We start from the raw sequence: 67,519 nt of genomic DNA on the forward strand, positions 1-67,519 counted from the left end.
GGAGGGGAGCGGCGGCAGACGTGCCCCGGGGGGAGGCGCCGCCGGCGGCTCTGCCCGCCCCACCGCCGAGGGGCCGGCAGCGGCTCGCTTCGGCACGGCGGCTCGGGATGCCGGGGAGTCCCTCCTGCGCCCGCCCTGCCTGCGCGCAGCCCGGGCGGCGGGGGCGGGAGCGGCCCGGGCGGGCGCTGGGCCAGGCGGGCAGGGCTCCAAACGTGCCCGGGAGTTGTGACAGGAGCAAAGTGGGTCACCGGGCCTAGCGGGTGCCCCGCGAGCGCCCCCCGCCCCCGGCGGCGGCCGCCCCCGCCCGCGCCCTGGCCAAGGGCAGCCGCTGCCCTCCCCGCGCGCCGCCGCTGCCCTGGCGGCGGGGGACCCGCCGGCGCTGTCAAACTTTAACGGCTTCCCTCCGCGGCGTCCTCCGCCTTCCCCCCCCGCCGCAGCCGGGCCCGGCGGAGCCGCCCGCCCCGCCCCGCAGCGCGCTCCTTACCCGGCCCCGCACGGCCGCTGCCTGCCCGACCTCTCCCGGCGAAAGCCGCTCCCTGCGCGCAGCCCCGAGCCCGCCGCCGGCACAGAGCCTCCTCCAGCGGCAGCACCAGCAGCCGGGCCCGGGAGTCCCCCACCACCGCGCCTGCGCCGCCGAGCCCACCGCCGGCTGCCGCGGCGCCTCGCGCCACCGCGCGTGCGCCAAGGCGCACTGCAAGCCGCAGCACCCCGGCCCCTCGCTCGGGGCCGCCGCCGCGCATGCGCAGCGCGGCGGCGGCGGCCGGGGAGGTGATCCCCCGCTCTCCGCCCGCCTTTCTACGCGTGCGCGCCCGCCCGCCTGGGAGCCGGCTGGGCCGTGAGGGGCTGGGCACGGACGGGAGGGGGGGCTGCGCAGGCGTAGTGGGCGCCGCGCCTCCCTGACCTCGGCTCACCTCGCCTCACCTCACCCCGCTCCGTTCCGCTCCGCTCCGCTCCGCTGGAGGGGGAAATGGCGGCGGCCGCGCTACCGAGCGGGGTGTGGGCCTTCGGCCATCGGCCGCGGGGGGCGGCGCTCCCACGGGGTGGTATCCAGGCGCCTCGAGACCGGGGAAGCCCGACTCGGCGAGCCCCAGCAGCGCCACGTCTCCGGCTCGGAGCGTCAGGGCTTGCTCGGTCGCTGGGCTGACGGTAGCCGGGCTGCGAGGTGGGGAGCCGGGGAGCGGGGACAGTGCCTGGCCGCGCTCCGCCTTCGGACAGCGGCGCCGTGGGAGGCTGCGACCGATGCCGCCTCGCGGCACAGCCGGGGTGTTCCGGCGGCCGGAGCGGCCGCCGCCGCTGCCAGGCGTGGTGCTGCGGGGGTTGTTTTGCAGGCGGGCGCAGAGCCCGGAGCCGAGCCCTCGGAAAGGGTTCCGCTGAACGGAGGCGCTTCCCTGCTGAAACAGTAAACCTGGAACAAACCGCCGTTCCGGGCAGTGCCTGAAGGTGTGACACGGTACCCGGTCGTATGTTCATTCCCAGAGGGGAATAAGCAGCAGCAGCATCTCGGATGCTCTCTGGGAACAGGCGTGCCACCACCAGTTATTTAGGGATACAGGCAACCCGTCCTGGCGGTGGTCGGGGGTTTCTTTTATCGGTGTGCATAAACTGGCAAAACTTAACGGAGTGGCAGAGAACAGACTTGACCGTCACAGTCCTTTCATCTGTTTACAATGCTTTTAATACCAGTTTTATAAAATAGCCTTACCAAACGTTAAAAATAAGAAATTACCCTAGCTCAGTTTAAAATCTCAACACCTAATAAAACCCTATAACTTTTAAAATACTGTACTAACATTGTATGGTTTGTACAATTTGTATTGTACAGTACTAATACTGGCTGTTGAGGTCTGAGAGATTTCTGGACCACCAAACTGATGGAAGGCTCACAGCAGGTGAGTTTCCTGCTTTCTGACTGAAAAGCAGCAATTTAAGTCCATTCTTCTTATTTTCTAATCCTTACAGTTTGGGGTTGCTTTGTGTGGCTGCAAGGTAAAAGAGTAATTGTGAACTTGATAAACTCAAGTGCCCTATATGGGGTTGAAGTTATTTTGTTAGGCAGACTACACAGTGATGAGGTGGGGATTTGTTCAGAAAATGTATCATTTCAGCACAGGAGCACACAGGTGTAGTAGCAGTTTGCAGGGCTATCTCTGATAATAAAAGTTAGCATTCTTGTGTTTGTGTGTTGGTAAAGCTTATAAAAACTGTAAGATGTGCCTGTATTATTGACTTTGCAGAGAAAGTTGTGAAACAGCCCAGCTGATAAATGCAACCATCATCAGGTATCAGAGTTAATCAGGGAGATGACTAACCGATTCTGCACAGTCTTTATGTACAACTGTAATGGATTCCAGCCATACTCCCTACTGCAGGACTGGAATATGCTTAAATGTTCTGTGATTATGTTAGCATAAACCTGTTCTGCATGCAGCAGAACATAGCAGCGACCTGTTTTCTGTGAAATAAAACATCACTCAGTGGTAATAGTGTGTAAATGTTTCCAGCTTTCTTTCTCAGTTACAAGGATGTTTATTTTTCAGTTGGTCTCACAAACAGCAATATATCTAAAAGTGTCATTACAAATGTGTATCTACAGAAGCTTAATTAGCGTTTGTGTCTGGAATGAAGTAAGGAACTTGACTTGGCTGCAAAATCTCATGGATTTTTCTTTCTGGATTACTTCTCAGGTAAATCAGTTTCCTCATTCGATTCACCTGAACTAAGTCTTCTGCAAAGGTATTGTAGGGGCAGGAACCTCTTTGGCAGTAATGCTGCTGAAGAGCTGACCATGAGCTCAGTTTTTCCACTGTAAGAATTTTAAAAAGCATTAGTAAAAATACTTATTTTTGTTACTTACTGATTCATAATACTCTATTTCTAGCTTTCAGTTGAGGAAAATGTGACATAAAACTAATAATTTCATTACTCATGCAAAGGATAATCTTCCTATGATGAAATGTAGTAAAGATAATAGGTTACAGCAGGGATGGGAAATCCAGGAAAAAATGCAGGAATATTGTCAACAAAAATACGTAATTACCGGAACTAGAATATGGCCAAGAAAGCAGGAGGCTAAAAATAGCATCAAGCTCTATGTATCAAATTTGCCACAAAATCTTTAGTAACCAGTAGTAATTCTTCAGAAAAACAAAGGAGAGTGCACTGTCTCTCTTCACACCTTCCATGTATGGGAGCATAACACCTACCTACTGCAATGTTGCAGTAGCAAATTACTCTTTGTGGCTTGCACATCTTACCTTTTGGGATTTGACAAGATCAAAACAGGCAACATAGCTGTGGAAATCACTTGCATTTGCATTTTCTGATGAGGTTATGGCCTAACCAAGGTCACTTTTTTTAAATGCTTGTTTTCTTTTGAAAGTATTTTAAAAGCTCCTGAAGGAACAGGACAGAAAGCTTAGAAATGGTGTGGTGGTTTTATGAAACTATTCTCCACCTAAAAATACTATTTTTCTGGCTCTTATCGTCAGTGTGAGTTTGCTCTGGTGTGTAATGGTAGTTCTGTTTCACTCACAAAGGTTACACAAGAGCCAACATAATTTTCAGACATTGCCAAATTGTGAGCAGGAAATCTTTTGTGAATTACTGAATGATGGGACTAGATTGGGCTAGAAATGCAGAAATTTCCAGTGTACTTCCATTAACTATAGCCATGTTTCCTACAGAACTGTCATCACCATCTTGTGCATGAGCCACAGAACAATCATCTGCTCAGAATGTTCCTTTTTTGATCCTCACTGACGTATTCAAAAGAGGATCTGTTTGAGGAAGCTGATTTTGAAACTAAATTCCACATCACTCCAGCATACTAAAATCAGTGAATTTAACAAAGATGCTGACTTGAAAGCCTGTCACAATCTACATAATCCTTGTAAAGCAAGGTTGACTAACATTCATTCTTAGACCCTTTTCCTACAAATGGTGTAACTGACCAAGAACCAGGAACATCTGCTTTTAACCTGCAGATTCCCTTGGGTTTTGCTGCTGCTTTGTCACATCTGATGGCTGTAATCATCATCATATGGTCACTTTGCTTCAATGAAGTAAGTAAGGGTAACAAAAGGAAAGGTTTGGCCCTTTCCTGTTGTAGCTATTGATATTTTCCTATTACTTCCAGTGTGATAACACTAGCACTTCTACAGTTGCGTATTGTGCTGGAGCACCTCTCCTGTGAAGACAGGCTGAGAGAGTTGGGCCTGTTCAGCCTGGAGAAGAGAAGTCTCTGGGGAGACCTTCTAGCAGCCTTCCAGTACCTGAAGGAGGCCTACAAGAAAGCTGGAGAGGGACTTTTTACAAGGGCGTGTAGTGATAGGACAAGGGGCAATGACTTTAAGCTGAAAGAAGGTAGATTTAGATTAAAGAAGAAATTCCTCACTGTGAGGGTGGTGAGGCACTGGAACAGTTGTACTGTAAATTATTTTGTTAAGGATATCCTTATTTTTGTTAGGAAGGAACAACTGATCCAACCATCAGTATTCTAAAATAGTAGGAAGATTATCCTTGACACGGGAGAAGATTCTTGAACACCTGTCAACCAAAGGGAACTATTCGTTGATGGATTCAGGGCCAAATCCTGATTTTATATTGCTATACACATCATCATCTTTGGGTTTGCTTGTAAGTGGGGGGAACTGAGAAGGTCCTTAGCAGAGCAGAGTTCCACTACAGTCATTTCACTGAGAATTAAAGGAGTATCTTGCACCCATGCTGGATAAAAGGAAGAAGAAAGTATGGATTAGAGCTCACCAGCTAATACCCTCCCCTTCCCATTCCATTTAAGTAGAGTTTGTATGAAATGGAGAATCCAGACTCTCAGTGTCAATGACACCCATCTATATGTATCCAGAGGTAAGTACGGCTTTCATTTACTACATCAATTTTCTTCCACAAATCAAAACCAAAAAAGATACAAGTGAAACAACACCTCTTTTTGTTTTGGTGTTTTTTATTGTTTCGGGCTCGCCAAAAGAGTAAAAAACTGTATTTGAGCTAATTTGTGTCAGAACGAATGATCTGCATTAAAATTTTCTCAAGTAATAGGTGGTTTTGTCACATCACTGCTTATTGTGTTGGTGTCTTCATGAGCAGAAATATTTTGCACTGACGGTGTCATCATATTCATAATGTCCTTTTTGGGATTTTCTTCTAAGTCAGTTTCTATTGCTCCAACTTCTGCTAGTTTCCATTCAAGCTCTGTAAAAACAAGTGACAATTTATTCTGATAATTGCAATAAAGCCTCACAAGAGGAAAAGGACTTTTATTAAAGACCAAGCTCCATCTCAGCAACAACAAAAATAGAGCCATCCTTGCAACAACCCAACTTTATCTCAGTAAAATATCTATCTGTGAAATTGCAAAATATCCATGCTTATCCAATATTCTTACCACAGAATTACATAAATTAATTCTTTGCTTTTTGTATAATTTTTCTACAAAAATATTCAAAAACCTTTTTACACCTTTAAGCAGTTATCTTTAATCTAATGATTACAAACAACATAACATTTTATATAACGTAAATTATTTAAAAATATTTCTCATACCTTCCACTTTAAGATACATTCCCCCACACTCAGCTACTCCAATGAACCTGCCTTTTATTTCACCAGTTTTATATGGAAGTATTGTGGGTAAATATCTGTCATAGTAATTCTGAATGCAGCTGTTTACAATGGCTTTGAGAAACTTGACTTCTGGAAACTTTCTGGCTAGCAGGCTGAGATGTTTGTTAACCAGTAAACACATTGGGATGCTAGTAGAGTAATACTGCTTCAGTAGTCCAGCTTCGTACTCCGAAACCGATTTACCTTGGATCAGTTTTGCCATTGCTTGGCTCCTTTGCACTCTTACCATCAAGTATCTTCGGAAGTTTTTGATGCACATTTTGATTCATTTCATCTGTGCATAGTACTGCAACCTTGAACTAATCACTTAACACCAACTTTTTAAACATCATTTAACTCAATTTGTAAAGTAACTAAAATGAAAAATAAAGCCTTTGAAGAATAAATGTACCTTTTCCTACAGGCTGCTTCTACTTTAATTTGTTACAAGAATTGCACCACAAATTTTATTTAGCTTCTTCTAAGATCTTTGTGATTTAAAGAGCTCTCCAAGTAAAATTTTCCAATGCATACATAATGGGTACAGTCTGTAAAATATGTCAGTAAAGCTACCAGATGGTTCAAGCATTGTGGCTCAGTTTTGTTCTCCACTAAGATTTTAAAACTAATTTTGTCCATTTATTGTAGAGTTTAAATGAGGTTTTTTAATCTGTAATATACATTTTACTTTAATTTATTTGAACTGGCTTTCAGTTTAACATTTAATTACTTCTCCATTCTTTTAGTAAAATCTAAGTAATGTCAGGGAAACCTTTGTATAGTTGTATTACCACCACAGGCCTGTCCATTACTTTCATAGCTCCTATTTGCAGTGCAATCACCATATAAACCTCAGTTAAAAAACAAACAAACAAAACAAGGGGGTTTTTGGTTCCCCTCCAGCCTGTTAACCTTGTAGAAGTTAGGATCTTTGTTGTAACCGACTGAAGCTAGAGCAGCTGATTTAGCCTATGGAGCCTCAAAGACTTCCCCTCTCGTGGCCAAAGACAGGTGAGGCAGTTTTGTTTTGTTACTAGCCATAAGAGATTTTGGAGATCTCTGATTCATTCCTAAGGAATTTTGAGTTTCCTCACAGACTTGTATTTATGCAATGATAAAGTAAAGAATTGGTTCTCCAGTAAACAAAAACAATGAAAAGCAAGAAAAGCTGCTATTTTCTTTCTTCAGAGCTGTAAATTTAAATTACTGTAATTTGAACAATTTCATGTCATAGACTCATAGGATCATAGAATACCAGGTTGGAAGGGACCTCAAGGATCATCTGGTCCAACCTTTCTTGGCAAAAGCAAAGTCTAGACGAGATGGTCCAGCACCCTGTCCAGCCGAATCTTAAAAGCATCCAACGTTGGGGAATCGACCACTTCCCTGGGGAGATTATTCCAATGGCTGATTCTTTTCATTGTGAAAAATGTTCCTCTTGTGTCCAGTCGGAATCTCCCCAGGAGTAACTTGTACACATTACCCCTCATCTTTTCCATGTGACTCCTTGTAAAAAGGCAGTCTCCCATCTTCTTCGTAGCCACACTTAAACACTGGAACATGGTGATAAGGTCTCCCCTAAGCCTTCTTTTCTCAAGGCTGAACAAACGCAGTTCTCCCAGCCTTTCCTCATGCGGCAGGCTTCCCAGTCCTTTGGTCATCTTTGTGACCCTTCTCTGGACCCTCTCCAGCCTGTCCACATCTTTTTTCTATAGCGGGGAACTGAACACAGTATTCCAGGTGTGGCCTGACAAGCATCGAGCAGAGTGGAATAATGACTTCTTTATCTCTGCTGGTGATGCCTTTGTTGATGCAACCCAGCATCCTGTTGGCTTTCTTTGCTGCAGCAGCACACTGTTCGCTCACATTGAACTTTTTGTCCACCACGACGCCCAGGTCCCTTTCCGCAGAGCTGTGCTCCAGGCTGGTAGATCCCAGCCTGTGCTGCACTCCTGGATTATGTTCTCCCAGGTGCAAGACCTTACACTCGTCCTTGTTGAACTTCGTAAGGTTCTTGTTAGCCCACTCTTCCAGCCTATCCAGGTCTTCCTGCAGGGTGGCTCTCCCTTCTGAAGTGTCCACTTCCCCACTCAGTTTGGTATCATTGGCAAACTTCATCAGGGTACACTTGATCCCGTCATCCAGGTCACTTACGAAGATGTTAAACAGTGTTGGGCCCAATACCGATCTCTGGGGGACCCCACTTGTGACAGGTTGCCAGTTTGAAAAGGACCACCACCCTCTGGGTGTGGCCTGTCAGCCAGTTCCCCACCCACCCTACAGACCACTTGTCCAGACCATAACACGTAATTTGATTGACCTATTCCTACTGCTCCTGGAAATAATACGCAATTCCTGACAACTGAGAAGAATCAAAGAAGCTTCCTCCTCCCAACAGGCTTAAAAAGAATGAAAAGAGAAAGCTGGTCTGAATTGAAAAAATGCACTAAACATTCCATACTAATTCTCAGTGCTTTTGAAAAACATCTAATAGAGTTGCTAATATATGCTGAACTAATCATGGGAATCCATTGACATTTCTGCTGGATCCTGTCACAACTTCTGCTACCATTAGAGAATTTATTGGGGAACTGATAAACTAACAAATTCCCTAGCTTTCCTCAGTTTTCCTAACTGAGACTTCTCCTATTGGGCTTTTGATTTGTTCGAGTCAAAGGGGAAATAAAGGTAGAATAATCCTGTTAGAGCACTCCTGCCAAGAAAAAAGTCTGCAAATGAACTTCCCTTAGCACAGACAGTGGACACCACTTTCTCAGTGAAATTCAGGAATCTCAGTGAGGTTCAGTACATGGTGATAAGCATACACAGCAAAAGAAATCTTTCATATAATCAAGCAAAAGTGAAGTGATTAACTCTCACAAAGTGAATTAGCAAATCAAAGAGGTCCCATGCTCTATGATTCCATTGCCTCCAAACAATTGCTATTTCATTAGTCTATTGTATTTAATTTTTCTTTGTGTTGCTTCTTATTTACCAGTTCAATTCTCTGTACTGACGTATTCAGAATCTTAAACAAGAAAGTAATTACCTTGACCGATAAAGATGAATTATAACCCAAACATCCTCTGCAGCACTTGTAACTTCCTTTGCATACTGCTCTCCACAAATTTCTCTTAGCTCCCCATACTTTTGCACCGTCTGAAGACATTTCCATTCTTGTAAGCGTTGCTGCCTAATTAAAAAGAAATAATACAAATAAGAATTTGGAACATTTTAAATGCATTTTAAAATAATATCTAGTGCATTTCTCTCAATTACTTAAAAAAATGCTTTGAATAACCCTTTAACTCAAGGTCTTCTAATGTAATTTCAGAGCTAGAAAGGCTTCTATGCTAATCTTTATTCAATAAGGTAACATTAAAATGCATTTTCTTAGTTTTATGTTCCTCAGTATCAGATTTGGGAAACTTGAGTAACAAACATGTTACACAAGGGTTTATCATTTGAGACAAAGCAAGAAAAAAATAAAGCATGTACTAATTGGTTTTCTGATTCTGAAAATGGGATTAGTTTGAGAAAGAACTACAGTACTTATATTTATGAGACATTTTTAAAATAATTCATGAAAATTTGAATGTAAAAACAGTAGATGGCAGTCTTCATCTATAAAAATATTTGCAAGGTAGTAAAGGAAAATGCCTCACTGAGATTTGTTGAACTAAAAGCAGCTATTAATTTTACTAACTGAAAGCCACTATAGAATTGCCTTTTTCAAAAAAGATCACATAATATATGTGCAATGTTATTATACTCTAGCAACAATGCATGATAATTTAGGTTCACAACTTCCTCCAAATTACGTGAATTATTATCTTCCTATGAGAATACAGCACTAGATACACAGTGTTAGCACTAGAATTGTTTTAGTCGTTTTAACCACACAGAAGCAGTAAGTACAGGTAGAATCTAGACAGAGGAAATGTTTTGATCATACTAGCATTTTTATTCTGTGTAAACTGCCTGTCTCATTTGTCTGTTACAGTACAAAGCTCTGCAGAACTCAGCAGAGTACTTTGTAAAATACCTACAAAAGTATAAATGTGAATGTCCAGTATAGCTAAAATTACTAAGTCTCCATACAACCTGCCAAAGTTTTCTGAACCTACAGGCATAGAACACATTGACTCTGCATGGTATTGTAAGTAAAATGACTGGTGTACTCCTACCACATAGTTGAATAAGGTTGTGCCACAGTGGTGCCTAAGAACAGTATATGGTGTATCACAGAATTACACAATCGCAGCATGGCTGAGGTTGGAAGGGATCTCTGGAAGTCATCTGATTAAACCCCCCTGCTCAAGCAGGGTCAGCCTTGAGCAGGCTGCCCAGGAACGTGTCCAGATGGCTTCTGAACATCTCCAAGGATGGAGACTCCACAGCCTCCCTGGGCAACCTGTGCCAGTGCTCAGTCACCCTCACAGTAAAAGAGTGTTTCCTGATGTTCAGAAGGAACCTCCTAGTTTCAGTTTGTGCCCATCACCTCTCGTCCTGTCACTGGGCACCACTGGAAACACCCTGGCTCTGTCTGCTTTATGGCCTCCCTTCAGGTATTTATAGGCATTGATTAGATCCTATATAGATTAGATCCTATATAAACTTCAAATGAATATTTTCATGAAGTAAGAAATAGAAAAGCCATTAATACTCATCTTGGATAAGAAGCAAAATAAACAATAGTTGTGTATTAGGGGTCCACAGGCAAGTGAGACTAAATTAACTATTTTAAAAGGGGAATAATTTTGTTCTAACAAAACGTCAAAGTAAAATATAAACTGCATCTCTTTGCCACTGACAATCAAGAAGTAGGACAGTAATGTGAGTGCTGTCTATCTGCTGGCAAAGGAATGGAAGGTGAAAGAAGGCAGTTGTGTCAGTCAGCAGACATTACTGTTCAAAAGATTCTGAGTTTATGTTTCAGGAGCATGCAAAGGTACAATAGTGACACATGCACTGTTAATCTGGATAGAAATATCTTACTATACCTGTCCATTTCAATAGCTTTCCTACGAGCCTCATCAAAGTCATCTTCAGCTTCCTTTAATTCTTCAAGATTCATTCTTTCATACCGTTTCACTAGAAACAACAAACAAAAAATTAGTCACCTTTTGTTGTCCAGAGTGTCTTCAAACATTTTAAATTTATGAGAAGTATTACAGAGGCATGGAACTAATGAAAGAAAAGGGTGTACTAATTTCAGAAATTACTCAACTTTTGTTGAGTAGCTCTGGGTAAGAGAGAAAAAAATGAAATTTATTTAAGTATACAGGAAAATACAGAAACGCAAGAGTGGATTACTACCAATTTTTCAGAATGTGAATCTTGCTTATGCTGACTGGTTCCTTTATGAAATTATGAAAATTAGTTATCTGTACATGTTTTATGCCATAATGTTTGTCACTAAGTATGTTATATGTTTAATTCAGAATACTTTTTAAAATAACCAAGTGAAAATAATACAAATAAAAATATTATTGTACCATGTTTAAGTTACAAAAAGCATTATTGAAAATACGTCAGCTTTTCAAATGTTGTTATACTGATGGTATGCATTTTTAATTTTACTTGCCTTCTGCTTCTTTCTGCAAGTGTAAAACCATTTCTTCAATTTAACTTTTTGGTTTTTCTTTTGGAGGAAGAATTCCAAAATCTCTCAGTATGTCATTCCATTCAGTATCTTCATTTGGATCCTGTTTTGATATTATGAAAGAGAACTAAATCAACAAATCAGTCTTGTGTGCCTTTTTTTTAAACCAAAACCAGCCCTTTTTCATTTCGGCATATATTAAGGTTGTAACAAAAGGCAACCATTACTTAGAGGCTGCAATACCTTCCTGGACCATTCTCTAACATGAATTTTCATTTGTCATTTTTCACGTCTGAACGGAGAAGAGCAAGAAAATAAGAGAGAAAGAAAACTCAAAATGCAAGCACAGATAAAATAATCAGTCTACAAAATATCAGCTAAAGAATTGTCTAAACTTACATGGAAACCTACTTCAGAAACCCAAAACTATACACCGCTTACTTAAACACACTTAAAGAAACAGAGCTTTATACAGGCAAGATTTTTGTATTAGTATTTTTATGTTACTACTAAGAATAAGGGATTGACACTGTGAATAAACGTGTAAAAGCACGCCTACAATCAGAGGAAAAAACCTTTTTTATTTAAATGAATGATAATATTAATGTGGCAACATAAGCTACTTCATACACCATGTTTATAACACAGGACTTCTGCAGGTGTAAATCTACATTTGTGGTAATTTTAATTAAATGGTTAAGATAAAGGAACTGCATGCTATTTATAAGACCGCATTTCTACTGAAATTGTCACATTAAAAGAATCTGTTTATTGTAACGGGGCTGGTGTTGGCATGGTAGAAGAGCAGCACGTTAGGAGGCCCCTCACGGAGGCCATGAGTCTGGCCCGACAGTGGCAGGACGGCAGCAGCCAGTGGGGCAGGGCCACCCCACCCTCACCGGTTCTAATGGTAACTCTAGTCTCAGGGAAGAGAAGATCAGAAGCTAGCAAACCTGTAACAATTTTTTAACAAATTGAGTTAAATGATGTTTAAAAAGTTGGTGTTAAGTGATTAGTTCAAGGTTGCAGTACTATGCACAGATGAAATGAATCAAAATGTGCATCAAAAACTTCCGAAGATACTTGATGGTAAGAGTGCAAAGGAGCCAAGCAATGGCAAAACTGATCCAAGGTAAATCGGTTTCGGAGTACGAAGCTGACTACTGAAGCAGTATTACTCTACCAGCAGGCCACAATCCCAGGTGAAAAGTCTTCTCATGACACTTCTCACTGCTGGCAATGATTATGTTAGTTACCAGCTGCTTTGCCCGGGGTAACGCATAGATCAAGTTTGGGAACCCACAGGCTGCGTAACTTCAATCCTTAGGTGTAAATAACACTTCCGGTAAATTTGATTTGCAGTTCTGGTTTTCCTGGCGAATGACACGAAACAAATTCTCAGTTTTGTTTTTAAAATATGCTACACCTACGATCGTCCAGCTATCGAAGTGTAGAATTCTATTATTCTTACAGGAGGACGGTAATAATGGGTAATTCTTAACTGTTAGAAACTCAGAGCTTCCTGATGTATTCGCACAAGAAAACCCACATGAACTGCTCTCCCGTCTGCCACTCCTCGGGACCCCCGCAGGGGCTGGGAAGACTACGCAGGCCCGGGGCAGCGACACCGCCTCTCTCTGCCCTGCGGGGCCTTGCGGCGCCCCGCGGCAGGCTTGGCCGCGCCGGGGAAGCCCTACGCGGCGGCCGGCTCTGCCCCTGCCCTGCCCGCCACCCTGCCTTTCCCCCTCCGCCCAGCAGGCGGGGCGGTTCCCTCAGGCAGCACGACTCGGCTCTCGCAGCACTCGGCACCTCTCCCGGCCCCGAGGGCTGCCCGCCTACAGCCTCCCCCGTTTCCTCGGCGTCCCCGCCCCAACTCCCTCATCGCGCCCGGTCTCAGCTGCTGCCCCAGCAGGACAGCTCGGGGCTGGGGTGACCCTCTCTGCCCACCTGCATCGCTCCCCCGGGGCACTGCCGCTCCTCGCGGAAGCCTCTGGTCTGTCCCGATGGTGGCAGGACGGCGGCGGCCGTTGGGGCAGGGCCAGCGCGCCCTCGCCGGCTCCAACGGCGGTACGCGAGGCGGGTGGGCAGTCAGGCGGCGGCGGGCCCGCGCCCTTTGCCCCGTCGGTCGTTGGTTACTGCTGACGAAACTGCTCCGTTTAAAAACGTTTCAGAAGAAAAAAAACCCGGAAAACAAACAAAAATAAACAAAATCCAAACAAACGAAACATGGAACACGGGGCACTTTTAGTCTGGGCCGCTTTAGGCCGTGGTTTGGAGCTGGGTGTGTCGGGAGGAGGCAGCCCTGCTTCCCGGCCTTGCCCTTCAGCCCGGGCCTGCTCATCCCGCTGCCTGCTTGAGTGGAAGCTCTCAGTCATGCGGTGTAAGGCAGTGGGGGGAAAAACTTAAACAACCAACCTAATTTAATACAATACAATACAGTACAATACAGTAAGTGTTTTCTGGCAGAAGGCCACATGTTAGTTCTGACCAGGCGTCACATAACACTGGATCCTCAGTTCACAAGTAATTCCACCAGTGTGACTGGAGACACGGCAAACCGTAGCGTAAAAAGTCGGTAAGAAGAGGAAAATTACTTTTTAAGCTGGTTTCCACCTCCAAGGCCCCCTGTTTTCCCAGCTACCTTCTGAAGTTCAGCTACTCATCCAAGCTTGCAGAAGCAAGAGTAGTAATGCTGAGGTCAGTTCAAACCATGATCAGCCAATACGACATTAAAAATAATAATCTGCTTCTACACAGAATGATTAGTCACTTTCAACATAATTACAACCTCAACTTTATATTTTAACACAACCCTGGTGTGAAAACAGAGAGAGAAGCTAGGAAGATTGTGAGGCTAACGTGTTCTTTTGAGTGGAATTTCTTTAATTCTACATCAAAACCACTTGAGTTTTCAAATGGATCCTAAATCTGGAAGAATGTAAATAATGTAATTAAGTCTTCTTCTGAATAAGAACCATACTGTTCTTAATAGCTAAAAAAATTATGTCACTGTATTTTAGTTGAATTAAGTAAAGCTATTTCTTCAAAACACGCAACTTACTAAATTTCTGTTTGTTAAGGGAATAGAGATTCTCTTTTTTTTTTTCAGCTAATGAAGCACAATTAACCTTAAGGCTTATTGAGGACTGCCAACTCCTTTATCATTACTATAGTTCTGCAGACCACCTGCAGAGCACCTATCTTGACCCTGCAGACCGCCAGAAATCCACAGGCTACAGTGAAGGAAGTACAGGGGTAGAGAACACCATCCTGAAAAGTAAACCGCACCTTTTGTTTGGCCTGCCTAGATAAGCTGCGATTTTGAAGACTGCACAAATCGCTTGCAATATATTCTGAAAAAATGCAGTAGTCTACATTGTGAACATTCTCATTAAAACATCTGAGTGCCTTTATTTATAAGGGAAAATAAATGGACATAACAATGTTGTTAGAGGCAATGTCTGTTGCATGCATACACTGTAACTTTTTTACACACAGTTGTAAACATCATAATACTGGGAAACAGATAATTTTAATATGCTTTTAATATAATCAACAAAGTAAAGAAACACTTGAATTCTTAACGGAATCCAATTTAAGAACATTTACATTTTAGTGTACATTAGTAATGAATAATTTTTATAAGGAAAACAGTATGCCCATGTATTCAGCATTCCTGCAGCATTAGTTCTAGGTCAGGAGTTTAAAATCCTGAAAAATAAGAAAAAGCTTTAGCTGTTGGTATGATATAACACTAAATACTTAAACTATGATAGAGATGTAAGTTATATTAGAAAACACAGGATTATAATATTGGCATAGGGAAACATTTTTACATCTCTCTAAAGATTTGAATGATTTGAAATTAAATCCTGAGGTCTGTACTTAGTTTCAGCGTGAGGTTTTTTTCAGTGTAAGAACAGGGGGACTACCCCCAGGATGTCAGTATGTATTTGATAGGTAGTTGAATCAGTTCTTGCTGACATAACCTTATCATCATTGTTAACTTTCCAAAATGTTTACCAATCTGGGATATTTTCCATTTCTTGCTGCCTGAAACAGCTCTGCGTTCTCTGTTCTAGGAACTGAGTACCTACAGCTTTTATTCACTTCATCTGAAGATACATGAATTTAGCACATCTGGGAGAAGCTTGTCTGCAGCAATCTGAAGTTGACAGAATAGTTAAAGGCTTTCTAGACTACTCCTCAACATAAATATTGTGCCCTATTTGTATAAAAATAAACTAATTTAAATATAGATTGTGATTAAATATTAAATAAATACCTCAGCGAAAATCCACTGATCTCCTTCCGTTGCGTGGCTGAAAGACATATATCCAATAAGCGCTCTATAAAACTGTCTGGTTTCAGTAACAAAGCCCCACCCAACTTGGTATGCGTAGAAAATGGGAAATTTCTCAGTTCTGTCAACATGATCATCATTAAAGATAAACCTGAGACCAGTTATTGTTTAATGTATATCCACCTCTGGAGGAGAATTATACAGTAAAAAATACTGTATAGAGATTGAAGAATGAATTACGTCCATCTTGTGTGATTTCATAAGGGGGAGAAAACCACAAGAAGTCTCTCTAAGAGACCATTATCCCTCATTCTTTTTGCATTTTCTTAAGATGCGCTTCCAGATTGTTGTTGTTATTGCATTGTGTTTGTTGTAATTAACAAAGAAATACATGTCACTCAGTGATTTTATTTTTAGACTGCATTCTTTAACATAGGCAAAGAGTTTCTCCCTTTTCACCATGTTAATTTCAGAAATATTTTGCACTACAAAGGAACTTGATACAATGTCTACTAAAGCTGTTAAAAAATCTCTTGCTGAGCTTAATAAGAATTTGCTTTTCACTCTGACATCATGAATGCATCCATGTTAATATTACCCATAAATTTGGCCTGTCATAAGAATTCTAAAGATCCAATCCTGATACGTAAGAAATAGAACTATACAAGCTTGCCTTCTTTTCATTAGCCACTTTCTTATTTAAATAAAAAAAAAGATTAACCAAAATCAAGATGATATTAGTATTAGCATTAGCATTAGCATTAGCATTAGTAGTAGTATTATTGAGACATCTTGAACTGGCTTAATTTTGCAAAAAGGGAGTAAAAAGGCTCTGTGACATCAAAGATGAACAGAGTAGTTTCATTCTCATGAGAATTTCTGTTTCAAGTTTCTAATCTTACTGGTCAAAACACAAGGAAAAGAGGAAGGTCAGGCCCAGTATCTGTTTTGGTACGGTATGTAAGCATGGCATTGTATTTATATCACATGCAAACGTACCATATTGAACAATGCTTTAGAAGGGTTGTCCAAGATGGCATATTTTCTAGAGCTTTCTCTGAGAATTATATACATAATAACCAATGACTTATTAGGACCTAGCAGGGTATCATGTATACACAAACATTAAGATTTATACAAAAACTTCCTACTATGCCTTTATTTTAATCCAAGAAAATTTCTGGAGCAGATCTTGAGTAGTCCTGTACGGTAGGTTGCTCTTACTGAAACAAGTTTCCTTACAGTGAATTACTGTAATTCACTGGTTTCTCTACTTTTTGTTTTGTAACGCTCATCATGAAATGAAAAGAAAAAAAGTCAAACAAACCATACCCTGTAGAAAAAGTAGCCTCTACTTTGAATCCCTCCAGGTCCTTGAAGTTCTTCCTGAAAAAAAAGTATTTTAAATCATAACTGCTCTTGTAAATGAATCCATATAGAGAGGTTGTTTATGTACTTATTAAAAGCATTTCTTCAGTATTACTATACGTGCCTTAAGGCATGCTTTATGTATATTTCTCCATGTCAGTAACAAGAAGTTCATGTTGTCATGTAGAAATAGCAGAAAACACACAAATGAGGGCCAAATTCCACCTCAAGTTTTGGCTCAGTTCAGATTGCTTTAGAATGGTACTAGTAATGATGAACAGCCTTTGCCTTCGACTTTCTAGGTTTCATTACCCAGACAGAACCAAAGCATCTTCATGGTAGTGGAGTCTCTACAGACAAAGTAGAGTTGGTCTTTGCACCTTGCAGAAGGACAACAACGCAAAGCTTAAAAAACACAAATACTTGTGCTCCTCCCAGAGGTGTATCGTGATCACCCTTCCCAGATTAACTCCCAAAGAAAAGACCAGTGCTTATGATATTCTATCCTGCCGTGCTGCACATGTTGAGGAACAACTGTCTATTGATCCATACAGCAAGGGAGGGGGGGAACAAACAATGAAGAAAATGGAATTTCCATTTGAATGTAACAAGTACAAAGCATGAAGTATCCAGTTGCTTTAATGAGTCCTTCCTGATTAGAGAACACATAAGCTTAATCACAGTATGTTCATTGCTTGTGTTAATATCAGATATATGAGTGAGGCATCTGTCCTGCAGGTGGAGAGCCAGGCCAATTGAGAAACAAAATAGTTCCGATCTTGTGCTTACCAGAACATAAAGTTTAGGTGGAATTTATTTAGCAATGATGGTATTTCTCAATTAGAAACTGGGGTCATGTGATCTCTTGGGTAATGATCATAACCTGAGCTGTCACAGAAAGACACCGCTTCATGCTCTATTCTAATGCTGTATGAATTGTGTATAACAGGATGGCTCCCATCGTTTCCAAACACAGGAGTCGCTTCAATCCAGGGAAGCTTTCAAAGGAAGTAGGGTTTAAACTACACATAATTTTTGAGTCTTGCTTTTAATTTTGACTTCAGTTCATCAGGTATACCACCATACCCAGTTTCTTTGCTGTATGTAAATCTGGATGATTTTTATTTATATTGTCCACCTCATTCTAGGATTACCTGGTTTGAAATACCCATCTCAGATCTAGAATCCATTCAATACTATAGTTTTTTATATTTAAAAAGGCTAAAAATTTATCAGTTAATGCAGTCTTGTATATTGCCATTGGAGTGTCTTAGGATATTTATATGTCATTATTTTTCTACTTTTTCTATTCAATATGTGAATAAAAATGAAACCAGACATGACATAGGCAGCTGTTGCAAGTTAAGGAAATTGATCTAGAACATAAAAGGCATCAATACTACAATTCCTAATATGGAATTGTAATTAATTTTACAGATAATTAACAATGTTAATATGTCATTCTCTACTTAGAACGAGACACCGCTTGAAGAAGACTACATAGTTTCCTTGTCTGACTTTATGTCAGAAGGTTGGTATTAGAAAACAACTGAATCTAAAATCTGTCTTCATTGTAGCCTTTGCCTTCTAGACTTTTAAGGGTTTGGGGAAGTTAAGAAATAACTAATACATGCTGTAGTGTACATGTGTGTATATTCACAAACCTGCATGTATATATGTATACAGAAACATATGTATTCATTCATCACTAAACATTTAGAGTTTAGTGCCTGCCCTCTAAAAGTTATCTTGTTCAAACTCTTAGATTGACTTGCCAGCAAAGTGCTCTTGTTTCTTCTTAGATCATATTATATCAGCCAAGATGGAGCTCAAGAGGAATCAAATTCATGACAAAATCTAGTGTCAGTCCAAACTGGGAAGAAAGAATAAATTTAATAAAGCATGTTTCCTCCTTCACCCATCCACCTTTTCAGTTCCTTGTCTGGTCAGGGAGAGAGGTGGGTGTGTTTATGTACAGCAGGTTCTGGTTTTCTTTTCCAGTATTAGGAAAAAAAAAAATTAGCAGCAAGCTAACCCTTCCTGAAGCACAGCTGGTGACACCAGAGTCAGATACTCCAACCAAAGGTGAGCAGCCCACAGGAGCATGGGGGCTTCCTGCTCCATGGGGGATCGAAGTTCCTCTGCACACCTTAGGCAGGGTTGCTCTGATCCTCTCCTGGCTTTAAAGTTTACCTATGCCATTTCCCCATCAGCCCATCTGGTGGAGTCTCTTGGAAAGACAGATTTATAGCTTTCTCACATTCAGGGAATAATTGCACTGCTTTTATTATTGATGGTAGGTTATTTCAGTATTTTCTTATAAACTGGTATGGCTTTCAGCAAAACCAGAAGAGTCTGCAAAGGAAATTCATTCCAGAAGATGCTAGCACTTTGTAAACATCTGGTGTTTATGCACTGTACAGGAGTAAATAACACCTTTAACAAGATGACTGGTATTCACAGGAGGAATCAAGAATGGGAAATCAAAAAAGTTGCTTTCTGTAAAATGCAATTCAATTTAAAGCTGTTTTCATTGTTTCCTTAGATTTATATGATTTTTTTAAAATGGCTATGTTCTGTAAGTGTTGGCCTTGTCATTACTTTGTAATGCATAACATCACGATTGCAAATTAAAGACTACTACTGACCACAGTGCAGAATGGTTGGAATTCTAACACTTGCTATTTCCATGTACCACTACTTAAGAGTACAATAATACAAATAATAGGAGACAGATCTTTTAAAAATTAGCCACTTGAAAAGATGACTAAAGGAAACACGTAATACTCATTATCATTCATTTCTACTTTAAAAATCTAATGAAAATAAGGTGCCTTACAAAAAGAAGCTTGATATAATGGTTGCCTTTTGCCACAAAGTTCTATCAGCCTGCTCTGGGCTTAGTCCCAAACACTACAGCATTTTTTTGTTTGTTTGTTTTTTTAATTTCCTTTGGAAGAAATCTTTCCAAACACTATCCTAAAAAAGGTCTTTTTATATCAGTATATGTTTATGCTTTATATCAGATAGCTAGTATACTTTTAAGATTTTTTCTAAGGATTTATAGAGTATGGCCTTTGATGTTTCTTGATGTTAAAAGTAAGTCTTTAAATTGTTTGTCACATGATGGCTTTACAGCTCTTATAAAAACCCAATTTATTAAATTTCATTTGTGAGTTGTTGTAAGTATAGTGACTCTCTAAATATGTATATAAAGACATGTGATCTGACTGATATACTCTGTAGAGTTTGGTATTATTATTACTTGGAAAAATATCCTCATAGTTTCTTTTTTGAGCCCACTAAAAATAAAACTGCCATGAAGAGGTTGAAATATGTTGGAATATGCCAAACATGCTACAAATTTTAGCTTATTGTCTGTTAATTAATGTATTCCATTCCATTAATTATGCCATCAACCTCAATGGAAGTCAATTCAAGATATTAAACTATTCCAGCAAAAGGACTTTACTGGATTTAAAAGGCAGTTTATTTTCACTTAGAGCAATTTTGTGTTCTTGCATTTATGCTTTCCTTCCCACTCTTCATCTTAGTTGACATGTATGTTCATTTAAAAGCACAAAGAGCAATCCCAAGAATATTCTTTGCCACCATATAGGTCCAATAGCATAAATACAGTTCATGTCAATGTCATCACAGAAGGTAACTTTTACCCTGTATTTTCCTTTCAGATGTGTAGTGGGTTAAAATTTTCATAGCAATTTTAGTCCACGAGAAGATGTATCAACTCTTTAAGTCCTTATATGTGGCCAGGTTCTGTCACTGGATAAGAAACATGTGATTCAGGGCATCTACTTGGGGTTATGCAGTGATCCGAAGAGAGGGGTAGATAGTATTACCAACCACAACCATGACTAGATGAAAGCTGACATACTTTATCGTAGGATTAAGAGTTCATTGGAAATTTGGGATTTAACAACAGAGCCTTTATCTGGATTAATAAAGGAAAAGCCCTACTTATGGGGATGCTACTATCTGAGTTTTAAGTATCACATTCATACACCTAATTTAACTGTGTATCCGTGAATATAATAAGGAATCATATCAATGAATCTAAGGAATAACCAAGCTGAAGTCAATGTAAAACAGGAAGAATCGGGGTCTTAGATTTGGTATACTTTATTATACAGGAATCTTTGGTATTCTTCTAGAGGAAGATTCTTATATATCAGACTGCATTTTTCTCTTCTCTCCATAGCTCCATTGAAAGGATGGACATTTCTATCCATCTGCTTTTTGATTTTTGAAATTTGAAACTGCATTTGCAGGAAATATAACCCAAATTCTATGATATTTTGGAAACAATGGAGCCATTTCTTTCTATCTGAAACTTTTGTTCCAAAACACACTGGTTTTTGTGGAAAATTAATTCCGCAGAGAAATTTCTTATCTGCACCTTAAGTTAAACAGTAAATTGCCTATAAATTACTTGGAAATTCTTAGTGCTATAAGTGATAAATAATATATGTTTAAGGAGTAGATATGGTTTGAATTCCAAATGGGGGAATAAAAGACCCCCCTTAGAAAATATAGCTCAACTGAAATATAACAGTACAGATAAAATTTAAAGTATTTTTCTTTTTATAAAAGAACTAACAGATCCATTTTGATACATAGGCTTTGTATTCTACCACCGTTCTGTGTTAGGCCTATATTACTTCAGTGTTTTTTGGTTTTAAATGTTAAATATCAGCAGGATTATTTTTCACATATTTAAGAATATAAAAACCTCACATTTCTAATGAAAATACGCTAGTGTGATATTAAAACTTGAAAATAAAAATGTTATGAGCAGAAAGGTCTATCAGGACATTTTAGAAGAGCTAATGAATCACAAAGTGTGAGAATGCAAGCATGCAGAGTTTGAGATTACATACGTCCACTCTGTATCTCTTCAGTCTTCTCTCATTAAGCTGAGGAACGAGTTGCAGCAAAGGATGCAGGACAGACGACTGAGAGGACATGAACACAGACACATGAGCAACAATGAAATTCGGAGCTTATGATGCAAAAAAAATCTCTTCCTGCAGTATTGGTTTATGGACCAAACATGCACCAAAAAAGGACTAAAGATGATAATTGAGAAACTTATTTTTTTAACATTCTGACTTGACAACAAACAGGTACCAACATTTATATTTACACTATGAATGTGACTCACAGAGTGATGGAGGGAAAAGCTATGCATCCTCACCTTTACTCATTGAAAGTTCAGAACTGTTTACAGACTTGCCCAGGCAATTGCAATTATTCAGACTTTGATCAGCCTCTGTGAGTGGTACAGAGAGTATTTCCATACAGTACTCCTACTAACGTTTCTACAATTATCTACTACGGAAGTTAGCAGCTTCAATCTCTGTTGTACTGAGAAGTTAATTTTACTTCAAAATAACTTACATCGCAGCAAGAAAAATTGGGTTTTTTGCTAGAAAACAGTGTGCAGGAGGGATCCATTCTCAAGTAAAATTTGTAACCATGGCACTGGTCACTCTACCTAAAATACAAGCTCCAGTCGTGAAATGCCTTGTTTTCAACAAGACTTTATGCTTGCAGACAGTCTGGTTAAGCACAGTGGCATTGTGTGCAGCCTAAGTGCCCCCCTGGCAAAACACAACCATGTGGGCTTGTTGAGAGAGGTCCACAATGAGACATAAAGTAGAAAAACCTATGTTCCATCAACCAATTTAAACCTTCAACTCATGTAAACGTAATTTAAAAAATAATGCATTTTTGATACAATACTTCTTAGAAAAGTAATACAACAAAGAGATTTATAACATATGGAATAACTAGAGTTACCACAGTGTTAATGTACTTAATAGGTAAAAGGAACTTGCCTACTTGGAGCCAATTTTGCACTGTCTGCCTAAGGTAGGCAATGTGGCATCATAATAGCTAAAAAAGTAGAGGTCTGACGTGTAGCGGAGAAGTTAAAGGGCATCCCAGCTGGCCACTTGCGCCCTGTTTTGCAGTCAGTGGAGAGAGGTTAATAAAGCCAAAGAATGATGGATCTCACCTAAGTTAGTATCTCTGGGAACTGGGCTAGAAAATAGTCACCTGAGTAGCTAAACCAGAAGAAGTGAGAAAGCAGTAATCTCTGGGGACAGGCAGGGGCAAAGGTATTCAGGATGGGGACAAAGTGGCATGCAGTAACCTCTTAAGCAGGAGCAGCAGCAGAAATAGCTCATTTCATTGTGCCCTGATTACCATTAAAACGTCCAGAGCAGGTCTATCATGAAAACACTGGCCCCAATATCAACAATATCACTTTCTAGGAAATATATCACGTATTTCTGAAAAAATGTAAGGAACAAGGCAAAAATGGACATATAAGAATGATTGTTAAGAAATGAGAAAAAATATGTTTAACTTTCTCAAAATCCTATTGTGCACAGAAAAATCACATAGATGCACAGAAATAACAGATCATGTTTGCACTTTAAAAACAAGAATGGATCACACACATAGTTTGGCTTATGTTGTTGGCTTATGAGAGTATTTTTATAGCAGCAATACTAGGCTATTTTTAAAATCATATTTTTCATTTAAAATATAATCCAAAGTCTGAGTGAGACTTAAATACTATTTTGCCTGATACATATTATGACATGCACAAATAAACACATATAATTTAATTAATAATTAATAAAAATTCGTTAAGAGTTCATGATATATATGGTCATGTTCTCAGCTTCTATAAATCCATATTGTTTCACTGCATATGTTATGTTCCAGTACCAGAAACAAGCATTTGATCTTATTCTTAAATGTCGTAACTACCAGATTAAGATGCAGTTGGGATTCTATGAGTGTTTGGTCAGTTTTTTGCACACTTGAACAGTATTGATGATCTTCTCCCATGTTATGAAACACATTCTGTATCTTAAACACGAAACTCCAGTTCTGAACTTGCTATACAGTTGGAGAGACTACTGCAAAAAGGAACATTACTTTGTTTTTACGTGCAAGCACACATGTACTCACAAGGAGGTGCTATGCCACTTACCATGATGTCTGAGTTGCCTGAGTCATGAGTCTTAGAATAATGAAATAAGAACTGTTCAAAAAAATTAAAAGTGGGGTTTTACTACAAAACAGGGCAACGGTGGTATGATTTTCTTGACAATTTTAGTGTGATCATAAAACATACATAGAAATCTTACCCTTTTGGTGTTGTCTTTTTCATCTAAACCCTGTAGGAATAATAATCGGTAGAGAAGCTTTTATTTGTTAAAAAAAAAAAAAGAGCAATGGGGAATTTTGATTACATTATAAACTTTTCAGTACTGGATTGGAATATCGTCCTTCCTTGAGAGATATACTACATGTCTTTGTTTATCAATGTAACTACTCTTTTCAAACTCTGTAGAGAGCATTGATTACTCACGCCTAGAAGAGTAGATGGGTTTAGTGGACGCTCCTTTGTATATCCCTAGACTCTCATAAGTAAATTTATTTCTCCATTGAGAGCTCATAATTTTTCTAATCTAGAGCAATAGAAACACCTGAAACCTTGTATCCAACCTGGAGATTATTTTCCAAACACTGGAGTCTCCCTGTTGTGTTTAATAGGTGTTGGGTTAGGACACATAGCGTTTCAGAGTAAGAACTGGTAGTATTACTTCCAGCACTGAGTGACACTTCAGATACTGGCTCCTCAGAATTCATTGTAGACACTGGCACGCTGAGAGATCAGGCTTCAGAAATGCTAAGTAGTCTTTTGTGTTACCTGTGGTTTCTGGAGAAATCCCATGACCAGAAAACAAAGCTCTTCCAGCGCACTGGATGCCTAACACAAAGAAAACATGAAATCAGGTATCACACTTCCAATCCTACTGCATAGAACAAATAGTATCAAAATAATAAAGTAACCTCTATCTGACTCACCTGAGGCTGAGAATCTATGGACAGGTAGGCAGAACATGCATCGTCTATCTGTAAAAGTTCACACAGTCCTTTTTTAAGAAGTCAGATTAATAAAAACAAGTGAAATACGTGTATTTTCAAAAACAGTTCAGTGCAGCCAAAGGTATAGCAAGCCTGCCCACCATAAGGAATTCTTATAGGTAAATTCATGAAATACTTTGTATTCAAGGGTAAAAAAAGCCCTTAACCAAATGAACAAATTTATACTTGTTTGATCACAACGAACACATACATATCTGGGTCATTTATTCTCTTACTCCACTCACGTTCCTCCTATTTGTAGCCTTCTCAGACTAACTCATATGGTAAATTATGATTTTAAGCATCTAGGGTATAGACTATGAACTTACATCTCTTCTGTGATATCTTTGGATTATACAAAACTGCAAAGAAAATGACAAAACTAAAGCAAGTGATTCAAAGAGCAGTCCTCAAACACCTCTCTTCCAATTGGATTCCAGCATCCCTGCAGGTGTATGACACACGCATCTCTTGAGTGATTACGGTATGTGCCAGCACATCTTATGCATGCCAGTCAATTTGTGTCAGTCACCAAGCAGCCAATAGCCAAGGTTTGCACTGATTTCTTTGGCAAATGAGGAGCCTTACAAGATTTTGTTTAAAGGAGGTGGTTCCCAAATCACAATACTAGTATGAGATATATTCAATATATTTCTAGGGATCTGAACTCAAAGAGCACTGTGGAAGTCATTGCTGCTGAACTTAGACATGTCAGCACAGAATGGAATGTTACACAGATAGACACAAAACAAAGCAAACCAAAAAAATCCACAAACCAAATCGAGAAGTCCCAACCCCCCCCAGCCATTTAATCTGGATCAAAATAAAGGTCCGTTTAGCTCTGCGTCTTACGTGCAATAATGGCAATACATTGGCACCCAGGGAAGGGCCTAAGAAGAGACCAGTGGTCTAGTAAAAACAATGCTCTCCAACCGTAGCGGATTTCTGTGCTGCGAATTTGACCAATCTCTCTCTGAACCATTGTAAACTTCTAGCATCCCCGATGTCCTTGTGGTAAGGTTTTCCTACACACTGTGTGAAATACCACTTCTATTTGTCTTGATCAGACTTTTCAAAGCTAGCTTCATTCAGTGCTATCAGATCTTATCTTGGAAGAAGTCATGAAGAAGTGATTCCTACCCATCATCTCCTTTCTGTTCACGACCTTGTGTAGACAATTAATCACATCCTCTTTCCATTGTCTCTTTTCCAAGATGAAATAATCCCACACTACTGAATCATTTTTTGTGGAGTTATTAATCGGGGAGGGAGAAGAAATGGAATAAAGGACATTTGAACTCATGCAAATAATATTACCAGTGCTGAAAGCTCGAAGTATTCTGTAAGGAAAAGAAAAAATCTCCAGTACTCCAACCGAAGCTGCACAGTTTAATAATAATGAAAAAAAGAGGCTTAACTTTTCTTTATGTAACTTTAAAATTGTATCAATAGCAACCTGCATTGGTATGCACCATTTCTCCCATTGAATATTTAATACTGTTTATCTAGATGCCAAAAAGCTTTGCCAATCATCTAGTCCCTAGACTGCTTAAAAAATGTGGGTTTTTTTAAAATAAAGAGTAGGCAATACAATGGGTCTTATGATTTTATTATAGGTAAAAAGCTCTGAACAGCACTCTTTAGCAATTAAAACATTAAATGAAAAAAGTAATAAACAAATAATGCATATCTGAGTACTTCGAGACAAGAGATGATTCATTTCTCTAGAGACAATCGACAAGAAAACATTAGCAGAGACAGTGGGAAAGCTAATAGCTCACAGAATTCCCCTTTCAAATAGTTTTTGTTGGTAACACATCCTCCCCATTCTCTTTTCCCTTCATCTTGCATGTGTTTGTCTCTGGGTATATTAGTTCAGCTTCACTACTTTCAGAGTAAGAAAACATAGAGGGAGAAATCAGCAGTGAAGGAGATGAATTAAGCTGAAGTCATTTTGGAAGCCTACGTTAAAAAATTGCTGTTTCTTCTTGTTGAGGGATTTTTGTTGTTTTTTACTGGTTTATTTGCTTGTTTTGTAGTTGGAAGCAACTATTAAAGACTGCTTTGTGTTTGACACAATGCAAGGCAAGGTATCTCTCAGCTAAAACCTGCATGGACAAAGCAAGGGCTGAGGAAAAACCACAGTTTCTGTTAATTCCTTTTTAAAATAAAAATTTAATAGTTTCTATCATCCTTGAAGCATCTTCTCAGTAATTTTCTCGCCTATCTCAGAAATGTGGCCTGAGGGTGGGAGCTTATGAGTTGTTTGGGCTTGGTTAAATAACATAAAGAAACAAAAGGATGTGAGAGACAAGTAAAGGAACACAATACATAGTTACAAAGTTCCCATATTTATAAACTCGGAGTCATTCCTGGGAAATACTAATTTAGAGGCAGGGCTTCTCCTGAATGATCCACTAATAAAGTAACAAACAGGGAAGAACTGATTCTTTTCACGCCAAGAAACGCTGGTGAACTAGTATGATTCTGTAATCAGGTTGATTTAGGGTATATAACTATGCTTCTGATTCTCTTTCCTTAGACCCTCTCCAGCCCTGCATTATTCTTGCTACAATAGTAAGTTTTATATTGCTTATATTATGTAATTTTACACATAGAATTTAGTATCTTATGCATACTTTTTTGTTTGCTGAAATCAACAGGAACTTTGCCTTTGCCTCCAGTTGCTATAGGGACAAATCCTGTGTTACAAATAGAAAATCTTAGCAATAAATGCAGAAATGTATAAAATAGCATTTTTCAGTCCAGAATGTAAATAACTAATTTTCATTAACTCCTTAAAGCTATCAAGACCTTACTTCCCAAGAGACCACTTTTTCCCAGGAGATAAATGTCACCAGGTCTTGTTCAAGTGCCAGTCTAGAAATATGTTAGTGTTTGAGTCAACACTTCCAAAATGAACTAAGGGGAGCTGACAGTAAGGGAAGTGTCTCTTGTAATGGCCTCAATAGGAACAAATTTACTCTCTGCATCTGTACCCCTGGTGAGTCACTTGCTTTCTAATGTTATCAGAAGCTACAAAATTAAATGTCAACAGAATACTTGAAGGTTACAGCAATGCTAGGGCACACAAGTTGCAGGCGAAATCCCCTCTGCCTATTATGCCCTGCCTCTCCATCTGTTCCAAAAGGGCAGGGAAGAGCCTGTGTTAACACACGTGTCACATCCTAGAGCCAAAACAAATGTTCATTTCAAAGACAAGAGCAGAAGTTATGATAGCAATCAGTGGCAAAATGTTAAAGGGGCTAATTGACACAGTACATTATCCTTTACCTAGTAAACTGAGGGGCTAGGGTAGGATTAAATACAGTGTCCCAGCCGTGTGTGCAGAACAGAAGCAGCAAGAGGTAAGATTGGATGAATTGAAACAATTGCTGCGTATAGTGTACAGACTATAAAAATACCAGATGGGACACTTGTGTTTCTTCCAGGGACAGTGACTGCCTGGTCATTGACAGTTATATGACAACTGTTATCAAACGTAGCTCTCCATTGAGCCAAGACAGTCCTTTCCCCAAACAACATCTCAACACACAGCCTCGACATCCTCCTGGAGCAACTGTTCAGAAAATCTGCAAAATAAGATGTTTCACCTCTTCTCTGATGTCAATATAGGAGATGTACAGGAGAAGCAGGACTGGAAGAAGAAGCACCTGAACTCCATGCAAGAGCAATACTGGAGAGTGAGGTGTGACTGTAGGAAGGATGGGCACAGAAGAAACAGAGTATACCATACGGCAGTGTGCAGATGATGCTTACCTCTTTCCCCAGCTGCAAATCCTTATCTGCCTCGAGTGCTTGGGATGGTGTCGGTGCACCTGCAAGCACAAACCATGCTGAACAATGCTGTACAGCAAAAGACATCTTTATAAGTAACCCATGTCAGTGATGTAAATAAAAACTCTGACCACAATATGATACCTAGCATACTTATCGTTCTCCAGTAGTTTCTGCTTGCTATATGTCAGCAACACAGCAGGAGGCTTCTTCACAAGTTCACAGCAGATACGAACACTCACATCTCTTAGCAATAAACAGCGTGGAAGTTACTCAGCTTTCACCAGGGGTCAGGCTAGCATTAGTCCATTTCAGCAATAAGTAGCAGGCAAGAAAATTTGCATGGCAGCTCTCGAATGCTAAGACCTGCTCAGGAAAACACATTCCAGCACCTACCTCGAGCTTTCTGAGAACTCAGCTTGCCTCCAGCGCATGCATCGCAAGTTGAGAATCTGGATCCTACCTCTTGCTTTGTTGTATGTTACAGTTAAACATGTACCACTAATAACAATAATTACAACACTAGGCAGTTCCAGGCATTAAGGGGTGGATTTCAAAACCACATTTTGGTACTGGCACAGACTTAAGGTGACTATTGTTCTGGATGCTTGTTTTCCCCAAAAAAGAATTAGAGGGGCTCTTAATTACACACTATGTAGAAGTGGGATATTTTTGAAATCTCCGAGACATTCACATAACAAGAAAACCACTTTCCAATGAAAAATTTGCTTTTTTGGATGTTTGCTTTAGTTCAAGGAAAATCGCGAAATAAATTAGAGGTGCTACAACTCTCTTACTTTGTTTTCTATTCTTAAATTAGTATATTCAAATTGGAGTATTGCCTGGGAGTGGTATCCTAGTTGCCAAAAGTGGAACTGGGCAACACTTCAAATTAACACACCTTCCCCATTAAACCTTTGCCTGCCTGTCTCTGAACACTGCTTCTTCCATTTTTTTGGTTTCCCAGGCTTTCCAGGGGGAGCAGAAGGAATCCAACAGCCTGTAAAGTTTAGGGAAGTAGGCAAGAAATCCTGACTATTACAGCTTGCTTTTTTTTTTTTCCTGGAGCATAAATTTTTGGACAGAGGAGATGCAATTGTTTCACTATCTCATAAGTTTCCTTAACCCTTCTCCACTTATTCACAAAACTCTTATTTCATGTGCGGTCCCACCTGTTTTGTGCTCACCTAGGACTATAATGCCGAGCGGTGTCCCTCCATCACCCCATCCAGAACAGTGCTGCAGCCCTTAGGGACTTCGATCATGTACACTCAATGGCACACACAGGGAAACAGTAAGTTATCTTGTAATTTATAGGCAAAATACCCGGGGTGGAGGGGGGAGGGAAGAGTGCTGAGGAAAGCAATCCTTTTCAAAAGGAACATATAGGAGGAAATCCTCCTACAAAATTGACAGTCCATGATGTATTTGTTCTCTTATCCTTCAGTTCTGCCAACTTCTAAAAACTCAACTTCTTTCAAGGCAGCAGAATGCCAGATGCACAATTTCAGTCACTTTTCAACCTGGGATTCACTTCTTAAATCTTCCACTGCTCTCCCTACACAAGCTCCTGGCAACCATTTCTGTAAGAAGAATGATGAAACACTGTGTGCCATTGTCCTTCCTTGCCCTCTTTTTCCTTGCCTCCCCTCTTCCACATCTCCAGAATTTATTTTTAACAGAATATTCAGTATACTGTACTTAGATTTCTTTGATTCTTGATATTAAAAACCCACAGCAAATCAGAACAAAAACTCCTGATGAAAGTAACTCACACACATATAATGCAAACGAAACAGAACTATTCCTTGCACAGCAACTTATTTTGTAATGTTACTTCACAAGGTGTAAGTAGTTAATCTATCTGGAGTGGGGAAATAGAACAGACAAGAGAGTGTGTTCTGTTAAAAAGGCCATTAGCTGTGCTCGTTTCACAAGCGCTGCCTGCTACAAAAATAGCAACTTTCAGGTGTAAGACAACATTTCAAATTAAATCAAGATAATCAAGCTCTATGCCTAAAGCAACTCAGCAGCTCTACCCTCTCCCACTTAACCCCACCCCCAGGGATTCCTCAGGCAATAAATATTGCTTCAGGTTGGGCTCAGGGACTACCGGAGGTCCCAAGTTTTCCTACAATTCCACCATACATCTCGTTTCTCTTTTCTTAGCTTTTGAATCAGAGTAAATGATACATAAAATGAAATCGCTTTTAACAAAAGCCACCTCCCCACGTTGCTGCAGTGTAGGTTTGCCAGGACAGGGTAGTCCTGCTGGGATAGACAAGGAAGCCCCCCAAAAGCAGCTGCAACCTCCTGCGCATCTCCGCATCCCTCCGAGCCCCGCTCCCGCTCCCAGCCCGGCTGGGCGGCGAGGCGGTGCACGCCGGCAGCGGTTCGCTTTGCAGCCCCCTCGCCAGGCTGACGGGCTGCCGGGGTCACCTCCCCCCGCAAAATACTGCGGGGCTGGCAGTGCGGGAAGGGGTTGCGAGGGGGACGCTCCTCACCTTTGCAAGCAGACATCGAGGAGGCGAGGAGGAGGAGGAGGAGCAGCGGGGACCCCGGCAGCGCCGCGCCGTCCCCTGCCTTCCTCAGGCAGCGCTGGGGGGTGGCTGCGGGGGGCTGCTGGTGGCAGAGGCTTCCCATGGCCGCGGTGTCCCCCGCGCAGCCTGCCTGCCAGCCGCTCTGCTGGGCATGCCCTCGCTCCCTCCCCAAACTTTTTAAGTCTCCCTGACACGTGGACGAGCATCAGCCTGACTCGGGGAGGGCGCGTCAGCCGCCCTGCCCACCCTGCCCGCTCCCCCGCCGGCCCCGGGCCAGGGCCCTCGCCCCCTCCGCCGGGCAGCTGCTGACGCCACCCCGCTCCCGCCCCGGCGGGTAGATCCACGCGTAGCCCTTCACAGGATCACAGAATCACTAAGGTTGGAAAAGACCTGTGAGATCATCAAGTCCAACCATTACAAAAAAAAAAAAAAACCACACCACCAAAAAAACCCCCACCACACAAAAAAACCACACACACACACACACACACACACACACAAAAACCACCACACAAAAAAAACCCACCCACACCACACAGCACCATGCCCATCAAGCCACGTCCCACAATGCCACATCCACACGCTCCTTGAATACCTCCAGAGAGGGTGACTCTACCACCTCCCTGGGCAGTTTGTTCCAGTGTGTTACCACTCTCTCAGTAAAGAACTTTTTCCTAATTTCCAGCCTGAACCTCCTCTGGTGCAACTTGAGGCCATTTCCTCTTGTCCTGTCACTAGTCACTTGGGAGAAGAGACCAACACCCACCTCTCTGCAACCCCCTTTCAGGTAGTTGTAGAGAGCGATAAGGTCTCCCCTCAGCCTCCTCTTCTCCAGACTGAACAACCCCAGTTCCCTCAGCCGCTCCTCATCAGACTTGTGCTCCAGACCCCTCACCAGCTTCGTCGCCCTTCTCTGGACACGCTCCAGCACCTCAATGTCCTTCTTGCAGTGAGGGGCCCAAAACTGAACACAGCATTCGAGGTGCAGAGGCCCCCTTGCTGGGGCGGTGGGGGGGCCCCTGCTTGGCAGCGAGGCCACGGGCAGGCACCAGGCCCTTTATTAAACCCCCCTTTTGAGACAACGCCGTGTTTTAAAAAAACACATGTAAAACACCCTGCGTGTGCTACAAACTGTGTGCTGCCACCGTGAACACTTTGATAGGCCATCAAGGTTTTGAAAGCTTTGCCAAGCAGCGTGCTAAGATGCTACAAAATTCTCATAGTAACAGAAGGATCTCCTCTGTTAGGTTCAGTAGCAAAACTTCCCTTAATATGACTGAGGACAGAGTTAATCCTTGTGTCAATGGAAAGCCAGTACATAAATTGAAGAAGCCTGTATTTTGTATGTATTACTATATTTATATCTACCTAATGAAAAGAGTTGTTTTAAAACAATCCAAATCGAGGAATTGCATTTGGTTCTGGTTTCCATTAATAAAACCAGAAGACATTTATTTAGAAGACATTATCATAAATGGGAAGTCATCAGTGCTGAAAGGTGTCTCCCTAATCTATCTTGATTCAAATACATGAATCACTGTCCTGAGCCTTGGCCTGAGGAAGGATTTAATTTGTTATGCATTTTAATTAATACCTTCTTGTTAAATATTCGATAGATCGGGAAATAACATACAGTATTTTACAGTTTGAGAGTTAAATACCGGTAAACATTCTACACCAGTTGAATGGTGCAGAGTTTTAAGAATAGTGAAAAAACGATAAATCTTCAATTAAACTTTTTTTTCAGTTGAAAGAGCTCTGATTAGCCCAGAAATTGTATTTTTGGGATATCTGTTTTAATACTGCAGACTAAAAAATTTTGCTGAGTCCACTTGCACAAAAACATATTAAAAGAGATTTTGAAGATGATGAGAAAAATTTCCAGGTAGAAAAATTCTGATCTTCCATTTTCCAGAAAAAAAAAGTTTTAATACTTCTCTCTGTGCTTGAATTTGTACTGCTCCGTAATGTTTCATATGCAAAAGCAGTAACCATTACACATGCAATCCTATTTGCACCCTGAGTTACATTATCTGAATCCTAGCAGGCTACAGTCTTCCAGTACTTCCAACCCAGTATGAACTACATTTCATTTTAGACTATGCCTTTTTACTAACAGCAGCAATGTAGTTTCGCATCTCCTGATACATGGGTAAGGTAAACTGATTTGGGCATAACTGTAATCCTCCTAATCGTATACTAGAAAAAAACAATATAACGTGTAGCAAAAATGTATATTTGCATTAAGCCCAAACTCAAGTTTATACAAAGACAGTATTTCTACTGAAATCTCTGCAAATTTTGACTGAGCAAGTTCTCCAAGCTTGAATCTCAGTTTACAGGAGTTTTACATAGCTTATGATGGTCACCTTTACACAGGGAACTCACTGAAATGCAAGTGAGCGTTCTTGTAAACAGGAGAAAAAATACATCTTTCTCTATTGTGTCTGGTTTTGTTTTGTTTAATTGCTTGATGAAATTAATGTTACGCTATTGCAGGAACAAAGCACAGCCTCATTAAACGAATAGCTTGGAGGATGTTTTGGATGCTGTAATTAACTTCTTTGAAATATTTATGTTCTTCCTAATGTTGCTTGAATAAATGTTAATTATGGCTTGTGGAAAGGAAGTCAAACAGCTGAGTATGTGAAACCATCATCTTCTGCATCTTCACAGAAGGCAAGGTCGGGACATACGTCACTGAATCCACTCACTTGCTGCGTACACGCACACACAGCCTGTGAGGAGGTCAATGCATACTGTTTTTTCTATGACTTTAATAAAAATTATGATAAATCATTCCACCTACATCTGAAGTTAAGCACTAAGAGAGTTTTTGTCCATACTGTACTTTCTTCACCAAAATATTCCAAACTTAGTGGAGAGTGCTTGAGATGGGTCAGTGTGTGCAAGCATACCGATGTCTCTCACACCGTCAGATGGGTCCATTAATATCTTTCCTCCTTCTGTGGAATGAACAAGTTGCATACATGGATTTTCTTCTTACTTGTTTATGTTCTAGAGAATTAAACTTCGTGGAGGCAAGTCTCAATATTCAATTAATGCCTGCTCAGATATCGTACTTCTTCAAGGTATTGTCTCTATATATTACTGACTAATAATGCACAGGAAGCTTGTATCAGAACAGAAAAAGATCCATGAAGAAAAGTCACTGGAGACTCAATTCAAGAATTAGCATCTCTGAATGGGCTTTTATTAGTGTTGACTTAACCCAAAAAGATAGTCACTTAGTAGAAGTCTTTAGGGATATCTCCCTGTAAATAGGAAACAAACAACAACAAAACCCAAGCCATATAAGGTATGATAGGCCCTGTGTTTTCTCAGAATATTCTTTTCTTATTTCATCCAAGATAATGCCTCAACTCTTCCGTTATGAATAAGTAAAATTTAAATGACCTTAGGAGCCTCTAATGAACTAGTGAGGGGAACTGGTCTGAACTACTGCAAATGAGCACAGAAACCCCAGCCCCTGGGCTGAGAGAGGACTCCACTAGGGAACAGTGATGGGACTGACTGCAACAAATGTTCAGGGCTCTCTTCAAAAGTCCCAGGATGTTTTCTATAAAAAGTCCTTGCATAAAAGAGAGATGACTGAGCTCATTAATGACTAAAGAAAATTTGCTCAACTGACGTCAGTGACCAAATTCAGCAAAAACATAATAATTTTTCCAAAATACTGGGTACCTGTTTAAATTAGGTCTGAATTTGGCTCACTCTGTATAGTGAGACTGGTCTCCTGGTCACAGACACACAGCATGGGCACAAACTGCATAACTCCTCATTCCTCTAGCTTGGAAGGAATCTTTACAGGAAGAATAGGAGATCTCTGAATTGCATCTCTGCATTGTTTCTAGTCTCAGCAGAAAGATCAATGTTCCTATGTGAAAAGTAATGCACGTGGAGAAAAAGAACCCTTATTGTACCTATGCAGCAATAGGCAGTATACTAGCTACCATCATGTAGAAAAGAGATACCAGAATCACCATGGATGTTTCTAGATGGACACCAGCTCACTTCCCAGTGAAGTTAAAAAAAGTGAAATAGGATGTTACGAATCACTAGGAAAGAAGTACTATTACTACTACTATAAAGACATGGCAAAAAAAAAGAGAAAAACCTCAAGATAAAAACTGTTACTCAGCCTTTGCAGAAGCCCCTAGTACTTCCACATGCGGATTACTGCAATTATGATCCCATCGTTCCTTCCAGATGAAAATGCAGAGAATTGTAGTAAGTTCAGCGCTAGGTAAGTTAGACAAGGCTGGGACTCTTCCGTGTGGGAAGCTAAAACTTACAGACGGATACAATATAGGTCTATAAACATATATGCAGATAAGAATAATGTGAAAAAAGTTGACGAATTACTTTTAACTAATTCTTAGAGTAAGAGCTGGAAGTCATGACTCCATATCTCATTTATTATATCCTGAGATGTTTCTGAATCAGTCCCATGGAATTAAAAAGCTCTGCATTCCATTAGAAATCCCTTGCCTAGTCCATGATACTTAATCTCTATCTTTGGAGGAAGCAGATTTCATAAGAAATACACTCAGCAGAAGTGTGTAATTTTCATGGACTTGCATTTGTTTTAGTGGTGGAACTGGTCACAGACAATAAATATTTCTCACCCCATTTACACCGTTTTACAATTTTTCCACCAACATACCTCTTTAATTCTATAAAAAACATGGGGCTTGAAGCAAAAGAGTTTATTTGTTTTATGAAGCCCTGATGATTGTACAAAAAAAGCTAAAGAAAAGCGATAATCCATAATAATAATTCAATATTATTCAGTTGACCTCAATATTATTCAATTGAATAATAATTCAAAGAAAAGCAATAATCATCTTCTATCATTACTATGTGAGAGGTATGTTCACATAAATAAAGCCTTTGAAAAAAAGCTAATTTTCATGATACTTCCATCTCACTTTTCTCCAATACACAGCAAAGCACATCATCAGCTGGGATGATTGTTTTAAAACCAGCACGATTAGATGTACCTGGGGAAACAGGATTTTGAGCACCCTGTTGATTGTTTACACATAATTAACAAAATAATAAAAACTCAGTATTGCTTTCAGAATCTACAGGTTTTATAATTGAAAAGACCTTAAGCAAGAAAAAAAAGAAGTGAAGGTGGATGACTACTGACACTAAGAAAATGTCATCCTGCCTTCCACACGGCTGTGAGCTGCATTGATTTTACAATGGGATCATTTCTCTTTTAAAGAGAGACAAACTAATGCTGTGACCTAGCAATGGTTTAGTCTAATTTATTCACAGTATGTACATAAATGCAGTGAGAAGGAAGGCATGCTGGAAATTTTGCTTCTAAATCTCCAATATAGTTTGCCAAAAGTTTTGAAAAAATTACAATCCCGGGGCTGAATTTTATATCTTGTCTACACTCTGATATTTCTCTGTAAAAAAAAAAAAAAGATAAGATGAAGGGATGTAAACACTTTTGAATGTTTCCCTTCATTTTTTAACCTTAGCTGAGAACATTCTCAAAATCACCATAGGTTTCCTCCCAGCTTGCTAGTGAGGTGCAACTAATGCTGACTGCAGGAAATTTCTTTGCATAGATGCAATGTGTAAGCATTCACTTGGTAGTCTGAAGGGGAAGACCGTAAGGAAATAATTTGGAAAAATGGACTAAAACCCCTTGAGTTCCTTCCAGACTGAATCGTTCAGAGATTCTCTGTCTAAAGTGTTAAGCAGTGGGATCCCAGCAGTCTGCTGCTTGGCCTGCTTATCTGTTCACTGTCCTCCTAAGACCAGAGCACTCAGTACATGTGAATTTTACTTAGAAATCATATTTATTAATAGTGCAGGTAACAGATTAATAATTAATAGATTTTCTCATGTCAAAATAATGGTAAACAAAAATCAATTCTAGCAATCCCTTCATTTTTCTCCTACCACCACAAAGCTGCTCTTACTCTGGGTTAATCAGCGATGCAGCTTACCTGCCAGGATTATTTCTGGACAGAGCCTGATACTATTTTTTTTATTATAACAGCCACCAAATGGAGCAGAATGCCAAAAATCATCAGCAGAGTCTTTAGCCCTGCCTGCCAAATCTCAAAATTCAAGAAATTTCTTTTTGCTTAGTTTTAGAGTTTTGGAGTCTATGAGAGCGCTAACTCTGAAGTTTATTAGATAACACATTTTTCTCTGCAAAGTTGGACTTGGGAAGACAGATTCTTGTATTGACTTCTCTTGAGATCAACTGCACCGCAGTCATAAGCCTACATGACATGTCTTGAAAATTAAGTATCATAAGCAGAGTTTTGTAATGTGTCTTACCTATCTAATTCCAGACAGAATGATCTGCCACATGAAATTTTCAATGATTTTATAATGATAACCAGCAATTAGAAATGACTAAAACCTTTATACACACAATATTTTTTATTATTTTAATCTTAAGTTATCTCTTTCTGTAGAGACTGTTCAGATATATATGATGATCAGCTCACCATCCCTTGCCCACCATTTGCCAGAGTCTGACCTTCAGGATGTCACTAACTTCACTTCAGATCCACTTAAATTCAGCAAAATGCTACGTATTCATGATTGCTTGTAAATTAAACACTCTGATCCCCGCGGTTCCTTTCAGTCCTATATGCTTCTAGTGTCCACCCACCAGGAACATACACTTGTCTTTAAAGACTTGTGAACCTAACACCATGTCAAATGCCTTGTGAGCTTAGTGCTCAGAGCCCAGTGTTATCCAAAACCATGGTGCATTGGGAATTTACAAGGAGTCCAAAATTTATGAGTAGTCTTTGAATAGAAAGAGAAGCTACATGGACTAGAACAAGACTGACCTGGGAGAGTTTGAGGCAGCGCTCTGAGATGATTTGTTCACTAACAGTGTGCCCTGGACTTGGTAGTTGAGGTAAAGCTACTTTGAGTTCAAAACTACTTTAGTGTATGGGAAGATTCTTGGGTCAGGTATCATTCTTTCATTATATATATATATTTGTCTGTCAAGTGCAGCATGATAGCAACCCCATCCTTAGTTATTGCTTTCTTTGCTGTACCACACTATTAATTTTTAATATTTCTTTAGATTATATATTACATGTGGCACAGATCGGGAAGATGTAGTAATAAACTTTAAATCGACTCATTCTTCTTCATTCAGGAGAACAAAACCCCAATCAACTTGAGCCATCCCACACTTGTTGACATTGAGTAGCTGTAGCCATATTTCTGGCTGTACTCAATAGCATCTGACCACTGTGACTGGACTAGCAGAGCTGCCTGATTAATTGCTTACGGAAGTTCTTACATTTTGGAAGAAACAAGTGACACTTTCTCTGTATAATTAGCTGATACTTTGGCATCTGCATGAATATACACGCAGATATATACGTAACTACTTACAGCATATGAGTAGTAAGAATGACTCCGCAGAGCAAATGTCCAAATGAAAGCTACATGAACCGCATGTTAAAATGCGTAAAAATCTCGTAAAAATCCATCTGCTCATAGTCTGTGGTGGGTCACACGGGTTCCTCCTGGAAAAACAGAAGGTGACTTTCCGTATGAAAAATGCTGCTTAGCAGGAAGAAACATTTACAAATGCTGAATAATACAGGCTACTACTACGAGTGACAGTTCTCCCCATACCAGAAAATAAAACCAAACTGTCTGCACCACTGTTGCACTCTACATCTCGAGTGACAGCCCTGGATTATTATTTGTTATTCTTATTATGGAAGTGAGCCTGTAAGGGCTATAAAAAGGACACGAAGGTATCAGTTTTCATACAAATACTCAGTTTAAAAAACTTAGTTCTTGCCTAGAAAATTTTATAGCACAGTTTGAGTTAGGAGCACAGAACTAGGTTTTTGCAGGTATATGTAGTTAGATGAGTAGTTTTCTTTTAAATAAAGTGGTTTATTGAGATGATTACTTTAAATAAGTGATGTATTAGTAGAACATACTTGCACTGAAGACTGTTGGCTGAATTTGGAATAATAGTTAAGACTTCCTATTCTTAAAGCTATGGCAAAATCAATTATTCGGGTACAGAAACAAATATATTTTGACAGGAGTGCTAAGAAAGTCAAAGAAAAGTGGGTATTGTTAACTTCATACCTTGCCAAAATGAAACAAAATCAATAATAGGCAGATGGAAAAAGACAAAATCGTTTGGAGAGAGTTTTTATTTTCAGACGTTTAGAGACATTTTATGTGAACAACTGAGAGGAAAAGTACAAAAAATGGCTTACTGGCTTGCTTTGTGTGAATGTAATACAGCTGTATGTATGTGTATATAATACACAGACACACACACACAGAACGAAATCCTTTAATAGACCTTTCATACTCTCATACCTTCCATTATTTTCTTCTAATTTAATTAGGTTAAGAGAAGCCTAGCCAGTCAAAATATATCTTATAGAGACAGTAGAAAAAAAATATATTTAATCATTTCCTTTTCATCACATCAAATAAAATGCGAGTTGTGCATACATTTCTGGCAGAGAACATCTGCATGCTTGCCAAAGTCACGCTACAGAAGAGGAGCAGTATCAGTACTGTACCATCCAGTTTGCATTGATGCCTTCTGGTTGCTGTGCAGGTGTGTCACAGTGAAACAATTAGCATCAGAAAGCATATGTTCAGCCAAGTAAGAGTGATGTAAGGTTCCAGCTTTTTCAGTCAGCTCTATTAGTTTGCCAGGCTGAGTCCAATTTAGCAAGATGCTGTCTGCCACTGGTTTTACTTCTCAGGTGAGTAACCAGCTCACGAAAATCACATCTGTCTGTGCTCCACCGGTGAATGTTGCACACATTCTGAACTTAAGTCACCCTCCTTTCTATTTAAATAAATAGGAGAAGCTACTGCTGGTTAGTTTATTGAAAGCTGAACCCAGGATGGGCAGAAGCAGTAGGAGAGACTCATGGCAGGTTAATCAAGGCTGCAGGCAGTGGTCTTCCAGCTGAAGCTTGTCCCAAGTAGAGGACAGGATTTGAGGTTATAAAGAGCACCATGCTATCATCTAAAAATCATGACCTGCTAACTGGCAAAGCTAAGGAATAAAGCAGCATAAAGCAGATAAACATATTTTAATAGGATAAAAATTACAAAAATGACAGCCAGGAGAAAGGCATGCTTTTCTCTGTTTTTTTTAAAATACACTTAGAAATTTAGGACAAAAAAGTTTTAGCTGTCAGGAGGAGCATGACGGCATCATATCCTTCAGGGAAAAATCAATTCAATCTCCACTAATGAGATTTTTCCTTCCTAAATTCTTTGACTTCTGATTTTATATTACTGTCTTCTCAGACAAAAGAACTCCTCAAATACACAAACAATCTATGTAAAAAACCAGATTTGTTAAAAGTTATTATTTGTTTCTGTTGGTGAATATCAGAAATAAAGACTGCAGAAAGCAAGGATGTCAGAACGACACCAATCAAACTATGACATTGGGAGCTCCAAGACAAAATAACAAATTAATTCAAGCAGTGCATGCTTAAAAATACAGATTTATTTCTTTTCAAATGGGCTGCAAACTGACAGGAACTTATCCAAGAAAAATTATCAGCCTAAAGCACAGCAGCTAAAAGGGAAGCAGGCTACAATACATAATACTATATAAAATACTATATAACAGGCTGTAATATACGCTAGGTAAAATTGTGTCTCTTCTTGAGAAGACACAATGAAATTCTCAGGAAGGATTATTTAACAAATATTACTAGATGGCAAGCTGTGTTCTGGTTAAAAGGGCTAGAGCACACTTCTCTTTCTAGAAGATGGTTTACCACTTCTGCATACATTGACACAAAGGGAAGATGTAAAGGTCAGTTTCAGACTTGTCCTGGGCTGAGCACGGTTTTGCAGAATAATGTGATGTAGTCTCTCCCAGGTGAAAAGTGAATGCAAAGCACTGCAAAATCAAAATGGAAACCCTATGCAATTTTTCTGCAATAAGAAAATCAGGACAGAAAACAACCAACTTTTTGAATCAGGCCCAAATCTAGTTTTAAATTACTGTGTTATGGTTTTACATTCTGGAGATAACCAGCATTAAAAGGACCTACCTTTGAGACTGAAGTCTTCAGCGTTGCTCTCCTGAGTAACAACCACCCATACAAAGGCCTAAAAATTTTAGTCAGGAAAGTTCAAACTAACATATGCAGTCTGAAATCTATTTATACTCGTTAAAGAACCGAAAAACTGAAAACCCCCAATTTTTGATGCAACACTGTTTAAGGCTGAAACAGGACAAAGTTTGTCTGAGCTTGAATCACTATGTAAGTCAACAGGATGCTTGAAAACAGAGGTTCAAATAATAACAGCGCTCAGTGACATATAATCATGTTTCTTTTGTCCTTTCTAGGCAATCTTCTAATAACACGGAGAACACAGGCAGCCATCAGCCCCGTCAGGAGTGACCACGAGTCAACACTTCTGAGCTTTGCTTTTGCTGGGTTTGTCTTCACTCGTGGCAGATTTTTACTGGCAGATCAGCTGAATCTCATTACTTCGAGGAGTCATGCTTCAGGAAGTGAACACCTTGAAATGTCATGACCTTTACATGACAAGAAAAAATGTCACCGAAGAAAAGGCAATAGGAGTGAAAGAGACTGAGGATCGCAATTAACGAAAATATATTTCTTGCACTATAACATAGTAATAGACTTTTTAATGGAAATACAATTTCCACTTGAATAGTTGAATTTCTAAGAAGACAGACATAGACTATGTGCACCGGTTTATCAGTCGGTCAGTCCCTGGTGGAAGAGCATCTACTGCTCTGTTACTCTGGTTTGACACAGGTGAAGCAGTGAAATAATGGAGCTACACTAACTTTAAACTGATATAACAGATGATGAGGCTCAATCAGTAGTTGATATATTCTGTTCTGGAAATTTTTATTTTAAAGCTACTGTTTCAGTGTGTGTCAGGGTTGGAGAGCTAACATTTCACTAAGCATTTCACTAGACATACATGACCTGACCGGTCCTGACATTAGTCCCTTATGATGAAAGCTCTGAATCTAGAGACAGCTTCTGACATTTGAAAATATTTAAATGAGAAAAATTATTCAGGTGCTCTGTTGGCGTGAACAACACAGGTATGCTGAGGAGAGGTATCAGTGGAGTTACCTGAATTTGCAATAGCTGAAGTTTTGCTCCAGACAATAATCTATGTAGAGTTTTTCTCTATATGCACATACAATATTTTATGCTGTGTACAGAGTTTTTGTACATTTTTTTGTACAATAGAGGTTCTGTAGAATTTTGTACAGAGAATATTGCATATACAATATTCTACGCTGCATATAAATTTTTTCTCCATCTTCCTCCCAAATAGCCGCAGAAATTTTTGAGCTGATGCAGCAAGGCAAAGGAGCACCAGCACTGACTTTCCTTAGTGGCCAGCATCAGCTCTGACATCTCGGGCTGGAATTTGCAGCAGGTGACTCAAAGCTGACCAAGGTCTTGGACAAATAGACAAGGGCAAGGATAGCTACAGGGTGAACTGCCCTGTATTACAAAACCAGCCTTTAATTAGGCAGTCATCACCGTGTGCAGAATGATATAACATGATAACAACCTAAACTTGTGAAGCTGAAATTAAAAGTAGTATTTTTCACCAACAGAAGTATCAATGAAATGTCATAGAAGCTGCATGGAAATACTGCCTAATCTAATTGCCCAGGCAACTATCTGTTGTCATTGAATTCTTGTTAATTTGTAAAATTAATCTTTTAATTAAAAGATTACAAATACAGTTAAGACTCAAATAGTACTAATGCACTGGCTGAAGCAGCTCAAGAGACATTTACAGGGCTGTCTACCCATAGGCTGGTGTTCAGGCCCCAAAGGAGGATGCACAGCAGAAAGTCAACTGGTCTCCCATCTCCTGTGCGCTCATCCCATGCACTGGTGCAGTACGGGGTCATGTGCCTCAAACATTTGCAAACTTCTACCCAGTCACCCGTAACGCGGTGGGGCAAGGCTCTGCTTTTCCTCCACCCTACAAGCTGGCAGTGGGCCCCTGCAGAAAGTTGCTTCTCTCTTTCCAACGGAGATGTAATTTGTTAAACTCCACCTGAAGCAGAGGAAAGTTGGGATCAGCCTACAAAGAGTGACCAAGCATGGGGAGCAGGATTCAGGTAATGATGATGGTGTGTATGTGAGGGAAGACTAAAGAAATCATGGTTACATATTTGGATCTTTTATAAGCTTTATTAACAATATATTACTTAAGTAGTAGTGCTGTTTTAACCCAAACACACTCAAAGAAAGAGTAGGGACACACTGCCATGCCCTGCTTCCTTTTCTGGACTACATTTTTCTGAATCTTTGTGTGCATTTTCCAGGTCCATAGACAAACATGTTAGTACAGGATAGTACTTTTACAGCAACAGATACTTAAAAAGGTTAATTACTCCTGGTCTCCCCCAAGAAGGAAGGTAAACAGAATACATATTGCCTACTTTTCTCAAATACAGAAAATTAAGCTAGAAACTGTTCGTCAAAGGCCAACAGGACAAGCCATGTCAGGTTTGAATTCCTTGGCTCTTCTTTCAAAATGTGCAAGCATATACCCTTCCCCCAGTCGACAAAAAGAGAAGACAAACCACAACACACACTCTGCATCAGTTAGCTATAGCTAACAGGCAGGCAAAAAAGACACAAGAGATTCAAAGCTCTTTCCTTCCACTGGTACAAGGCTCTGTACACAGTCAGGAGGCTCCTACATGGGAAAGCGGAGCAGACCCTTCTCTTTGATGCTTCCAGAGGGTTTGAAGGGCAGGCAGCACTTATGAGAAACTCACGGTAATATCAAGTGATTAATATGCTTTGGTTGCCTCTGCAGAATGACTGATCACTGTCATTTGCAATTTTCCGCTTTCGGAGGGCATGATTTCATGACCATCAGTCTTAATCTTTTGGTCTGTTTAGGGATTGAAGTGCTACTTTTTCTACATTTTTTAAGTTTGATTCAGAAGTGGCAGTTGGGATCTTATCTTCTACAAAAATTGACACACTCCAGATGTTTTCAGTTAATTTATATCACACTGCACGTTTCCAGATTAAAGTTCTGAAAAATCATAAACGCTTCTGTACGTTAGACAGACTTACAACCTTTCCTAGCTGAAGGACACTTCAGTCTTAATGCTCAAATGGGCTTAATTCCATATACTGTGGATGACTCAAACTTATTCTTTTTACCTTTTTTAAAATCTATGTATTGATAACTGTCATAAAGCAACTGAAATATGTATGTGATACCTCTGCAATGGGTAGAGTACCTAAAACAAGGAATACTATTTTATGATACATTCATTCTTTGAGAATAAAGGCTTCTTTCTTAGATTTTTTTTTTATTCCCACCTTTTCCCCTATTTTGGCAGCATCCCTTTCTGCAGTCCCAAACATATAAGCCTTTTCTTTGGGATTCCTTGGTGTGTCCCCAGTTATGTATGATCCCTTGATATGTCCCCAGCTACAGTCTTCTGTAGCTGCAAACCATTTCCCATACATTGTAGGTAGTAGCTTTAAGAAGTTTGTGCAGCCTCTTTATCTATTTCAGTTTACAGGTCCTGATTCATCCTGAATTATAACACATCCTACAATAGGCATTACATAAAAATTTTCACTATCTAGAGACAAACTTTGTTTAGAAAAAGAACAGTCTTAGAAATAAGTGCACTCAAGAATCTGAAAAATTAGGTTAGGTTTTCTAACAAGTTTATCACTTTCTCACCGTCTCTAATTACTCATATGCATTTCTTTATCTTGCAGTAACAATTTAAAAGCACATCTTTCTTCTGCTGCTGCAGATGTGTGGGGCCATCAGGTTACTTGTGTATCATCTCCATCCCACAAAAAAACAGAAAGGTTTAAAAAATAATGCCCCTGAACTCAGTTGATCCTAAAAGTCAAGCATGAGTTGATGTCACTTCTCTGGGCAGATCTAAGTCTTTGAAATGCCTTTTATGAGGGCTGCACCCTCTGCTACTGTGGCTCTCCTTTCTGGATGCAAGACACTGCTTAACACTCCTCATGTGGTCAAGGAGACAGTGGGACATTAACAGTCCGAACCCAAGGAACTGAAATATAATGTTGTGTTCAAGCCATCTAAAAAGCAAGGTCTGTAGGCTTGTGATATGCACTAGGGCTCTAAATTGAGCTTTTCAACTTCAGTTGTATTTTCAGATACATGAGTAATACCTGTGGGGAGAAAAAGTTGCAAATCGGGGTTAGGATGATGTGCACTGATACGTCTTGTTAAAGAAGTGTGATCTCTTTATTTGAATCTGGAGAATCACCCCACGCACCTATTACAAACATAAAGCTGTTTTCTTTTATATTCTCAATATAGTCGTAAGGAAACAGTTCAGTGAGCTTTCAAAAAATAATGTGCCTGATGAGTTTTTTTATTGCTAATACATTAAAAACAATTCTTTTTTTTGTTAAAAAGCAGACAAATTTTAAGAAATATGGATCACTTTTGGCAAGGAGGAAAATGAGGGAAAACATTCTTGTCTTTTGCAGAAGTTTGTGAACTTGAATTAATTTTACAGGCTTCCCTGCTGCTCCCTCCAAGATTAGGTGGATGTTGGAAAACCTCAGCACTTTGTCCATCTTTACTGAGTTACATACATTGAAATAACTGATAAATGTTCAAGACATTAAGAAAACTGTGGCTTTGAGTCAAGCCACTTTTTAGGTAACAATGCTTACAACAGCACGGTGTGAAAGTCTCTGACTTCAAGGAGGTTGCATTATTATTGAAAAGAAAAAATATTGCTGAAAAGAAAAAGATTATAATAAGAAAAAAACTTGAGCCATTCGTCTAAACTAATGCATGGAGTAGGTGTGGATACCCCAATATTTGGTTTTACACCTTTATACCAGATGCAAATGCAGTTAATTGTCAAAGCAAGAGTGTTTTTTTATTAATACTGCCCTGTAATCTTGCATTTTCACACCAGATCATTTCCAAGGACGCCAGCTGGTGTGATGCCAGCAATAGGGGCCAATGCTCTGGACTGCAGAAGGTCAAATAAAACAAACTGGAACTGAACAGCAAAGGTACATGCAATCTGAGTTTTATGCTGACAGTAGAAATTAGACATAGTGAGAGATGCAGCATGTCTGCGATTAGAAGAGCAAATTTGTTGTTAAATAACCATTTGAGTTCAAAACCATGCATTCGGGAACTGCTGTCAGAATAACAAAACAGAGACAGATGAAGTTGCAAGGTGAGCCCCTCTCCCTCTCTTGCTAAGAAATGAAATTCTTATACTGGTCACCATTAGAAGACCAATGTGCATCAGCTGTGGCTATGCAGCAGAGACTAGGCTACCACACTGTTTTTCTGGTGCCTTGGTACTGCAGTAGTTACTTCATGTTAATCAGCACGTAAATGGGGGATACTGAAGAGCATTAACCTACATGCATATATTGTGCTGACAAAAGACACTTTAAAGGTGAGTAACTCCGTGTTGCTAGGATGGCTTTCCTTGTTCTTCAGCAAACCTTGCTTTCCCTCTCTTTTCTAACCAAATGTCACAAAATGATGTGCTGCAAGGAAGAATTATCCATTACAAGGCTTCACGCTGGGTTTTGGTTAACTGCCAAGGAAAGGAAAGGTACATGTGCTTTACCTTGCTTAGTTAAGAGAAGATTTACAAAGCAGATACAGTAGCACAAACACTGAAGTGACTGTCAATATAGCTGTTTGTAGGATTTAGTAGTACTAATAATGGATCTGAATGGAAGTAATAACCATTTTCAGCCTGCTTTGAATTCCTTTATTTCATAATATCAACAACACATTTAAATTTTAACAATAACTCATTTACATATTTAACGATTTAAGTTTTTGGAGCTGGAACTGCAGGACACTAATGAACAGCTCGAAACTATGGTTATCATTCCCCAGACTAATGTTCTCCTCTTTAATGACACCTAATCAAACTGCTAAATATTTAACAGTATAATGACTAGGAGTATAGAATGGGTCAATTTAATCTCTCCTCACTTGGCTAAGATGGCTTTTTTGTTATCCTGTGTCTGTGGCGGTCGCAGTTGTGTGTCATTAACAAGAACAGCAGCTAACAATTTCATCTGCACATTAACTCCAGTAGCTGGTTTTCATACAGCTCTAAAGGCCAAGTTTCTTTCAGACAGTTTTCTCAAATGGAGGACAACAGATGTCAGGTTGGCTTAAGAACTGTTATTTTCTAAATTTTCTTTGTGGTGCGTTGTTTTCCAGCTAGTTAAGTACAATTTGGCTTCAAAGATAACTAGACTATTATAAACCATCTCCCTGGGGTTTGCTGTGCCACAAGTATCTCACCCCCAGGTTTTTAAGATTAGCCAATACTTAAACTCTGCCCCTCCTAAAATGACTGGTGCAAGTGATTGAGTTTGCTAATAAATTACTTCAAGCAGTCTAACTATGATATATACGAAGCAGTGACACTACAAATGATGCCTAATACCTTAAGTATCCCCCAGATCCTTTTAGAAAAAGTAGCCTTTTAGGACCAACTCTGGTGTAGCTCATCATCTAGCATGTATCATTTGCCCTTGCATTCCTCTTTCCAAGTAAGAGAACAAACTAAATGTACTCACCCACAAATCAGACATCATGTTGTGCAGCTGTGTACAGCAACAAGCCATTTGATCTTAAGGCAATGAAGGGCTCTGGCATGCCTGCTCCTCAACTGATTCTGATGGGCTTCTTTTTCACACCTCTTCCCCTTTGCCCTGGAGATGGCAAGCAGTTAAAAAGGAATAGAAATTGGGCATTACTTAATTTATGAGAGAAACATAATGAATTTTCCATCCTATAAATATAATCCCACACTGAAACTTGTAAATAAATTATGCCATGTTCAGACATTTTTTTAATTATTATAAGAATCTTCTAAATTTTAGATGATGAGATGAACTCCAGATTTACACAGAGAGGAAAGTGTAATAAAGTCTCATTCCCCTCCAGGCCCAGGGAAGATTTGATATGCTATGTGGGAGGGTGTTTCAGAGGCAAACTGTCCACTGAACATCCTGAGATGCTTTATAAGACCTCATTAATTCTAGACTTAATATTTCAACAATGGCAGTCTGCAACAGAAACTAATTCCCACTAAAATTTCAGGCTTTGGTGCGGGATCACTGTCAGACTGCAAAAGTAATGCTAAAACTGCAGTGGTAGATCCTAAAATTGCCCCTATACCTTACCAGACAGCCTGAAAAAAAGACATTTGTGGGAGGGAGAGGAGCTGCTGGGACCCTGGAGGCAGGGAGCAGGGGGCTCTCCTGGGTCAGAACAATTGGAAATAGCATACAGCTAATGTGCTGTTAGGGGCACAAAAGCCCTGTGAACGGGGAAGATCGCCATTCATGGCGCACTGCTAAAGATGTCTGTAGGGCTGATGCCTCTTAGCAAGCAAGATCCTGGGCCAGGCTCCCTGGAAAACCAACTGGATTTGGAGAATTTAGCAAAGGCCGTAGTACAATTAGGATAAAAATCGGTGATATAAAGGCCTGACCAGGGCTGCAGCTTGGAGGATAATCCTGGAGTGTCCTAGGATTATCCTCCATGGAGTGTTCCCACACACACATGCCCGTGTAGTTAACATGCCACAAATGGCGCTCCTTTCGTTTTTATCAAAGCAAAGACCCTATCTCTGAAAAAGTGCCGTGTGTGTGAAATGAAGTGCATTGAACGACAGAATACAAAGAGCCAGTTGCTGCTGAATTACACCCGAACCCTGACTCTAACCACAGCGCGGAGAGTCCCGAGCAAATCGCCTGTCTCCAGCTCAGCCCACTCTTGGTTTGGTGATTTTTTTTTTTCCCCTGCTACAACTAAGAGCAGAACATGTTCCTCAGCCTGCTGAATAATAAAAAACAGAAAGATGACAAAGGAGAAAACAGAGTTTGGTTCATACCAGAGTATGAAAGTTGTCCTGAACTATTTGCACTTGCGGCTTTTCCTTCACTGTTGTTGTTGCACTCCTGTGTTCACACTGTGTCACTTCTAATAAACTTACCTCCTCATACCCCGTGCTTCAATAGGTCTGGGGCATAAGCTTTTACTAATTACATGAATACTAATTACAGCATTACATGCAAAATAATTGAAGTTCCTGTAATGCGTCCCCATTTCTCCAGCTTTGCCCTGGAGCTCAGAAAGCCTCATCACTGCAGCTCGCTGTAGCATGGCTCCCGTGCCTGCCTGCTCAGTGTCCGTCTGGCCCTGGCTAAAATTGGTTTCTCATAATGAACACACTCAAGCACGGCCATGGAGCTGTTAGCTTTACTTCAGTGGGGTTTTAAAATACTTTTTTAAAATTAACTGCTATGTAATCACTATCCAGAGGTCAAATCCTAGAGCTCTTATTAGCATTGGCTGAGTAAAAAAGTGCAGCTAGCTGTTGGGAGAGTTCCCCCAGGTAGATCTTGGGATTTGGACATCTGAACTGTGTAAGGCTGTCTTTGTCCCACTGCGCACTGGAGTCCTGGTCCTGGCTATGGGACCCTGAGTTGGGTCTGGTCTCCCTGCCCAGGCCTCACTCAGGTTACAGCCCTCAGGCAGCAGACATGAAGGATTGGTGCAGGTTTAGCTTTCTGCCCAGTGTGGGGTCAGGACACAGCTGAGGTAGATGTCTAATTTGGGGAGCTGGGAAGGACTAAAGTAATGATCTTGAACAGTAAGTACAGCACAATAACAAGTACCATATGTAATACACAAGCTCCTCTCACAGTACCTTGCACTGCATCTTGTTTAAAGATCATCTTTTGTTAATATTCCCTTATTGAAGAGAGTTAACTGAAAGGTCTGCATTAAAAGCACAAACAGGACAATCTGAGGATATGTTGTAGGTAACTGGCTATGATGTCCCTGAAAACCATACATGTTACGGAAACTCTTACTGTCATCATCCTTTTCAGTGGAGCTGAGCATGCAAAAGATGGAAAGATGTAGGAGTGGGGAGGTACCTACGCAGGTTCTCCTCCTGTTGCATGCCACGGTGCAGCAAGCATGATCACAGCTGTTGCATCTCCCTAGGTTTGGCAGCACTAGTCCCCAGCCGAGCAGGAGGACGAGTCACCGGTGCCCTTTGGGGAGGACTGCAGGAGGCTGACCGCAGGAGGATGTAGTGCGACAGAAGCAGGCAGTAAAACAACTTCAACAGCAACGCTAACAAAAGAGACAGCTCATGTCTTCCCAAAACACACATGCACACAAGACACAAATGCACCACAAAACCATCAGGCGGGCTGGATACGTTAATACAGTTTTCTCTAGGGTCACCTTCTCTATAGACACCTGTGGCCCTTACATATACAGAGCAAGTGTAATAGCTATAGCACTAATCAATCTGTCTCTCATGATTGTTATTCCAGGCATGATCCTGTAGGACATTTTAATGGTAAGACTAATTTTTTAAATTATACTAGTCTCAAGAGGCACCTTCTACTTTTAGAGGCACATTGTAAAAGAATTGGAGTCCTTAAGCCTTTTTCTTCAAGTGCCTCTTTAAAGGCCTCATCGGAAAAAAAATTATTTGGCTTTATTTAGTTCTCTCTTTTTCAGTGGTACTGTTATCTTTGGGGGCACATTAATGGATCTTGAATGTAACTTTTCTCTTGCCCTGGCTCTTATAGTAGATTTGCCTAAAAAACCTGAAACTGCAGCTCAATATTCTTTGAGTGGGAATCATGCGTGAAAGGAATCTGCATTTCCAGCCTCTGTAGTCCTTATTTCATGACATAAGAGATGACACTAAAGTTGCTGTTAATGACAAGAAATTGTTAAGAGTTCACTCACCTTTCTCAAGGGGTAATAGCCTTTAGAGACTGATTCACAGTGAAAAAAAATTAATTTTTCTCCTCCAGGGTCTGTCCTGCCTCTCATAAAAAAGCCTGGGTTTCATGTGATTCCTATCTCTGGGGTAGCAGTTTATCTCACTCTTTCTGAGGATATTAGAAAACTGGAAGTTGCGTGTACTTTCCTTGCCCAGGAAGGATCTTTATGTACATGCCTGTGAGACTCAAGCCATAACATTTGAGGCCATTTTTTTTTAAGAGTGCATTTTAGAAAGGGTGTAATTGTGCAGACAACCTGCAAACATTATGTCAGCACATGCTTCCAAATCACATGTTGGCTTAAAATTAATAACTGAAAAAAAATCTGTTGTCTTTAGCTCTGAAAAGTGGCTATTCAGGTTTAAGCATGCCATGCTTTAAGTTAAATATGATGAGCTATTAACTATATCCTGGTTTAGCACAAATTGTATTTCATACACATGCACTCACAGGAGTTCACTAGATCTGAAAAAACAAGATTATTTTCAAACAGGCATGCATATGGTATTTGGGCAGTGTATAGAGAGCATACATACAAGTTTTATAAAATAACAGCTTATGCAAAACATATTAGAAGAACCCACACAGCTTCCTTGCTGATGATTTATGAGGATATATTTTCACCTTACTGTAAACATAATCTACATATTGTATTGAATATATATGTATAGAAAACTGCCCAGTATGGGAATTTTATAGTCCAATTCAAGCTGCTGACAATAGGAAAAACAAGCTGCAGATGGTTTGCTCAAAGAAGACAGTAAAGCAAATAAAAAAACCCACACAAACATTTATAGTCCATGAAAATAGCATAAATAGTCAATAAAATATGAGTATGTGCACATTTCTTGTGTATCTAGATTATACAACAAACTCTAATTACAGTACTACTTCATTTCTATGACAACAGATTTTAATACAAATCTCTGATTTCCTGTTTTGGAAAAAGAGGGGATACCTTTGTTTCATTGCATTTCCACTTTCCCCATGTCCTTTGAATCTAAAAAAACAAACTATTTGATTGTCCTTTGAAGCATAATTAAAATAAAAATGTCATCCTGGAAATCTCTACCTGAGACTAAACAATGCTGTATCAAATCCTTCCAATTTACAACTAGAGCATGTATTTGATTTTTGTTCTTTTCTCCTCCTGCAAATTTAACCTGTTTCATTATATCCTTCCCAGATATAATGTGTTTAAAAACATGCACCTCTGGCCTTAGCAGAAATAGAGGTGTAAATAAGGACAGAAATTTCCCCAAAATCAAAACTTAGTTCAAACTGTGACTGGCAGTACATGAACAGGAAGACAAACAATTTCATTTATCCAGTACCTTAACTTTTTGAATCTGCATTACTGTGTCCTGAGAGGGGAAAAAAATATTTTGCAGCAAATTAAACAGATACATAGGTTTTCCAAGACTCTTTTAGAAGACAAATACAATTTTGAGGGCTATGATTGCTATATAGTTCCTTAGCAAAACAGTACTTCTATCGGCCGTGGCTTGGGGCAGAGTTTGGACAGCTGCAGTGAAGGATTCAGCCCTCCTCCATGGCTGCTCTAAGGCAGGTGCTCACATTCACTGTGATGGACCAGAAACCTCTCCCACACTGAGTCAGAAGATGTATTAAAGCCAAGCTCGCAAACAAAACCTTAACCTACAGACTGCAGCCGAACTACAGGAAGTGCAAGAAGCCACCAAACAATGGAAAGATGCATTTGCTTGAACATACAGAACAAGTCCCATGTACACTTGTTACACATCTCCGCAAACGAAAGGGAAAGCAGGACCAGCCTTTGCTCGCAAGTGAGCCAACACCACTCAATTGCATTTCATTTCCAGGATTACCTAGAAGGAGCTCTAGGCTCTGTTGGGTTTCAGGGCAGTATGCCAGAAGCCTGGTGCTGTAGGCATCAGAAGACAGTTGTTCACTGTCTTGTTCTGTCATTTTTCAAGACAATTATACTGGCCAGCTCTTCGGATACATGACAATTACATGACATATGGAAACTATTGGTGTTTTATTGTGGGGTTTTTTTTAAATCACCTCTGACCTCTTCTTGAATTATCTATCAGTTGTCTCTACAGCGGTCAATCCCATGGAGCAACCTGAGGGAAAGCAGCCTGTAGGAACCAGGACCTGCTTCACAGACTTTCCTTTCGCTGGTTCTTGGCTTACACAGGAGACAAGTGAATATTCCCTCCAATTACAGGATTGCCACAGCTGCGGGGAACAAGGATTCCCATCCTTGTACTAAAGATTTTGAAAAGCCTTTTATTAGGTTTATTAAATCCTTTTTTCTTTGCTCCTGATAATTGTTAAAGCCTAATCCATTTAATTAATCCAGACAAGAGCTGGAGTGGGCTGACTGTAGGCTCATTATGAGGAGGAAAAGGGCAGAAAAGCAACATCTCTGCAGAGTGGCGCATAAACCCCTTGGTTAGCTCTCATACCTTTCAATGAGAAATTGAAAGCCAAGGTGCACAAACAAAATGAATCAAAGCATTTTTCCACCTAGAACAAGACAAGTCAGCATCTGTACATACAGTCTAGGAAAAAAGATGGCTAAAGTACGCACCTCAAAGGCCAACTGAGTCTGGCATCCATTTATTACAAGGCCTTAACAAGTCCCACTCGGTCGCTCCACAACAGTCCAGTCTGGTGTGCAAACACGAGTGGGTATGTTCTTGTTCTGCCTTTGTTCCCAGGCTCAGGTGCAGAAGGATTTTGGATCATCTATTGCAAGGTCTCCTGCCTGACCTGCAAGATGCAGGATGGCTTGCTAGAGCTCGCCAGCTCTAAAAATGTTTCCTTGCAAAGGCAACTTTTACATGCATTTTGTTACGATTTCCATTTTCATTGTATTATTATTGGGACTGCTAGTATTAGTAACATCAAACTCCAAGTCTCATCAGTTTTCTTTGTGTTCTCCCAGAAAACTACACGTCTTTTTTTTTTTTATAAATACTGACTTCTTACATTAGAATAAAATGCTTCTGTTTCCAGTTACGGATATTTTATAAGCATTTTCACATAGCACAGATATTCTGGGACAAAACCCGCTATTTAACCTGTAGTTCATACATACACGTCACAGTTTACAACTTCTATGCTTCCATGGGTTCATTTACGGTAACTTCAGCAAACTGCTTCTAGTCAAATTCTGATCCACCTCAAATGTTGCTGACCTCAGCAAGTCACATTCACCCCCAAGTACGGTGACAATTTGCTCTGGCAGAATAGGCCAGTGATTGCCTGAAGCAGACTCCCACAGTACTGCTTCACAGTAAGTTGTAACATACAGAGTCTGAACCTAAGGGTACAGTCTGAGGATGCCGGAGTCAGTGAAGACAGAGGCTACAATACGCTTAAATGATGTTTTACATCTGACAATATAAAATAGTAAACAGGATATAATTGCAAAATAATTTTTACTTGCCAAGTAGCAAATAACTCAGAAATCCAGTAGACAGCATTACAGAAATCTCAAACTGCACGTGGAACATCTGAGAGGTTAAACCAGCACTGCAAGGTACTTTAAGTAAGTGTTGTGGTTAGGAGCATTATGGCTCCCTACAGTGGCAGGCTAAGCTAATGCTAGATGGAGTGGAAACAAAGTGTTGTTTTGAAGTAGGATGGTTCCTAATTTCCCTTCCCGCATTAATTGGATGAGCAGTTATTTATCCACAGTGCAGAGAAGGAAAAAGGAGCCTCAGAGGTACATAAAGATATGTAGACTGGTGCAACAGGAATCCAGAAGTCACAATTCACGCCTGGTTTGTGGTTGCTGGGCTGTGCGAGCCTCTAGACAGACTCGCTTGCACACTTACGGAATAAGAGCAAAAGGTCAGGCCAGCCAGCCAGCAACCTCTTAGTCCACTCTGCAGCCTCTTTCAGCTGCAAGGGTGGGAGGGTTAAAACAGTAGTATTGTGCCTGGAATTGCTGGTTTCAGAAATCAGCTTCCTGCTTATTCTTTCACTTGTTCCAGTTGTGAATCCCTAGGAACCACTAGCACAGCTGACCTACTGTGTGTCCCAGAATGACAACCACCAGATAATTAACCCCTTTGCCCTCTGTTGTTCAGTCTGTGTCTAACGCTACATTAATTATTTATGTTCCGTATACTAACCATGCAGAAGTCAGCACCGCTCAGCACACACATCACATCTTACAACTTCCATGGAGGGCACAAGCACCAGGGCTTGAACCCACGGGTGAGTTGGATAGCCTTCCAACCCGGGTGAACTGCTGAGGCAAGTAAATGGAATCATTCTTAATGGAAAAAAAGAATTAAAGTGACTTTTCAAGAAAAAAACCTGCTATTCAAGCCCTACCTTATAATTCTGCCATGGTGCAAGTTCAGAGGAACACAGGATCTGACGCATAGAGTCACAGAATCATTTAGGTTGAAAAAGACCTTTAAGATCATCAAGTCCAACCGCAAACCTAATCCTGCTAAGTCCACCACTAAACCATGACCCTGAGTGCCACATCTACGTCTTTTAAATACCTCCAGGGATGGTGACTCAACCACCTCCCCGGGCAGCCTGTTCCAATGTCTGACACCCCCTTCAGTGAAGACATTTTTCCTAATATCCAGTCTAAACCTCCCCTGGCTCAACTTGAGGCTGTTTCTTCTTGATCTATCACTTGTCACTTGGGAGAAGAGACCAACACCCACCTCTCTGCAACCCCCTTTCAGGTAGTTATAGAGAGCGATAAGGTCTCCCCTCAGCCTCCTCTTCTCCAGACTGAACAACCCCAGTTCCCTCAGCCGCTCCTCATCAGACTTGTTCTGGTCTGCTCTTGCCTTGTGACATGTATGCACTGCTACCAGCCATGACCAGTAAGAAGCACATGTATGGTCAATTATCTTTCTCCTTTGTTTTACTGCCCATAAAGCCTTTATAATATTAACATGAAGTAATTCAGTAATAATTTCATTTATAAATAATTTGTTGTTAATTTAACAGCTAACTCTCTAGACAAAATCTGTATTTAAACTTTTATTAAACTTGTATTTTAAAATTGTCATATACTAATTTGCTAATACCTACCTTGTTTTGAACTGTGGGAATGTTGAAAATACTGCAACTATTTTATTTTCCAGGAAGTTCTACTGATCATATTTGATAGCTAGAAGCAAAAATAAAAGACATGATATTTTTGTTAGATTAGAGCATTTGAATTGTTTGCTAAACTTGTTTTTGATAATTTAGCACAAGTTGTCATGATGATATACTGAGCTGAGACATGTAGGAATGCAAGTTTGATGTCAGTGATTTATGTGGTCAGTAAGACTCAGACTCACAAAAGTATTAATCAGCAGTCAATAAATGTACAGAAAATGCATAAAGCAGATAAATGACTTTTAAAGATACATGAACAGTTGGGAACATTTCCCCAAGAGGTATTTCTGAACAGCATACCATCTTTATTTTGCTATTGCTCTGCTAGGATGAATGAAGTTAAACCAACTTTTATTTCAGCAATCACAAATATTAGGCAAAAGTAAATTAAGATGAAGAATGTAAGTTCCTATAAAATCATCTGTGGGATTTCAGCATTAAATCTAGCAAAAGTAGCAAGCACTAATTCAGATTTATTTGGCCTTACTTGAATAGGCAGACTCTGATGTTTGAAGATCAGCCGTCCATAACTTCCCACGGTATTTGGTGGAGTGGGACCATAATTTGCAGAATCATCTGCCTTCATGTGCACATCGTATGTCTCCATGGTCTTGCACATCTACAAGTAAATTATTTCCCATGAGCGCACACCAGAGTATCATCACCCTTTCACTCACTGAAAGTGAAAACATCTATTCACCAAGTAAGTAATCACCACCCAGGGCTTCCAAAAACAAAACTGAGGTGAAAAAGGCCTCGTGCATCTCTCTAGCTGTTCAATGATGAGTTTGGTTTTTAACATGCTCCCAACCTTCAGACTAGCGTACTCTTCACTAATCATGCTCTCTGTTGGGTGGCTGTTTACCACGGCAAGTGCCACTCACCTGGGTTTGATAGTGCTTTTCTAGGGATTCTTTTTTTGGGGAGTAAAAGTGCAATCATCTGCCTCACTAATCTGTGGAAGACTTAAAAGTTAAAAAAACCCAGCCCAAACCAAGAGTGGTTTCTAAGCAATACAAAAATGTTTTTCTAGATGTTCCCATGCATTGTTGATGTCAAACACTGCTTAAATTTGCATGTGTGTTTACCACCATGTGATCTGTATTTACCACAAATATCAGATCCAGAATTATAACTAAATCCAATCAGAGAATTGACAAGGTGCAAGAACTAACAATTTTGCGTTACATATCTATAGACAAGAGATAGGAAAGGTGAAGTACACTATCATTCAGAATAATATTTTCTCCTCTCTGGAGAACGATGGGTTCATTTTGATCTTAATGAAATCTGCAAGGAACAAGAGTGCATTGAGAGACAGGTTAAAGTAAAATCAAATGAGATTATCAACCATGTTCTGCACAGACATTTTGCTGATATGATTAGGGCACTTGCTTTGGTTTGAAATGACAGAAAAATTAAATACATTCTCAGATTTCAGGCCACATCAGTTTTGCCAGCCAAACTTACACAGGGTTTAAAAGGAAGCTGCTGTAGTTTCAACTGCAGTTAATTGCAGAGGAGAATTATCAGTTTTCCAAAAACAGTATCTGACTTAATGCATGTAGTGGAATGGCATTTCTCAAATATCTCCATGACACTTTAAGAAACCCTGCACTTGGGAGGAGTGTGGAAAGGTGCTAGCGCTTGCTGCACCTCCAGCTACTGTGTGGCATAGCCTCACATTTCAAATTTTAGGAGCATGGCTTTGTAGGGTAGAAGTGAGAAGTCTCACTCCTCAAGTGAGACAAAAAGGCTAGCATTACTGAATTTTGTGTGGCCCCAAGCAAGCTGTCTGCAGTGTTTGCCAGCCAGGGGCCAGAGACTGTGAATACTAACTCACGTCTCTAACTATACAGCACGAAGCATCGTCTGCTGATACAACTGGTAGCAGAAGCCATGGTGAATAGCTGAAGGAGTCACTCCACAGCCCACCCAGGAGGCCTTAGGAAAGTGTCTCAATGTGCTGTTACTATTTTCAAGCCTGCAGTAATTTTTGTCGATGAAGGATCAATTGTCCAAGACCTGGTATAAGCACCAAACAAACAAGATCCATAGTTGAAATGTTTGCAATAAGAAAGGAAGCAATTTTTTTTTTGACTGGAATATTTATTTTGGTTGGGAAGAGCTGATTTGTTGCAAGCGAAACAAGTTGAAAGGGAAAAATTGCAAAAAACAAAAAAAAAGATGCAGGGAGAACAAGAAAGCTAAGATATACTGGTTGACATGGCAATCATAATAATGTAAGCCTGGCACCAAGTTATTTTCTAGACTTCTAAACATGCAACGTTAATCGTTTAATGAGTATTAATTTTGTTTACAATTTTTGTCTCTAGTTAAAGTGATTGTTCTCCACTATTTTATACTTATTAAAAGAAGGACTATATATCAGCTTTTACTTAAGTCTTTGTGAATTGATCATATTTGTGTGTGTGTGCTTGTGTGCGTGTACAAATGCTATGAAGAGTCTACATGTTTTCACTAGTAAGTAGTAAGATCCCAATCTCTTTTCTTTATGTTCCCACAGAAGTATTAGTCTCTGAAGCAGGATGAAGTGGCCAGAGTCTCAGCTATACCAAGCAGCCAGATTTTCATTTAAATCCACTGGGGACTGTACGGAGACAACATCTCTAAAAATCCTGTCCATCAAGCCTGTATTTGTTTTTGTGAAAGCAGTCCTGATGACATGAAAACAAAACACTCCCCAGATTAATGAAAAGCTGAGCACTTAAAAACTTTTTTTTCCATTCCATTAATGAGCAAAGATGTCTGCAAACTAATTTGCCTAAATGCATGTTGACAAGCTTCACAGGCAAAAAGCATTTTATTATTTTACTCCTCAATAAAACAAAATTGCCTTCAACCTAAAAATCCCACAAATTCTGGCTTACAGCAATCTTGGTAACATTCTAGAGGCTTATAGAACACTGCAGCGGAATATAGAAAGTTAGTGGGGTAGAAACCACTGCTTTCAGAAACCAATGACTAAGAGCAGCAATGGCCTGTGATCCACTTTGTCGTTCAAACTGCATCAGCAGCAGACTTCAAATGCTCCTACGGTTCAAGCCCTAATTCTGCAAAGTTACTCATGAGCTGTCTTGGCCTCCACGAGTGTGCAAAGCACCGGGAGGCTCTCCAGAGAGCACAGAACGAGTATGATCGCCGTCAGATAGAAGTCTGACTGAGTGTTACTCTTGGTTTTGGAAGCCATTTTCTTGACTTCTTCATTTAGAGCACAAGGAGACCAGCTACATCTCTGACTGTAACTTCTAGGTTTATCTGGTGAGACACATCAAAAAGGGTCGAGTTACTTTAATTTGCCGGACATTTCCATGCCCCAGTCATATGGCACAAAAAACGAAGTGGCTTCAGATCCCGTTCACTACTGGATTTTATTTATATCATGATGATATCCTCCCTGTTTCACGATTCACCTTCTTTCCCCAAGACTTTCTTTATAAGGTAATGGCCAAATTTTCTGGTTTTCAATGTGTAACAGCTATACTAATCTGTTATTATTGTCTCGATAATGAACAGCCTATACTATTCTGTTTGTATTAGGCTGTTCTCTTAACCCTCCACATCACTATACATTCACACACATATACAAAATTTTATGGTGAGATCTCCACCAGCTAAAAAGCATTACAGCCAGTGTCGATGGAGACTTTTGGACTAAAAGCCTGAAGATGTCAGCAAGATGGAAGGCATATGGTACAGAAATAATCTCTCAGCTATTCTAGGTACATAAAATATTGTGAAGAACATCTACAATTTGACCATCAGGCTCAAACTAATATCCAAAGTTTTTTAAAAATGGTTAAGGAAGCAATAAGTAGTACCTGTAAGACTGAGGAGAAAGGGGTTGCATGAGTTTATTTTTTTATATTTTGGGGAAGAAGAGTAAGCAAAGAAGGAGAAGAAGGGAATAATAGTGGAATGTGCTTTTAAATTATTGTAGAAATGTAATAAAAGGGAAGTCTGTTTGTTTTAATAGTTGCATTATTTCTACACGGCTACACTACAAAACTGGATATGAGATCTTGCTAGTCACACGTGTTTTTGTGTTTTTAAAGAAGTTTAAATTATTGTGAAAATAATCACATAGAGAGTTTATCAGAGTAAAATCTCCACCTACATTGCTGACAAAACATCCCAAAAAAGACTGTACACTTTGACAGGTAAAAGCAATATTTTATAAGGCAATCGGAGAGCGTAAGGCTGGGCACAGGAGAGGAACTGTTTCCCGTATGAAAACATGCCTGTTGAAAGTGTTGCTGGCAACAGAACAAATCCTCTAATGAGAACATTTTACATAGGTAAACAGGGAGACAAGACTTTTGCTATTTCCATAGTTTCATATTGCATTTAAGTTAGTAGACTTATTACTAGTCTCTGCCTTCAGCCATGTGCTGATGATGAGGAAGATCTGCCCTCGCTCAGAAGTTCTGCCTTCACCCTTCGGCTCACTGACAGAGCTGTTGCTTCCAAGAAGGGCTGCCTGCTATTAGATCTGCCTGCGGTGCCTCATTACCGCTCTGTGACGGGTCACCAAAGGCTCCATTGCCCAGCAGAGAATGACATGATGCTGCCATTGTCTATTAAACCAATTAAGGAAGATGTCAAAAGAACAAAGTGCTTGAAATATTCATTAGTTTTTAGCAGCACATATATCTTCTTAATTAGCTTTGTCACTGGACCAAATTAACAAGGTTTTAATGACAGTTAGTAAGTGATACATTAATTAATTTAGGAAATGATTCATTTTCTCTGACTTTTTAAATTCTCTTCTAATAAAATAAATTCTGGCATGAATTTTTCAATTAGGCATGATGTCCTTATTTCACTTGGTGCAATATTGTGGCTTGAACTCCAGGATAGGATGAGTACATTCAAGCAAAAAATTAGTGTGATTCATTCCAAATTATTGCGTGACTTCTGAAGTCAAGCTTTTCTTTTCCAAAAATTTGTGTTTGTTTGGTTTTGGCTAAAGATTTATTAGCAGCTTTAGCATACTTACAACTCTTCCATACCAACCTAAAATATGCTTAAGTACCACTTGATTAATATTATTTCTTAGATACTTTCGCTATCTAGCCATATACACAACATCAGTTCTACATGAATAAAGAAAGAAACCAATAAAAAGCAATCATCATAATAAAGAGCCATTACTCCAGCAATATCTGACTAGACCAGCTTCCTATCCAAATCAGTCAAACCGCTCACATTAGTACCAGGCTAGAGCTTAGTAAAACATATTTATTATAATTATGCATTTTATCAGTATTTGTGCAGCAACGTGCAGGAAGGTCAAGCTAGCACTCTATCAGACGACTGGAGGCTTGCCAACATGACTCCCATCTACAATAAGGGCCGGAAGGAGGATCCGGGGAACTACAGGCCTGTCAGCCTGACCTCAGTGCTGGGGAAGATTATGGAGAAGTTCATCCTGAGGGCGCTCACAGGGCACGTGCAGGATACCCAAGGGATCAGGCCCAGCCAGCACGGGTTCATGAAGGGCAGGTCCTGCGTGACCAACCTGATCTCATTCTATGACCAGGTGACTCATCTAATGCATGAGGGAAAGGCTGTCGATGTTGTCTACCTGGACTTTAGTAAAGCCTTCGACACTGTCTCCCACAGCATTCTCCTGGAGAAGCCGGCGAATTGTGGCTTAGACAGGTGCACTCTTCGCTGGGTAAAAAACTGTCTGGACGGCTGAGCCCAGAGAGTCATGGTGAATGGAGTGAAATCCAGTTGGCGACCGGTCACAAGCGGAGTCCCCCAGGGCTCAGTTTTGGGGCTGGTCTTGTTGAATATCTTTATCGATGATCTGGATGAGGGGATTGAGTGCTCCCTCAGTAAGTTTGCAGACAACACCAAGTTGGGGAGGAGTGTTGATCTGCTCGAGGGTCGGAAGGCTCTGCAGAGGGATCTGGACAGGCTGGATCGATGGGCCGAGGCCAACTGTATGAGGTGCAACAAGGCCAAGTGCCGGGTCCTGCACTTGGGTCACAAAAACCCCATGCAACGCTACAGGCTTGGGGACGAGTGGCTGGAAAGCTGCCCCACAGAAAAGGACCTGGGGGTGTTGGTTGACATCTGGCTGAATATGAGCCAGCAGTGTGCCCAGGTGGCCAAGAAGGCCAACGGCATCCTGGCCTGTATCAGAAATAGTGTGGCCAGCAGGAGTAGGGAGGTGATCATGCCCCTGTACTCGGCGCTGGTGAGGCCGCACCTCGAATACTGTGTTCAGTTTTGGGCCCCTCACTGCAAGAAGGACATTGAGGTGCTGGAGCGTGTCCAGAGAAGGGCGACGAAGCTGGTGAGGGGTCTGGAGCACAAGTCTGATGAGGAGCGGCTGAGGGAGCTGGGGTTGTTCAGTCTGGAGAAGAGGAGGCTGAGGGGAGACCTTATCGCTCTCTACAACTACCTGAAAGGGGGTTGCAGAGAGGTGGGTGTTGGCCTCTTCTGCCAAGTGATGAGTGACAGGACAAGAGGAAATGGCCTCAAGTTGCGCCAGGGGAGGTTCAGGCTGGATATTAGGAAAAATTTCTTTACTGAGAGAGTGGTGAAACACTGGAATAAGCTGACCAGGGAAGTGGTGGAGTCACCCTCACTGGAAGTGTTCAAGGAACATGTGGACATGGCATTGTGGGACATGGTTTAAAGGGCATGGTGGTGTTGGGTTGATGGTTGGACTTGATGATCTTACAGGTCTTTTCCAACCTTAGTGATTCTGTGATTCTGTGAAAAACCCAAAACTTTCTGATTTGTGTTTGAGTTTCCAGTCTAAAAAATGGCACAAGACACTCTGCTCTGTGAGGTGTAGGAATTCACCTGATAACTGCAGGTGTCCGTACAGTTCTACTTTAAGGAATATAGATTTTTTTTTTCAACAAACTAAATGAAGAAGAAAATACAGGTACAGTATTAGCATGCGAATACCAGCAACATATTCTGAGGTTGCTCTGATTACCCAGAACATTTATGTTTGTAGAAGATGCTCTCCCTTTCACATCCTCTGGGCTCTTTAATCAGCCTGTAATCAAAATATGGAATCTTAGCCGTAAGTCTTGGCTCTAAAAATCTACAGTGCTTCCCAGATGGCACTTGAGGTAACATCAGTCATTTTTCCAGCCTTGAAAGACTCTTCATGATTAACAAATCTCTGATGATTAATTACTGAGATGTTAAATCTACTTCCAGTTTTCAGTGAGTGCTTCAAGTCTAAGTAGCAAGATGTAGCCATGTGCTGACATTTCTCCTAAGTACCTGTGGTTTTGCTTTTGGACAGATGAGCAAAAACCTGCATCCTGACAGCACAGAGCTATGCAGAGGCTGCTTTATGTGCAAGCACTAACATGGAAATGGGGGACATCCTTTCAGCCTAAGAAACTTTAAACCTGTTTCTCTTACTGTCTAGGAGAGCATCCAAATCACAGTTCATAGGGTATGACTGGAGGGCTCACTAGATTTCAGTCCCCTGTAATAACAAGCAACAATGCCACAGTTAATTTTGCAGGACCATGGACCATAAATATTCCTCATACCTGCAGGAGCTTTAGGTCTATTGCAGAACAAAAGCCACAACTTAATAAGTCTACACAGTGATATATACCCCAGGAGGAGAACAGGCAAGTATAGGCTTTGCTGAGTCTGTGGTACCTTAAAATAGTGGGTATTTCATTATTAGGCCTGAAAAGGAGTAGCAAACTCACCACCCTTCTCCTCTTCCCATTCCTTCCTGCCCTGTTCTCAGTCTGGAGCCCTCTAGTCATGTTTAGGTATTTAATTCACATGATGGTTTGTGGGGAGAGGTTAGGATCCTACCCTGGGGCTGCACTTGGCAGAAGGCACCCAAATATTAAGTAGGCGGGTGTTTAGCATCACTTTCATACCATGACAATAGGGTGCCCCGAAATCCTTGCCTTGTATTCAGAACATGAAAAGCTCCACCTTGAAGCCCCTGTTCAGGGGCATTTTATTACCACTTTCCAAGCAGAGGCAAAGCTCTTGCTGCATTCACATATTATCCTCTTCAGTTTCACGGCTGTCAGACTTTTCATTAGCATCCCCACAGCAGCTCTTAATACTATGGCTTGTAATGGGTTAAATGTACCTTCTGGAAAGCAGGCATCTTTAATATACTTACTGAAATTGCAGTGACCATTTGAGATTTCTGGGATAACTCTTGTTCCTCTCCTAAAGAAAGCAGAAGAAATACAAATTCTTGGAAGAAAAGTCCTCAGTGATGACTCCAAAATTTCTCAGGGCAATGCCATGCCATAGAAGTGGAGGGAATTTGTACTTTGCAGACTGCAAATAAATGACTTGAAAACTATTTTTTTAACATATTTTTCAGTTTGTGGAGAAATCTGAAGCCTCATGTGTAGAAACATACTGCTGTTCACTTCCGTAGCAGCGTTAGAAGCTGTGTGTTACACGTTTTAGTTATAGGTGGAGTTTTAAGAGCCTGTTCTCCATTCAATCGGAGCAATGTAGATCAGGAGCAGCTTCACTGCACTTGGAAAGCTAGAACCTGAAGTATAAATCCAGGAAAATACTAGCAATATAATGGTGGCATATCAAGGCAGATAAATACAGTAATAATGCTGCAAAGCAATGATTTCCTGAGCTATTAGAACTGGCTACATTTGGACCTAGCTATTAACAAATTCTCCCATTTCAAGAAAAAGTACTCTTTTTTAATATTTGGTTGTGTTACATTTTACTAGCAAGAGTCTGTAATACCTCCACAGGGACCAGTGAACGAGAGAGTCTCTTTTTTTCAGAAAAGGGCACTGCGAATCTCCTGGTGAAAAACAAAACGGGGTTTTACGCTTGTTAATAAACCTCCTACTCTGCTCCAAAGCATTCAGATGGAATTATATTTTTACTGAAACAGAAGTGAATTACTCTTTTTAATAGGGATCTTCAGGTCTTTCCGTAACACATAAAGCAAGTAACAATGAAAACTGAGCTTAAAATGCAGAGGCAGTACCATGCCTCCCACCACACCTTCGGTTAGCTTTTGCTCAGAGACGTGAGAGGCAAACAGACCTCCAGACCCCCCTGGCTTTGTCCGGACTCGTCTTGGCCCACCTGGAGCTCGCTTTTAACTTGTCTAGCTGTAGCAGCCATTTTCTAATGACCAGGTAACTATAACCTACCTCATTTTAGCTTTTGCTTAGCTTTGTACAAGTGTCTGGTGCAACACATACGTATTTCTGTAACTAAGGGTTAGTGACAACAAGAGATTTTTCTGTGTGGTGACTGTAGACTAAAAATGCAGTCTGGAGGAGTGCAGGCACAGGAGACCAAGCACCCAACACGTAAAACTATAGCTCATTCAGATGCAAACTGGGCTCGTGAACCAATGAAGAAAGAGCAAGGTGTACAACACATACAGAAGTGACGCCAAGCAGATCCTGAAGTGAGAAGGAAGAAACCACCACCAACATAATCCTTGGGATGCTGACGGCTCCCTGCAGCCACCCCTGCTACTGAAACCATCCACGTCAGGACAAAGAGGGGCAGTGAAGATGTGGCAGAGAAAGGGGAAGACGATAGCAGAAAGTTTGTGTGCATAACATAATACATTCCACTGCCTGCATTTGCTAAACCTATCCATTTTAATATAATTAAAGTTTTATAATGGTGTCATGATAAAATTCTGTACGTTAACAATTACATCTGTATCAGTTTTCCATGTGATCTACTCTTTTCCAACCAAGCAGCAGTATCTGGAAATTATACTGTCATATGGCAAATTTAAGGAGATCTGCAGAGGAAGGACCAATGTACTCATAAGGTGCCTGATTCAATTTTTTTTAATAACCAGAAGCCATAAAAAATTTAATTTTTTAGGGCTTCTGTCCTGCAAAATCCAGACTATTTTTGTTCTAAATTAAATTGGACCCAGAGAAAGGAAGAAAATCTCCCTGCAAAGATTAGACAAATATGGAATAACATTAGAAATGACCTGCTAAATGCTTTATGAGGTCTGATTTCATGATACATCTGCTGCTTAACTAAACAAAACTGTATTACATTGCAAAGAGATGACAACTCAATCTTATAATTTTCCTGGTGTCATTCCTCACAAACAACTTCATCTTTGTGGCAGTGTGTAAGGGCTTTTAGAACAAAAGGGAATTGGCAAAGGTTGATGCCATGGCAATTCCTCCCCCATATACAGGGTAAAAAGGGAGCCTCTGGGGCCAATGGTGGCAACTGGAGGGAGCCTATGAGGTTTTTTAAGGTGTCACCATCAGAAGCTCGGAAATGCTGGGTGAGAAAAGCTCCCCTCCCTTCCAGTCAATGTTTTCCCCCAAAAGTGAGATAAAAGCCAGGGGGGAGTGGGAAAGGACAACACGGGAGGCTTCTTGCTTTGGCATGAAGAGTGGAGAGGATTTTCAAATAGCATGCAGAGAGAGGGTGATCCGAGGCACCCTTTGCAGGCTGTGGAAATGGGATGCAGAGCCAACCCTGGAGGAGGCCATTATGTCTGCAAGACCTCTGAATTGCAGTAATTTTGTATTTTGACTTTCACAGCCAGTTTGGTAGTAGGTGGACCAGGCGAATTTAAAGTGCCTGCTGTGAAAGAATAGCTCGAGGCATACCTTTGCTGCTTTGCTTTTCTCACACACATACTGTCACACACACACACCCCCAGTTTCTCCTGTAATACAGAAATAACACCCATTTTATTCAATTAGGTACATAACTGCATCTATTTGAAGATCTGCGCATCCTTGATAAGCTGCTGTGAGGTTACACTGAAAAAGCTTCCTAACTTCCAGCAAGACAACAGCATGCTCAAAGCTGTGTTTGAACATGCAGCAGGGAGTCTCTGACATGCATTGGTGCCATCAAAAATACCAAGGCTTTCTTCTCGCTGTATTTGAACCCACTGACTTTGGCTGAGTCATAGGAACAAATTCTGTAGCACAAAAGACAGGGGACATCTTCCATCATCAAGATCAGGAAGCAACACCATATAATTCCAATCATCAGCTCAACAAGTTTCATATGAGTCAGAGCAAAGTCAGAAGTCTGGGGGGGCTTGGCCACACCTGCTGCTGCTGGAAGGTTGTTCTGGTGCCTCCCTTTTCAGTACCACAGGTCAAATCTATCCAGATGGATGCAACTGTGTGTTTGCTCTGCCCACGCTTCAAGCCAGCTGCGTGCAAACTGCAGTCCAGAAGCCTCGTAAATACATTAGCGCTGGCTGTGCCTGCAAGGGAGATACGCACTCAAGCCCAGGGCTGTGCTATCACAGACA

The 67,519-nt window shown here is 40.4% G+C and overlaps 2 protein-coding genes across 2 annotated transcripts; both read right to left on the bottom strand.

Moving 5' to 3' along the window:
• Positions 1 to 5,047: 5,047 nt before the first annotated feature.
• PDCL2 (phosducin like 2) lies at positions 5,048 to 13,602 on the bottom strand. The gene is given in 7 exon segments (XM_059817931.1): positions 5,048 to 5,211; positions 5,563 to 5,771; positions 8,672 to 8,815; positions 10,626 to 10,716; positions 11,210 to 11,330; positions 11,471 to 11,519; positions 13,445 to 13,602. Coding segments are annotated over 7 exon segments (936 nt in total).
• A 1,911-nt stretch (positions 13,603 to 15,513) lies between these two features.
• On the bottom strand, positions 15,514 to 31,307 carry NMU (neuromedin U). The gene is made up of 9 exons (XM_059818184.1): positions 31,169 to 31,307; positions 28,647 to 28,705; positions 24,807 to 24,854; positions 24,649 to 24,708; positions 24,083 to 24,112; positions 23,926 to 23,976; positions 21,797 to 21,871; positions 16,863 to 16,916; positions 15,514 to 15,549 (listed from the first exon to the last, which is right to left on the bottom strand). The coding sequence occupies exons 1-9, from the start codon at positions 31,305 to 31,307 to the stop codon at positions 15,514 to 15,516; spliced, it is 552 nt and encodes a 183-aa protein (XP_059674167.1).
• Between the last annotated feature and the right edge of the window lie 36,212 nt (positions 31,308 to 67,519).

Source organism: Gavia stellata, chromosome 5 (genome assembly GCF_030936135.1).
Source record: "Gavia stellata isolate bGavSte3 chromosome 5, bGavSte3.hap2, whole genome shotgun sequence".
Taxonomy (NCBI): domain Eukaryota; kingdom Metazoa; phylum Chordata; class Aves; order Gaviiformes; family Gaviidae; genus Gavia; species Gavia stellata.

What these genes read in the sequence shown, in the direction of transcription:
- NMU (XM_059818184.1), bottom strand. Translation starts at nt 31,307, where the DNA reads ATGGGAAGCCTCTGCCACCAGCAGCCCCCCGCAGCCACCCCCCAGCGC. An exon ending in CTCGATGTCTGCTTGCAAAG is followed by an intron (nt 28,706 to 31,168) that starts GTGAGGAGCGTC and finishes TTGTGCTTGCAG; the next exon opens with GTGCACCGACACCATCCCAA. An exon ending in CCATAGATTCTCAGCCTCAG is followed by an intron (nt 24,709 to 24,806) that starts GTGAGTCAGATA and finishes TCTTTGTGTTAG; the next exon opens with GCATCCAGTGCGCTGGAAGA.